The sequence below is a fragment of the Myodes glareolus genome, chromosome 1, assembly GCF_982192425.1.
Source record: "Myodes glareolus chromosome 1, mMyoGla1.1, whole genome shotgun sequence".
Taxonomy (NCBI): Eukaryota; Metazoa; Chordata; class Mammalia; order Rodentia; family Cricetidae; genus Myodes; species Myodes glareolus.
The window spans coordinates 205,687-264,413 of NC_142026.1; the positions used below are offsets into that span (position 1 = coordinate 205,687).

Below are 58,727 nucleotides of genomic sequence, written 5' to 3' on the forward strand. Positions count from 1 at the left end.
TCCCTGAAACTGGAATTACATGCGGCAGTTATGAGCAGCCATGTGTGTGCTGGGAATTGAACCTGGGTCCTCTGAAAGAGGAGCCAGTGTTCTTATCTGCTAAGCTAAGTCTCCAGCCCTTTTGTTATTGTTTGTTTGAGACAGGATCTCACTCTGGCTCAGGCTGACTCCAGAATGATCCTCCTCTCTCAGCCTGCCAAATCCTGGGATTCTAGGCTTGACCCAATATAAAGGATTTTTTTTCAAGTAAAAAAGTTGCTAGCATACAAGTTCAAGACCCAGGAAAGAGAAGGCAGGTTAAGGCACAACCAGCTTAACTTCTTAATCACACAAAAGGGATTCCCAAATCTTCTAAAATAGACAAAGAAGAGAAAAATCAATGTGAATTTCTGTACATGAACACAGGACTGATCAGATAGATGGGTCAGTAAATAAAGGTGCTTGCCACTAAGTCTGATGATCTGAGTTCAATCCTCAGAACCCTCAAGGCAGAAGGAAAAATTGACTCAAGTTGTCTTCTGACCTCCACACACATGCATTCACACACATACATGCCATAGTGGGAAGTGGCCCATGAATTTAATCCCAGTTCACAGGAGGCAAAGGCAGGTGGTACTCTATGAGTTTGAGGCCAGCCTGATCTACAGGGTGAGCTCTAGGACAGCCAGGGCTCCATAGAGAAACCACATCTCAGAAAGACAAAAGAAAAAAAAGAAAAGAAAAATGTGACTTAGTAGTCCACAACACTACGAGGACGAGCCTATCTGACTAGTGAAGGAGGCCAAGGATGCCTCTGAGATGGTCTTCATCTGGAAGGTCAGCTTACCCCAAGTTTCTTTGGTGGGTGCTAGGAGAGAAGATCCCAGAATTCACCAACCTTGGGACAGGACTATGGTTCCTCAAGAGTACAGTGAATTCCAGGTTAAAGGAATGACATTCCTAGAAGTTACAACCAGGGTGTGATGGGGAATACCTCTGAATTGCAGTACTTGGGAGGCAGAGGCAGGTGCATCTCTTTGAGCTTGAGGCCACCCTGCTCTACATAGCAAGTTCCAGGCCCACTAGGGCTACATAATAAGACTCTGAAACAAAGAAAGGAAGTTAGAACCAGATGGACTTTATGATACAGACCTAAAACTCAGCATTTGGTAGGAGATAGCAGAAAGATCAAGAGTTCAAGGCCATCCTCAGCTATATAGTGAGTTTGAGTACACTCTGATTATACAAGATACTACCTCAAAAATAAAAGCAAAACTCCCAATCAAACAATACAAACCAAAAGCATCCCCTTGCCATATAAATGTCTCTAGGTATGGAAAACTAGAGACAAGAGACATGCATACGTACAGACAGAAAATCAATTCTTTTCCATTTTTACAAAGTGATCACAGTTTCAAAGTTACCTCATGTTATCAGGTAGATAGTCCAACAAGGCATGGAATGCTGGTGATATGGCAGGCCCAGTCTCAACAGACTTACTGGTATCATCTCAGTTCAACCTCTAATAATCCTGTAATATGGTTACCATTATAATGCCCATTGTAAAGAATGGAGAACAGAGGCTCAGGGGAAATGAAATAACTCATAGACAATAGTGCTATGAACTATATGAGGGAGGATTCAAATTCAGGTCTTGGCTCTAAGCCCCACATGCTAAGTGTTTGGACTGTCCACCATACAGCCTCCAGCATGCATTACTGCCTTGTTCCTCACTACTCTATGACTTCTCCATATTAGTGAATTAGTCAGGTGTTGACACTTCTAGTCTCAGTCTAGTGGGTTGTTTATTTAACTGATGGATGCTGCTCCCCATTTGAAGTATATACAAACATACCTTTATATTTATAAATATATATTATATAATATCAATATATTAGTGATTGTGTATTATATATATAATTCTACTCTCCCTAAATAAACAAATATTATTATTATTTCAAATACCTATCAGTAGATCTTCACACATTCATTGTATGAAAGTTTATTTTAAAATGTCAGAATAGAGAATTAAGAAATGTTTATAATAATGAAAAAATTATAGACAGCTCAAAACTGTCTGTAACTCCAATTCCAGAGGATCTGACACTCTCACAGAGGCATACATGAAGACAAAACACCAATACATATAAAATAATAAAAAAAATTAAATTTTTATAGGATCCAGTGGGGGCAGGAGCACCACAAGAAATCCCACAGAACTAACTAACCTGGGATCATAGTGGCTCACAGAGACCAAACCACCATCAAGACAGCATGCACAGGACTGACCTAGGCCCTCAAGTTGTGTAACTTGGTGTTCTTGTGGGACTCCTAACAGTGAGTGCAGAGCCTGTCTCTGTTGTTTGCTTTTGGGACCCATTCTTCCTACAGGATTAATGCATCCATCCTTAATAGAAAAGGACATGCCTAGTCTTGCCACTACTTGATAGAATATGTCTGGCAGGTATCCATATGAAATCCACCTTTTTCTGAAGAGAAAAGAGAGAAGGAGGAATGGATGGGGAGTGGGAACAGTGGAGATAGGAGGGAGTTAGTGAGAGGAGAGGAGGGAGGGGAAATTTTGGTTGAGTTGTAAAAATAAAAAAATAATAAAAATAAATTCATGCCAAAAAAGGAGAATATTGATAGTTATTGATGGTTATCATACTTAAACTTGAGGTATTAAAAGAATGGGCCTCTAGGGACACTGGCACTTACTGCAATTATATAATGTGTTTGCAGTTGTATAGAAATAGTTAAATAAAATTAGGTGTAATTTTGATCTGATCTAATACATGATGTGCTTGTCTTCTTCTTGGAATAGTTATATCATGTTTAGGCATTATTATGAACTGGCATTTACCCACCTAAAATAAATAAGTGTAATTCTAAAAAGTGTTTGCACTCTTGCTGCTCTTGCAGAGGGCTGAATTTCAGTTCCCAGCATTCATATGGCAGAACATAATCATTTGTAACTTCGGTTCTGGGGGATTCAATGTTCTCTCTGGCCTCCTGGAGTACCTACATTCATGTGCACACACATCCCTTCCACCCACAAAAAACAAAACAAAACAAATAAAAACAACAAGAACAAAAGACCACAGAATCTTGGGTTTGCTCCTTCTTGGTGTAGTCCATCTCAGTTTTTTGCATCACTGCTTGTCTTAATCAGAGCACCTGGAGAATCCAATCCCCACTTCTTGTCTTCAGGTATTTCATGTACACTCCCACAGGTAACATACTCTCAGACACACACACGAATAAAAATAAATTTTGTGGTTGAGAAGGTGGCATAAAATTTATAACACTTATTAAAAAGCCACCAGGAAAGCAAGGATGAAAGCCGTTGTCATGGGAGTCTCTAGATGTGCATTGTTAAAGTTCCCTGGCATCTTGCAGGTGAATGCTGAAACAGTGAAGTCCTGCATCTGCACAACAGGCTAAACAGGCAGCTATCATCAGTGAACTCCAGAACGCTATAGTCAGTCATGGCATGAGCATTGATATTAGGCATGTGATGCCGCTCTCCAACTTTATGACCTACAAAGTGCAATGGAGGGGAGGTTCCAAGATGCCAGGTCTTGAAGTTCACTGTTCAGCAAACAGATCTGGGAGTGTCTATGGCATATAAACTATACCACTGTGAGGATTGACCTGGAAAGAATGTAAGGTGTCACCATCAAAAGGCCAAATTGTAGTGACAGGGCCAGGTGTTCTAGTAAGTTCCCAGTGTGAGAACTGTAACACAGCCAGTTGAAACATGACTTCTGCCCATATCCTAAATCTTATCCCACAGGAAAACTGACCATCACCAAAAATCAAGATACCCATGGTGACCTAGGGTCTTAGTCCCTTAACCCATTCATTCCCTGTGCTGTTTTCATAGCCATTTCCAGAGAGTATGGCCGAGGGTGTAGGTCAGTGGTAGACTGCCTGCCTAGCATACATGGGGCTTGATCTTTATCAACATGCACATACACTATCTTGCTCTCTACTGGAAGTTTAGGGGAAACCTAAATTTAAAGTGTCTGATTCTTGGCAAATATCACTCCCAGTACCAAAACATTATGCCATGTGTGAGAGTAGGAGCCCCGAGGACCAAGTGTTTTCAAGTGTATTCTAGTCTGATTTTTTAGTGCATGTACCACTTCACTGTACCTGACATACAGGTTTCTGTTTTTGTTATTGCTGTGTACTTGTAGGTGCAGATTCATGTGGATACCCCTCCATGTATGTGGAGGCCAGATGTTAGTCAGTCTTGGGTGTTGTTCCTCATGAACCACTGGCTTTTTTTAATGCCTTTATTAGCATATATTATTATGAATAACATAAATTTCATTCTCATTTTTATGTATGTATGTGACATGCTTTTGTAGTAATGATCTTTCTTTACCTTCACTTATTCACTCATTCCTATTCATCCCCTCTCTCTTCCCAACTAGTCCTTCTGTTTTCATGTCTTTTATTTTTCCAGTAACATTTCAAAATGGTTTTCATAGCATTTCAGTGAACGACATCAGGGCTGCTGTCAAGAACATGGGCGGGGGAAGGGTTGTGTACAGGAACATGAGTACCTTACTAGTGTTTACACCATTGAAGACAATGCCTGTCCATGCCCCCATCAACTACTAACTGACTGTAAATCCTAGGGAAGAATGAGGCTCATAAAGTCCCACCTTACATAATAAGATGTTGACAGGACAGGTCTTCTGAGGGTCTTGAGCATGTTTGGCACAATTGAAAGGTGACACTCTCCATGTCCTTGGTAACTCTATTGCATCACTGACTATGAGGCTGCACTGATAACCATCAGCCTTTGTGGTACCATCAACAGCTGCTTGGTTGGTTTTGTTGATTCTGGTGTTGGGATATCTGCTACTTTGGTTTGGAACTTCTGAGAGTGGCTTGGGACCCACACTTCTGGGCATCTCCCCTGATATGGGATGAAGTCCTGGGTATTATCAGGTTTGGCCTGGCCTAGATACGATTTATGATGATGGTATCCTCTTTTAAAGGCCAAATTGCATCCAACCAGAGAACCAGGATGTGAATCTTGATACAATTACAAAAAAGATATTCCTATTACTACAAGGTTCCTTTATATTATTCTTCAACAGACACACCAATTGGCACCTCATGAAAAAACCTTTTAAATGACAAACATTTTCCAAATTTCCATTATTTGTCCTCTTGCTTGTTGTCTAGGTCTGGGTTTCCATTGCTGTGAACAAACACGAAGACCACGGCAAGTTTTACAAAGGAAAACAGGTAATTGTGATGGCTCACAGAGATTTAGTTCATGATCATCATGGTAGGAACCTAGGCAGCATGCAGGCAGATATGGTGCTAGAGAAGGAGCTGAGCATTCTCATGTCTTGACTCATAGGTAACAGAAAGTGGTCTGAGAAATTGAGTGTGACTTGAACATATATAACGAAGAGCCCAAGAATAAATATATAAAAATATAAATTCCAAAAATAAGAGCATAGAAATAAAGAAATATAAAGTTCTAAGCCTAGGAGAATGAGAGCAGACTGTCAGCAGCTTTCTCAGCAAGTTAAGGATTAATTATTAACAGCGGGTTACTCTGCTTTAAAACCCATAGCTCTGTTTACAAAACTGAAGCATTTCTCTGCAAACTGAGAGACTAACACGCCCAACCCCCACCTGCACCATTGTTGATTAACGATAACAACAGATATGAGCTAAGTTAAGAAGATAGATAGGAATAAACAAGGACCCTGTCCTGATAGTTGGCTGGAAAAGTCAGTTGAGATAAACAAAAGCAGGGGCCACAGCAAGTGTCCCAAAGAGCAGAGCTATGGGGTCTCTGCTCTTGTCATCATGGGTTAATCCTTGACATGGCTTTCTGTGTTTGGCTGGAGTCAGCACCCTCTTCACAGGAAACATAATAGACTCCCCTCATTCCAAGCCTTCATCCTTGTGTCCCCAATTCTGCCCCAGTTATTTTATATTTATTTATGTTTATTGATTTATTTATTTTATTGATTTTTATTAAGCTCTAGAGTTTTCTCTGCTCCCCTCCCTGCCTCACCTCTCCTCCCTTCAACCCTCCCCCAAAGTCCCCATGCCCCCAATTTACTCGGGAGATCTTGTATTTTTCTACTTCCATGAGAATTAGATCTATGTAAGTCTCTCTTAGTGTCCTCATTGTTGTCTAAGTTCTCTGGGATTGTAGTTTGCAGGCTGGCTTTCTTTGCTTTATGTTTAAAAACCACCTATGAGTGAGTACATGTGATAATTGCCTTTCTGGGTTACCTCACTCAAAATAATGTTTTCTACCTCCATCCATTTTCCTGCAAAATTCAAGATGTCGTTATTTTTTTTTTCTGCTGTGTAGTATTCTAGGCTTGGGTATGCCCGGACCCACTGGGCAATAGAGGGACTTTTTGAAGCCATGCACACTCACACCACCCCTCTGCCAGAGATACTAAGTAGAACCTCTGGACTTACCTTGCATTTTGTATGCAAAGAATACCCTCCTCCAGTCTCTATTTTAAGTGGTACTCCCTCCTGGCAGGTGGGGCCCTTAAAAACTTGCCTTTGAGTAGATGCGGGACAGGCCCCTTGAAGGTGCTGGTCTGGAGGTCAGATCTGCATAGAAAGCTGCAGTCCCTGTGGTGGATGGGTGCCAGTGGCACAGGGACACATATAGAATTTCCACTGGAAAACCTGATGAGTCTCCCAGTGTGGATCTTGGGAAACAAACACAGATCTCCTGGAAGAGCAGCAAGTGCTCCTCAGACCCAATTTGTTTTGTTTTGTTTGTGAAACAGGATTTCTGTGCAGCGCTGGGTGCCCTGGAACTCTCTCTGTAGACCAGGCTGGCCTCACACTCAGAAATTCACCTGCCTCTGCCTCCCATGTGCTAGGTTTAAAGGGGTGCGCCGGCAACTGCCCTGCTTCTTGTTTTCCTTAATTACACTTTTTGTGTGTGTGGAGGGGGTAGGACCATGTAGGGGTCAAGGACAGCTTGGAGAGTTGCTTCTTTCCTTGCACCATAAGGGTCATGAGAATTGTACTCAGTAACTCAGTGTTGACAGTGATCGTTTTGTGGTGTTGGGGTTTAGTCCTGAGGCTGGAGCTCAGACCCTCACATATGCTAAGCTATCACCAGCAGATGTTTGTTTTCTGGTGGCAGGGATAGAACTTGGGCCCTCACAATGCCAAGAAAACACTCTGCCACTGACTGGCCCCAGCTTGGCAGTCTTGTTTGTAACCTCTGACAGGTTTGTTTACTGCCTAGTTTTATTAATATAGCCATGTCCTGAGGGTGACAGAGTCTTCGTAGAGACCCCCAGTGTTAGACATAGTCCAAGATGTCTTGGACTTTGTCATACCTGCTGTTGAAGTCCCAGGACTGTCTTTGACTGAACCTATTTTCTAGCCAGCATGGTAGCACACACGTCATCCCAGCAACTGAGGGGCAGGAGCATCTCCTGAACAGTGTGAAGTCAGCCTGCACAACACAGTCAGGTGCTATCTCCATGTCCAGCTGCAGCCACAAGCCAAGCATGCAGACATCCCCAGTCCTGGGAGGAAAGCTTCATGGTACACCAGAAACTCCAGTGGGGCAGCTGTGACTGAAGATGAAGGGCTAGGAAGGCAGCAGCTGCTGCTGGTTTGCAGTGAGGGACAGGGCCCAGGAATGCTCAGAGGCACTGAGGCCTAGGAGAGGAAAGACCCAGCAGCAGGCCAACCTGTCTCAGCCTGTGGTGACCATTTAAGGAGGAAGGAGCCCCGAGTCTTGGGCCCAAAGCTGCTGGTGGCCCCATGGCTTGGGCTGCTGTGGACTGCTGGGTTCAGGAAAAGGGCCATGTTGGGGTCCTGTTGTGATCAGAGGGTGCAGCAGAGCATCTGAAAGGCAGACAAGGAGCAAAGGAGAACAGACAAAGGTTGCAGAGACATTTTAGTGCTTATATGAAGTAGAGCTGGGAAGGGGAGCAGCAGGCTGTGTCTGTACAGCTGGGGCAGTCTACAGTCTCCCAGTCTACTCTGGGAGAGTTCCCAGAGCCCAGGGGCCATCCAGGGGTTAAGCATAATGGGGCCAGAGGGTCTCCAAGAGGTGGTGGTTCTGTTCTTCCCAGGACAGTCTCCATCAGAGACTGAAGTGCTGGGCCTAGAAGGTGAGGGGAGAAAGGGACAAGGGACGGACTGTAGAGTGGTGGGAAAAAAGGGGCCATAGGTGAGGCTGTGACATAGTTGGGTCTTGTTGGTCTATGCTGGGCCAGGCTAGACGGTTACAGAAATGAAAGTTTTTTTCTGCTGATTTAAAAAATAAGAAGGCAGGGAAAGCAAGACCTCAACAGTCAACCAGAGCCAAGCTTTACTAAGGGTATACTGGCAGGTTTTATGTCAATTTGACAGAAACTAGAATCATCACAGAGAAAGAAAGCCAGTATGTAGCACCCACTATGAGCTCTGCATCAGCTCCTGCTTTCCTGATGGCTCTGGTCCCACTGCTGCTCCACTCTCATGATTCTCGCTGTGCAGCTTTGGAACATGTGTCATTTTTTGAGACCAAAACCAATTATTTTCCAGGACAAGTGGCCAACAATGACTATCCTTGGTACCTGGCCTTGCAGTTGTCTCTGCTTGCCTCTGTCCTCCTGGCTTCTCCCTGACAAGCCAGCCTGGGACTACAGTACCTGCAGGGGAGGGACAGTCCTCTCCCTGGTTAACAGCAGTGCTAGCACAGACAAGTGCCCACTGAAGCCTGGACTCCTGAGGCAAAGAGGGCAGGGAAGGCTGGCAAAATCTACTGTTATGTTCCTGAAATCCTGCTATGTGAAAGTGGCAGTATCACTGGAATTGAGAGCATAGGATCTGAAAGGATCTGAGGCGCAGAGGAACCTTAGCCCAGGGTAGACATTAATTTGCTAACAGTCACCACAAAGAGCCTGACAGTAGACAATTTTCAACATGATATGACAATTAAACAGAACATGACAATTAAACAGAATGGACAAGACATTGCTGCACGTTGGGTCATGTGAACCCTTATCAGTCCCAAAGGGTGGTAACCAAATGACACAATGTCCAGAGGAGGAATTGGAACATCCCCCATTTTCCTCAGACTCTGAGATTAGAAGCATGTCTACTAGATCTTCTTGAGCCCCCAGATTGTCCAGACACCAGATACCAGATAAAGCCAGAAACTTACCAATTGGTAAAAACAATAATAATAAAGTTTACAAGAGACTAGAGACTGGGGTGTCCCCCAGAACCAGGTTTGTGCTTCCTGTATGGGTCCCCAAAATGTTAGGTCCAAAGGGGTTTGTACAAAAAACCACCAAAGTCTAGTAAACCAGAAGCAAACTTTATTCCAGGAAAAAATAAAAATAAAAAAATAAGTAAATAAATCTCCTTGAGACCACAGCCAGAGATGGACTTGTAAGACTGTGGCAAAAACTGGTATCTGAACTCCTCCTTATAGTAAGAAGCAACAAGAATTAGGCAACAACAAAGGAATTTTTACAATTTTGAGGTGACTCTTAGATAATTGCCCTTCTTTACAATTTCCATTAACAGGGTTTCTTCAGGTAAACTAGTGCTTGTCCTGCAAATGGAGAATATAATTGCCAAAACAGAATAGCACTTAACATCTACCTCCATTGTTTATACACATTTTCCATGGTCCTAAGCTTGAAAATCACAGCATCCATATTGGACATGATGCTGCCTATGGAGTATTCCAGACCATCAACACGTCTTGCCAGTGCCTGGAGCTCTTTATAGAAAACCCTATTGGAGATACTGTCCCTCCTCTGGGAGCTATGCCCACTGTTGTCATTATCATCCTTCTTAGAGTCATACAGGGTTCTTGGGAAATTTCTGATGCTCGTGGGACATGGCAATGAACTATGTTCCAAGCCCAGAACCTCCCTCACTTTTGCACTGGGTGGTGTTTGAGTGCAATGTGGCACAAGGCTCTGGTTACTGGTTCTCTGGTTCACCAGGGAATTCATACTATTGATATATTCATGTCCTTTCCATTTGCTTTTATTTTCCTCCTTGATCCTATGCTTCAGCCTCTGGATGTAATGCTGGACAGCCATGTAAATGAACCGGTACTGTGCCTCCTTCTGGACCATTCCTGGCCTCTGGGACCGCACCATCTGAATGGTTTTAGAAATATCGATATCATGGTCAACACCTTTCTCTCTAATGATGTCAAGAAGGATATCAATCACAATGAATGTTCCCGTCCTGCCTATTCCAGTATTGCAGTGAACTACAACAGGACCTGCATCCATGATGCTCTCCTGCTTGTGGTGGACCTCCTCCAGGAAGTCCAGCACACCTTCAGGGTCATTGGGCACACCATGGTCAGGCCATGTCTGAAAGTGGTACTGCCAGACAGTTCTCTCTGTGTTTTCTTGTCCAGCCTTGGAGAGCTTGAGTTCTCTTAAGGTGTAGTTACGAGTAGCACTTTCTTTGATGTTCCTAACACGCATGATTCCAAAGTCTTTGAGTGCATACTCATCAGGCCAGTACTTGACACATTTGCTCTTCCCTCTCTCCACCTCCTTTGTGGTCATGCTGATGACTCGAGAGTTCTCCTGGAACACCATCCTCCAGAAATCACTCACCGTGTTCTGCAGACAGCCTTGAGTGGCAATGTAGCTCTTTTTTGGTTTTGAATTGTGACACTTGGTTTCAAATTCAGGCATGATGATGTTCGCATTGATGTAATCAGAAATGGGATCATTGGGATCACCATCGTGCAGGACAACCCTAGTGTGATCGAATGGCAGAATGTTTTTGTATCTATTTTTGTTTTTATTTTCTTCTCTCCGTCCTTCTTTTTGGCTATAGAGAAATTTGCATTCCTGTTTCTGTAGTGTCTCAAATTCTTCCCAAAAGCCCTGTTGGACCATACCTGTGGTCTCAGCTACCTTGCTTAGCTCTCGAACCCTGCTTTCAATTTCAGCAGCATTAATACGAGTTGTGTTGAGAGGCTGCTTGAGCTGCAGGACTGTGCCCAGTGTCACCACCATGGGGTTCTTTTTGTAATGCTCCACCAGGTCTGTCAAAGAGTCAAAATACTCTCCTCCACCAACATCGTATTTCAGTTCCTGACATCGGATCATAACATGGTTCACTTTGGACTTGCCATCATTGCTCTTCCATTTGTCATCATCCATGAGGACAGAGAGAACGAAGTCTCCAGGGTATCTCTGGCTCCCTCGAACAAGAAAGCTGCCACGCTTACCCTTCTCCATTAGCAGTTTCTCTGCTTCTTTTCCAGACAAGTGACCATGAAACCACCTTTCAGAGGTTGGGTCTGCACAATTCAGTGGATACTTGAGCTCAACAACATCTCCATTCTTTTCTTTTAGCTGCTCGTGATGTTCCATGTAATACTGGAGCAGTTCAGCCAAGGTGGCAAACTTCTTCCCACCATAGAGGTCATAGTAGTTCCCAGTGTTCTGAACCTTGATGTGATCGACGGCTCCATTTCTTCTAACAGACAAAGTAAAATCTCCAGGGTTACTCTTACTAGGCCTTGTCAAAAAGCTGCCATGAACTCCTCTGGTTAGCAGGAGATTCTCAGCCTCCACACGAGTGATGTTGGGGTGAAACCCTCTCTGAGATGCCATGTTCCCCTTGGCTCCAGCTGCACATAGACCTGCTGCTTGCTCAGGTTCCTTGGGACACTGTCACATGTGTGTTGGAGGGGCTAAGCAAAGCCCTGCTAATGAGTTAACACATGTGCAGGTACTCCACATGCACAATCCCCCACCGGACCTGGATCCCAGATACTGACTGTGCCCCACTAAGCTCACTCTGCCTTCAGTCCTGGGCTTTGGCTCCTGCTCTGGTCTCACCACCGTGTCCACCTTAGGCAGACTGCCAGCGCAGAGGTGGGAGCCAGAGCTACGGGTGAGGTTTGTTTGTCCTTCAGCACAACTGGTATCCCATGGGGCAGGGCTCATGCCGCGCTCTAACAGTCATCCCCAAAAGCAGGTCAGTCTCTTTGTCCCTGTCCTTCTCTACATAAGCTATGCAACAAACAGTCTTGGAGTTTTAAACAGAGTTTGGAGACCTCACCACAGCAAGTTATGCAACATCTGTGACCTTGAGAAGTTCCTGCCCATACAATAACCATAGAATTTATATATAATTTGGGCACATCAAAAACATTTACACTGTAGCCAACACACAAAGCAATGATAGAAATATTATTTATAAATAGCATATATTTACACTGACATCTCTGGTTATAGGAACAAAACATACAACCCATACATAAAAACCCAACAAGAATATAAAAGTCTTTGCTCTATATTTACAGCTTTACTCTTGAACCACTCACCACACTGTCACTTTATTTCTATCTGAGCACTCACTTTTAATTTGTGGTGTCCATCACTTTACTCCTGTTCTCAAACCCCAGCAACATCCAGCGCCATGGTCCAGCCGACTTGTCCACATGTTCCTGAAAAGTGGAATGTGGATTGAGAAAAGAAACAGACAAAAGACTGAAGACAGTCAGGAAAGAATTCCAATGAATACTGAATCTGCCTCAAGTTTATTTTCATAGCCCTTTTATAACCCAAGCCAAAGGGGTGGGCAAAAGACTATTTATTTGTTTTTTTAATCATTATGTAAGGAACAAACAAGACTGATTACTTTCTTAATGTTCAAAACATCTAACAGCAATGTACTAGGTCAAACATCCTGATATTTAGAGCAAAACATCCATTAGCAACATCTTAGACAAAACATCCTGTTATTTGGGCAAGATATGGAACAACTTCACCTGAGACCAAACATTCTGTTGTTTGACCTTGAAGGAGTAAAAATATGCTCGAACTCTCTGACCTTTTGTCAAGATGGAGCAGAGCCACTTCTATGGGCCTCCATATACCCTGCCTTTGGGGACACAAGACCCTGGGAGGGTGACTTTTGAGTTTCAGACACTGTGGGGGACTCAGTATGCCCACTCCAGCATGCAAGAACCCTGGTCTGATGATTGGAAAGATATTCCCAGGCCCCCAAAGGCTCAGGGTTTAGAGAACTAAGGTTGAAAGCCTGCCCAGATATAGCTTCATTTCTGATTCACCCCTTCAATGAACAGTCACTCACCATGGCCTTCCCTGGTATTCTTCCCATTATCCTAGACACTGGTGGTCTGGATGTCCTCTGCCCCAATACTAGTGGACACAATAGTAGCCAGAACATGCTGCCTTCATTAGACTTCATTTCCGAGCTGCAGCCTGAGCTTCCTGCCCTGTCAATGCCACCCTGGCTTCCAGAGATTTGGCAAAAAGAAGACTATACCTTGAGGAGATAATCCTACAGCAGAGCACCCACATCCACTGATCCACTAAGGTCTTCTTGCTCACCTTGGAGTACATGGGAGGTTCCTGTGTGTGCTTGGGAGGTCTGAGTATCCTATCCAGGTCTTTCTGTCTCTCCAAGATGCCTCACAACACTGGGACAAGAATGGAGAAGATGATCCTGGGCTTCAGCTCTACTCCTACCCCTAGCACCTCCAAGCCCAGGAAACATCTGTGAACCAAGTGAACATCTCCTGCTGGCTAGTCAGAAAAAAACTCTGTTTGGACAAGGGTCCAGTCCTCCACATCACCCTGACATGGGCCTCTTAGCCCTTTCTGAAGCCACCCACTACTTCTCTGTGACTGTAGTTTTTTTGTTCTTGTTGTTATTGTTGTTGTTTTATATAAAACACCTGATGGTCTAATGAAGAGCTGAATGGCCATTACCAAGACAGAAACAAGATTAGGCAGGGCTTTCAGGCAGAAAGTATAAAAGGAAAAGAAGAACAAGCAACAAGAGAACAAGCGCAGGAGGACATCAGGGTCAGCCACCCAGCTACACAACAAGCCATGGGGAAAGAAGCAATGAAATGTATATAGAAATAGAGAAAGATGAAGGCTCAGAGGCAAAAAAATTGTCAGGATAACATAAGATTTAAAAAAAAATGACTAGAAACAAGCCAAGCTAAACCTGGGCATTCATAACTAAGAATAATCCTCCTCCGGGTGTGATTTATTTGGAAGCTGGGTAGAAGCTCCCCCCCCCAAAAAAAAGCCAAAGAAGTAAAATATCCCACAACAAGGGATCCTTGGAGCACTGGTCATTGGCCCTCAAAACTTGAAGTGTGACTTATGAGGGAGGTGGCCAGGAGGCAGAAGGCCTGTGAGCTGCCTTGGAATCCTAGATACTAGGGAGTTTTCACAGACACTGCTCAGTGAAGACCCACTGTTCAGAAGAGGTAGTGCCTGTCACCACAGCACTTGGAGACTGAGGCAGGAGGAGTACAATTCCTAGGACAGCCAGGGCTATGTAGTGAGAAACAATCCACAAAAAAAAATGGTAGGGAGAGCCAGGCAGTGGAGGCACACGCCTTTAATCCCAGTACTGGGGGGGGGGGCAGAGACAGGTAGACCTTTGTGAGTTCGAGGCCAATCTGGTCAAAAAGAGCTAGTTAGAGAACAACCAGGGCTGTTAAACAGAGAAACCTGTCTTGAACTCCCCCCAAAAGAAAAATGGTGGGAAGAGGGTTCCTATGGAGAAGAAACTGCAAGAATACAAACCTGAGTTCAAGTCCACAGCACCTGGGCATAAAAACTGAGCATGACAGGGCACAGCTGTAAACCCCAGCTGGCAAGTGGAGACAGGAGGATCCTTGAGGCTCCCTGCTCAGTGTATATAGCCCATCAATGAGCTCCAAATTCAGAGAGGGATTCTGTCCCAAAAATAAGGTAGAGAGTGCTAGAAGAAGACATAACATAGACCTCTCCTCAACATGCACACACAGAAAGCTTTCTGGAAAGAGGTGTGGAGAAGAAGACCAAAGAAAGAAAGAGAGAAAGAAAGAAAGAAAGAAAGAAAGAAAGAAAGAGAAAGAGAAAGAGAGAAAGAAAGACAGAAACAGAGGCTCAGAAAGGCAGGTATACATACACATCTGATGGGATATAGCTCAGAGCCACATCATATGCTAAACACCCTAGGTTACATAGTCAGCAATGTAAAAAAAAAAGTCTGCCTTCAAGGACCGCTTCATCACTCTGTCCTTGTGTGGCAGGGCTAGCCTCGGAGTGTGTACTGGATTCTGGGAACAGTAGAATCCATAACTGGCAGCCAAAATTTGGAAACATAACTCCAATTTGAGATGGATGAAGAGGCTAACATGGCTATTTCCTGACTTGCAAGCCCTAATAATCTAGCAGGATGTGTATCAGCAGGTCCTCAGGGTTAGTCCCTTCATGGGGAAAAGAAACCAAGGCCTGGAATAAGCAGCCCAAGGTATGTGAGAAAAACAGCCAGGGGACAGCCAGGGCCTGGAAGTTTGGTAATTATGTGTTGAAATTGTAAGCTTCCCTGTCTGGAGTTGAGGCCAGAGCCACATACACAGGAAGATGTCTGGACCTCAATGCTTGTGACTGGGGTGGAAGTTGAGGAGGAGCAAATGGAGAGGAGAGGTGCCCATCAACAGTGTCTCTATGGGAATAGCTTTGTGACATGGAAGGAAAGGTGCAGGGATGCCTATGAGTATCACAATGCCAACTCAGGTACAGGATGGTTCCAGGTTCCAGCCCTAATCAAGGAAGGACATTCAGGCACATCTACCACATAGATGAACACATTAATGCCTTCATGTTGAGTAAGCTAAGCCCATCACAGAGATTGTGGGATTTCTTATGTATGAGATACTGGAGACACCAAGGTGAAGACAAACAGTAGGACAGTTGTAGCAAGTCTTTCTACATACACCAGCTCCCAAACAATGATACTAAGACTTATTATTATGGAAGTTTAGCTTTATCTTAGGCTTATCCCACTAGCTCTTATAACTTAACCCATTTACCTTAATCTACATTCTGTCATGTGCTGCAGCCAGTGCAGCCTGGATGCCAAGACTGGCAGGGGGTGCCGGGATTGAAACACAGAGGCTTTTTTTTCCTGTGGAAGAACAGCAACCTTTATTTTTCCCCAGCTAAAGCCTTTTATACCTCCACTGCTTCTGGGGGAAATCCCCTGGCCAAAAAAACCACAAACATCCTTGTCAATTACAGACCACAAGGAAGTTCTGCTGTCGGTCAGTGGGAGTGAGAGCAGCTAGATCACAACAACTCCCCCCATTTTATTTTATAAAATAAATGGTGCCTGCCTTGATACTTTGGGTGGAATATCTTTCTTGTCATGAGAAATAGCCCTCTAATAGTCCCTGTCTTAGGTGGCATCCTGCCCCCAAAGTATTCCCCGTCTGTGGCTACCCAGACACATAGTCCTAAACCAAGTATCCCCAGGACTGACAGCACCAACAAGCCAGACCAGCGCAGCAATCATCTAGCATGCACTAACTGGGTGATAAAATTAACAGAAGCAGTATTCAAAACCCCTCTCATATGACGTTTGAGTTTGAGTTCCACAACAGCAGAAGAAGCATGCAATACAGTGCCAGGAGTAATGCACACAACATGATTAACTGTTGAAAAGTCCAAAGATAGTCCACTTGCTCCTGAACCAGAGTCACTTGTCATTTTGAATGTCCAAAGCATTGCTGACTCTTTCAGCCAGCTGGTTCAAGTCTAAAGAGCAATTCTGGCAGCAGTATCTGCAGTGGCAGAGATAGCAATATTCCAAGGTTTCTCTTCTGCCAATCTTCTATGGTCCAGCACTTGTTGTCATATTTGCTGATACTCCTGACACCACAGCAGCGTCCCCCAGGCCGGGCACTGACTGAGTCATGGCAACATGCCTTTCACCTCAGCCAACTATCAAAGCTCTGCTCCAGCTGCCTTCTGGCCCCAGATGTGCTCTCTCTGGTCCAAACTGCTGCATGGAACAGAGCAAAACTCAGGGAAGCAGGCTCACTGCACCTGCTCCAGAACCATTGAGGGGGCCCTACTTTAACAATCTTTTAGGGAATTTGGGCATCTCTGGGGATGAAAAAAACACATACTCCTTTTAATCTGACTTTGCTTGTTCCTAGTCTGGAACATTTAAACCCCCTCCCATAATAAACCAGGGGCTAACTTGATCTATTGTTTATACAAAATCTTTGGCTATCTTCCTTGTTACTTCCATGCCTTGCTGCTTTAAGAGTTTCAGTTACTGCTCTGGCGGACATACATCAGAGGAGTGAGTTTGCTCCTGGCCCGCAGCAGAAGCCCGGCAAGGTGGAGTTCAGACTTTCTCCGACCCCCATGACTCCCTGGTCACCCTGCAGTGGTAGCTCCACACTGCTAAGCTCTCCAGCCTCCCATCCCAGCTTTCATGCATGTACACCTTCCTCCATCCCTCCCTTCCCCCTGGGGCCATAAAATTTCCCCAGCTCAGCGGCCTTGCACGCTGGGCCTGGGCAGGAGGCAGTTCCTATGTTTCAATAGCATGCCTGAGTAAAGATAGGCCTTCTCTCAGTGAAGTCCCTGCCCAACAAGGGAACCTGACCTGATATCAGAAGATCCATTAGAGAGCATTTGAAGAAAGAGATGGGCAGACGCCAAGGCAAGAACTCCTCCAACAATCTGAAAAACAACATGAAAACACCAGATCCCAAGGACCCTACAACAGAAGGACTTGAACACCTTAACCCAGAAGAAGTGGAAAAAAAGTGCCATTATGAAAGCAATAGAGTCCCTTAAACAGGATATGAATAACTCCCTTAAAGAACTGGATGAGAAGTATAACAAAAAGTTTGAAGAAATGAGTAAAGAAATGGATGAGAAGTATAATAAAAAGTTTGAAGAAATGAGTAAATCCGTGAATGATACCCTGGGAAACCAAGAGAAAACAATCAAACAGGTAATGGAAACAATTCAAGAATTAAAAACTGAAATGGAGGCAATGAAGAAAACACAAACCAAGGGCCGGCTGAATATGAAAAATCTAGGTAAACGAACAGAGACTACAGAATCAAGCATAACCAATAGAATACAAGAGATGGAAGAATGAATCTCAGATTCTGAAGACACCATAGAAAAAATAAACACTCTGATCAAAGAAAATGGCAAATCCAACAAATTCTCATCAAAAAACATTCAAGAAATCTGGGACACAATACAAAACCAAATCTAAGAATAATAGGGATTGAAGAAGGATAAGAACTGCAGATCAAAGGCCCAGAAAATATATTCAACAAAGGTACAGAAGAAAACTTTCCCAACCTAAAGAACGATATTCCGATGAAGGTTCAAGAAGCATACAGAACACCGAATAGACTTGATCAAAAAAAAATCCCCTTGCCATATAATAATCAAAACACAAAACGTACAGATTAAAGAAAGAATATTAAGAGCTGCAAAGGAAAAAGATCAAGTAACTTATAAAGGTAAACCTATCAGACTTACACCGGACTTCTCTATGGAAACCATGAAAGCCAGAAGGTCCTGGATAGAGGCACTGCAGAAACTAAGAGACCATGGATGCAAACCCAGACTACTATACCCAGCCAAGCTATCATTCACTATTAATGGAGAAAACAAAATATTCCAGGATAAAAACAAATTTAAACAATTTATAGCCACAAATCCAGCCTTACAGAAAGTAATAGAAGGAAAATCACAACCCAGGGAACCTAACATTGCCAACACTACCTACAATAACTCAGACATCTAGCGACCCTTCACAACCACAACTCAAAGAAGGAAAACACACAAACTCTACTACACACAAAAAAAATAAAAATAAAAATAAAATAATTACTGGAGTCAACAACCACTGGTCATTAATATCACTTAATATTAATGGACTCAACTCACCTATAAAAAGGCACAGACTAGGAGATTGGATACGAAAACTGGATCCAACTTTCTGCTGTTTACAAGAAACACACCTCAACCACAAAAACAGACATCTACTCAGAGTAAAGGGTTGGGAAAAGGTTTTCCAAGCAAACGGACCTAAGAAACAAGCGGGTGTGGCCATTCTAATTTCCAACAAAATTGACTTCAAACTAAAATCAATCAGAAGAGATGGAGACGTACATTTTATACTCATAACAGGAACAATTCATCAGGAGAAAGTCTCAATCCTGAATATCTATGCCCCTAATATAAAAGCACCCACTTATGTAAAAGAAAAACTTTTAGAACTCAAGGCAGTCATCAAACTACACACACTAATAGTAGGAGACTTCAACACACCTCTCTCACCAATGGACAGGTCAATCAGACAGAAACCAAACAGAGAAATAAGAGAATTAATAGAGGTAATGAATCAAATGGACTTAACAGATATCTATAGAATATTCCACTCAAATAAAAAAGAATACACCTTCTTCTCTGCAGCTCATGGAACCTTCTCGAAAATTGACCACATACTCGGTAACAAAGCAAACTTCCATAGATACAAAAAAATATTAGTAAACACCTGTGTCTTGTCGGATCACCATGAAATAAAGCTAGAATTCAATAACAATTCTAACACCAGAAAACCTACGAACTTATGGAACCTAAACAGTCAACTACTGAATCACCCCTGGGTCAAGGAAGAAATAAAGAAAGAAATTAAAGTCTTCCTTGAATTTAACAAAAATAAAGACACAGCATACTCAAACCATTGTTTCATGGGACACAATGAAAGCAGTGCTAAGAGGAAAGTTCATAGCACTAAGTGCCCAATTAAAGAAAATGGAGAAAGCACACATAGGAGACTTAACAGCACACCTGAAAGCTCTAGAAAAAAAGAAACAGACTCACCCAGGAGGAGTAGAAGACTGGAAATAATCAAACTGAGGGCCGAAATCAACAAAATAGAAACACAGAAAACAATCCAAAGAATCAATGAAACAAAAAGTTGGTTCTTGGAGAAATCAACAAGGTTGACAAACCCCTAGCCAAACTAATCAAATGGCAGAGAGAGAACACTAAAATCAATAAGTTTAGAAATGAAAAGGGGGACATAAAAACAGACACAGAGGAAATTCAGAGAATCATTAGATCTTACTACGAAAGTTTATATGCCACAAAGTTGGAAAATGTACAAGAAATGGACTGGTTTTTAGATAAGTACCATTTACCAAAGTTAAATCAAGACCAGGTGAACAATCTAAATAGACCGGTTAGTCGCGAAAGAATTAGAAGCTGTTATCAAAAACCTCCTGACCAAAAAAGCCAAGGACCAGATGGTTTTAATGCAGAATTCTACCAGAACTTCCAAGAAGTGCTAATACCTATACTCCTTAATGTGTTTCACAATACAGAAACAGAAGAATCATGGCGAAATTCTTTTTATGAAGCTACAGTTGCCCTGATACCAAAACCGCATAAAAACACAACCAAGAAAGAGAATTACAGGCCAATCTCACTCATGAACATGGACGCAAAAATTCTCAACAGAATCCTGGCAAACCAAATCCAAGAACACATTAGAAAAATTATCCATTATGATCAAGTAGGCTTCATCCCAGAGATGCAGGGCTGGCTCAACATATGCAAATCCATCAATGTAATCCATCATATAAATAAACTGAAAGAAAAAAAAACATATGATCATTTCATTAGATGCTGAAAAAGCATTTGACAAAATTCAACATCCCTTTATGATAAAGGTGTTGAAGAGATTGGGGATACAAGGATCATACCTAAATATAATAAAAGCTATTTACAGCAAGCCGACAGCTAACATCAAACTGAATGGAGAGAAACTCAAAGCCATTCCATTGAAATCAGGAACACGACAAGGCTGTCCACTCTCCCCATACCTCTTCAATATAGTGCTTGAAGTTCTAGTAATAGCAATACGACAACATAAGGGGATCAAGGGGATTCGAATTGGAAAGGAAGAAGTTAAACTCTCGTTATTTGCAGATGATATGATAGTGTACACAAGCGACCCCAAAAACTCTACCAAAGAACTCCTACAGCTGATAAACACCTTTAGTAATGTGGCAGGGTACAAGATCAACTCCAAAAAATCAGTTGCCTTCCTATACACAAAGGATAAAGAAGCAGGGAGGGAAATCAAAGAAACTTCACCTTTCACGATAGCCACAAATAGAATAAAATATCTTGGAATAACTCTAACCAAGGAAGTGAAAAACCTATTTGACAAGAACTTTAAGTCTTTGAAGAAAGAAATTGAAGAGGATACCAGAAAATGGAAAGATCTCCCCTGCTCTTGGATTGGGAGGATCAACATAGTTAAAATGGCAATTCTACCAAAAGCAATCTATAGATTCAATGCAATCCCCATCAAAATCCCATCAAACTTCTTCACAGACCTTGAGAGAACAATAATCAAGTTTATATGGAAAAACAAAAAACCCAGGATAGCCAAAACAATCTTATACAATAAAGGAACTTCTGGAGGTATAACCATCCCTGACTTCAAACTCTATTACAGAGCTGCAGTATTGAAGACAGCTTGGTATTGGCATAAGAACAGAGAAGTAGACCTATGGAATCGAATAGAAGACCCAGATATTAACCCACAAACCTATGAACACTTGATTTTCAACAAGGGAGCTAAAGGTATGCAATGGAAGAAGGAAAGCATCTTTAACAAATGGTGCTGGCTTAACTGGATGTCAACCTGTAGAAGAATGAAAGTAGATCCATATCTATCACCATGCACAAAAATCAAGTCCAAATGGATTAAAGACCTCAACATTAATCTGACCACTTTGAACCTGATAGAAGAGAAAGTGGGTAGTAGTCTACAAGACATAGGCACAGGAAACCACTACCTAGGTAGAACCCCAGTAGCACAGACAATAAGAGAATCAATGAATAAATGGGACCTACTGAAACTGAGAAGCTTCTGTAAAGCAAAGGACACTGTCAGTAAGACCAAAAGGCTACCTTCAAACTGGGAAAAGATCTTCACCAACCCCTCATCAGACAAAAGTCTGATATCCAAAATATATAAACAACTCAAGAAACTAGACACTAAAACTCTAATTAACCCAATTAAAAAATGGGGTACTGATCTGAACAGAGAATTCTCAACAGAAGAAATTCGAATGGCCAAAAGACACTTAAGGTCATGCTCAACCTCCTTAGCGATCAGGGAAATGCAAATCAAAACAACTATGAGATACCATTTTACAGTGGTCAGAATAGCTAAACTCAAAAACACCAATGATAGCCTATGCTGGAGAGGATGTGGAGTGAGGGGAACACTCATCCATTGTTGGTGGGAATGCAAACTTGTGCAGCCACTGTGGAAATCAGTGTGGCAGTTTCTTAGGAAACTGGGAGTCAACCTCCCTCAGGACCCAGCAATTCCACTCTTGGGAATATACCCAAGAGATGCCCTATCATACCACAAAAGCATTTGTTCAACTATGTTCATAGCAGTACTATTTGTAATAGCCAGAACCTGGAAACAACCTAGGTGCCCCTCAATAGAAGAATGGTTAAAGAAGGTGTGGAACATATATACATTAGAGTTTTACTCAGCGGTAAAAAACAATGACATCTTGAATTTTGTATGCAAATGGATGGAAATAGAAAACGCTTTACTGAGTGAGGTAACCCAGACCCAAAAAGAGGAATATGGTATGTACTCACTCATTAGTGGATTCTAGCCATAGTTAAAGGTCTTTGAGCCTATAATTCCTGATCCTAGAGAAGCTAAATAAGAAGGTGAACTTGAAGAAAATCTTACAGTTATCCTCTTGGATATTGGTAGTAGACAAGATTGCCAGGCAAACTTGGGTGCAGCGGGGGAGGGGGTGGACGTAAGGGGAGAGGGTTAGAGAGAAGGGAGAGGGGGAGGATTGGGGATGGCTTGAGGAAATGGGAGGGGGGAGGAAGGATGGATATGGGACTAGGGAAGTATATATCTCAACTAAGGGAGCCATTTTAGGGTTTGTAAGAGTCTTGATTCTGGAGGGATTCCCAAGCCCAAGGAGAGATCCCCAGATTGTTCCCTGGACAGCAGAGGAGAGGGTGCCTGAACTGGCCTTGGCCCATAGCTATACTGATGAATATTTTGCATATCACCATAGAACCTTCATCGGGCAATGGATGGAGATAGAGACAGAGACCCACATTGGAACACTGGACTTAACTCCCTAGGTCCAAATGAGAAGCAGAAGGAGAGAGAACGTGAGCAAGGAAGGCAGGATCAGAGGGATCCTTCACCCGACGATGGAAGGAGATTGAGACAGAGACCCACACTGGAGCACTGGACTGAGCCCCCAAGGTCCAAATGAGGAGCAAAAGGAGGGAGAACATGAACAAGGAAGGCAGGACCGTGAGGAGTGCGTTCAACCACTGATACAAGTGGACTGATCTAATGAGAGTTCACCAAGGCCAGCTGGACTGGGACTGAACGAGCACGTGATCAAACTGGATTCTCTGAATGTGGCTGGCACGGGGACTGTCTGAGAAGCCATTGATAATGGCACTGGGACTTGTTTCCTCTGCATGTACTGGCTTTTTGGGATCCTAGTCGGTTTGGATGCTCACCTTCCTAGACCTGGAGGGAGGGGGGAGGAACTTGAACTTCCCACAGGGCCGGAAACCCTGACTGCCCTTAGGGCTGGAGAGGAAGGAGGAGAGGGAGTGGGGGGAGTGGGAGGGTATTGGGAGGAGGGGCGGAAGTGGAAACTTTTATAAATTAATAAAAAAAATCACTACAACTTGATCCCTTCAAATTCCCAGGACAATACATTCATGGCTTCTAACTACTGTGGCATTGCATTCATTAAGCCTCCTTCCAATGCCTAAGCCTTATTGTTAGCAAAAGAGATGGAAATGGCATGACTGTTGTGTGCTGACTTTTCCTGGGGATACACACTCCCCACATGCATCTACTCACCAGTACTAACTCAGCGTGGGGAACAGATCACAAAAGCTGGGAAACTGGGCATGCACTACACAGTCTGCAGGCAGCACAGCAGGTGGTGAGTGTCTTCTCCACGTGGTTTAGTTGTCCTGAGCCTCTGCTAGGAGCTCTGCTGGTTGTTGTCTCTTCCAGGCTGTTCAGTTAGTTTCTCCTTAGGAGCTTTGCTCAGCTGAGAGTGACTCCGTAGGATTTACTGGTTATGCACTCTTGGAGAGAGAGGTACCTGGTCAGTTTCAGGGACTTCCTGAAGCTATTTTTATTTGATTACTTCCCGTTGAGGTGCTTCTCTGTAGTGTTCTCACCTCACCCTAGAATATCCTGCTGTTTCACCTCCTTGCAAACCTCCTTCTGTTTTACTTTCCTTTTATTGTCCATTTCTCAAGAAGTTTCCCTCCAAAATGGAAGGTTTTAACCATGGAGGAAACTCTTACACAACAATGATCCTTCAAAGATGCTTTGAGGAAATGTAAAAGTGAAACGTAAAAGTGAAACTAATGATGTAGTATTAAATAGTATTAAAGCATTTGGTTATTTTATGTATCACAATTAGCCATACATTATAAATTATCTAGTTAAACAAAAAGAAACTGATAAATCCACAATGTTGCTGTACAAACAAAAAAAAGGCTTTTTTTTTCTTTACTCCACATCACAAATCTGAGCTTCTGTTATAGGGCAAGATGGTGCAGAGGTTCCCCATCATGTATTCTTGCTGAGGCCATTTTAGTTTTAAGTAGAATGGGATCTCCTTGATGTGGAGTATTGTAGAAAATAACCCAACTCTTTTCAGAAACCTGAGGTTAAGATAGTCTTGCTAAATTATCTTGACTTCCACTAAACTGCCTGCTTATATAGACTGCACCCCACACACGCACACCAGCTAACAGCTTATTTTAGCTTTTGTTAAGCTACTTGTTAGGTACAAACCTCCCCCTGTAACTGCTAAGTGAAATACAGATGTGTTTTTTGCCTTTAGAAGCCCATTCCTCTAAAGCTTAGAGCTACACTTTGGTCCTAAATACTGGCTGGAATAAAGACTTTCAACTGGCAAAAAAAAAAAGAGTTTCAGTTACTTTTTGAGGTCTTCAATTCACCCTCCCACCTCTTCTTTATACTTGCTAGTCTTTTAGAGCATGTCCCTCCGAGTATCTCTGGGGATGAAAAAAAGCAACTTACCTTCCCTAATATGCTTCTTGATTTAGCCAGTGGACAGAGCAACCCCGTTCACAAATCCCCACTTTCCAGATCTCTGTGGAACTTCCACTTTGCTGCAGCCAGTGCAGTCTGGATGCTAAGACTGGTGTGGGGGGGTGCCGGGATTGAGACACGGAGGCTTCTTTTCAGGTGGAAGAACAGGTAACCTTTATTTTGCCCCAGCTAAAGTCTTTTATACCTCTACTGCTTCTGTGGAATATCACCGGCCAGAAAGAGCACAAACATCCTTGTCAATTACAGACCACAAGGAAGTCCTGCTGTCAGTCAGGGGAAGTGAGGGCAGCTAGATCACAACAGTCATGTGACTAGTTGCCACATCTTTCTATACTACTCATGCTGTTTTATCCACCTATGGCTGGCAACCTCATCTTTCCTCTTCCCTCTCTGTCCCCAGAAGTCTCACCTAACCTCTTCCAGCCTAGCTATTGGCCATTCAGCTCTATATTAAACCAGCCATGGTGACACATTTTCACACAATATAAATAAATATTCTGCAACAGACAATGGGTAATAGCTGATGAGGAGTTGAGGGTGTGTCTACAAGTTGGAAGAACTCTGAAGAGAGATCATAGTGATGGTTAGACATATATGTCCATACATATATTAGACTGGACTAGAACTCAGCATGCAGTCCAAGATAGTCTTGAACTTTTAAGTTAATGTTACATTGTTTTGTGTGTGGATGACCCCAGGCTTTCATCCAGCCTCCTTGGCTTCAGATGGGTGATACAAGGGTGGTAAGAAAAAAGGCCATGAACACTGTTCTTCTCCATTGTCTAAGCAGCATTGATGGGCCCCTGCCTGAGAGCAACATCGTGCACACCGTAATGGAGTTTCTGACTTTCCTGCACCTTAAAGGTATGGGAGTATTTTCCATTTAAAATGGTATCTTGGACTGCAGGGCATACCCATCTCTGGCAGGAAAAAATAAGAATGGGTTTCATGGAATGCCACAGGTAAAAATCCTATGTTAGGACTGAAGTCCATTGCACTCAAACGTCTTGTGCTGGGTCAACAGGCTGATGTCACTACTGAGAAGGGAGTGGAGCTTTGGGGGCCCCTATTTTTGGCATAGTGCTTTTCAGGGCCAGGTTCTGTGAGTCCTTGGGAAGCCATATTCTGTTAGCACAGGTGCTTGGCAGGTTGGCTCTGGGAGCTGTTTCTGTACTCACCATTCAGCCATGCTACTGCCCTTCCAAGAGAAACTGAAGGACAAGAGAATAAAATCTATAGGGGTACAGTGAAGGGGCAGGGGTGACACTTGGAGACATGGTCCAGTACTTGAGAGCATTTGCTGTTTTCCAAAGGACCCCAGTTTAATCGGTTCCAAGTACCTATGTCAGGTGGTTTACAATCACCTATAACTCCAGTTTCACAAGATCTGCTCACACACACACACACACACACACACACACACACACACACTATGAAGTTTTTTTAAAAAATAAAACCAATCAACCAGGCATGGGAAGTGAGAGAGCTGATAGCCTTAGTCTCAACTCTAGGTCCCCAGGTCTCTAAGGCGCTTCTAGGGCTTTCTGCAGATTTCTGGGTGACTACTCCTGCAGAGGCACCTTGGCTCTGCCAGGAGTTTCCAATTGTGTTTTTTGTTTATTTGTTTGTTTGTTTGTTTGTTTGGTAGGTTGGTTGGTTTTTCAAGACAGGGTTTCTCTATAGTTTCTCAGTCTGTCCTGGAACTAGCTCTTTTGGACCAGGCTGGCCTCGAACTCACAGAGATTTGCCTGCCTCTGCCTCCCAAGGATTGGGATTAAAGGTGTGTGCCACCACCGCCCAGCCTCCAGTTGGCTTTGAACTTGTAACACAGAAAGTATTTTTAGACACTAGCTTCACGACTCTAATGCCTACCCTCATTGAAGAGTAGGCAGTCCTTCAGACAGAAGTTAGACACATGAATGCTGACCCCAGTTCAGGGTCCCTGTGAGAACTTGCCCCTCTCCATGAGTACTAGTATGTTATTCTCAAACTCTACTACAGAGCTACTCTACTGAAAACAGCCTGGTATTGGCATAAAAACTGACAGGAGGACCAGTGGAACTGAATCAAAGACCCAAATATGAATACACACACCTTCGAACAGCTGATATTTGACAAAGAAACAAAAAATACCAAATAGAAAAAAGAAAGCATATTTAACAAATGGTGCTGGCATAACTGGATATCAACATGTAGAAGGATGAAAATAGATTCTTATCTATCACCATGCACAAAACTCAAGTCCAAATGGATCAAAGACCTCAACATAAAGCCAACCACACTGAACTTCATAGAAGAGAAATTAGGAAGTACACTTAAATGCATAGGCACAAGAGACCACTTCCTAAATATAACCCCAAACAATTAATAGATGGGACCTCCTGAAACTGAAAAGCTTCTGTAAAGCAAAGGTCATAGACAAAACAACAGCCTACAGAACAGGAAAAGATCTTCATCCCACACTGGACAGAGGTCTGATCTCCAAAATACACAATGAACTCAAGAAATTGGTCATCAAAAGAGCAAATAATCCATTTTAAAAATAGAGTACAGACATAATCAGAGAACTCTCAACAGAGGAATCTAAAATGGCTGAAAGACACTTAAGGAAATGTTCAACATCCTCAGTCATCAGAGAAGTGCAAATCAAGACAACTCTGAGATTCCATCATACACCTGTAAGAATGGCCAAGATCAAAACACTGATGACAACTTATGCTGGAGAGGTTGGGGGGAAAAGGGAACACTCCTGCATTGCTGGTGGGAATGCAAGCTGGTACAACCCCTTTGGATGCCAGTGTGGCAATTTCTCAGAAAATTAGGAAACAACCTTCCTCAAGACTCAGCAATACCACTTTTGGGTATATGTCCACAGGAGGCTCAACTGTGCCATAAGGACATGTGCTCAACTATGTTCATAGCAGCTTTGTTTGTCATAGCCAGAACCTGGAAACAACCTAAATGTCCCTCAATTAAAGAACAGATTTAAAAAAAAAATGTGGTACATTTACACAATGGAGTACTACACAGCAGAAAAAAATAATGACATCTTAAATTTTGCAGACAAATGGGTGGAACTAGAAAGCATCATTTTGAGTGAGATAACCCAGAAACAGAAAGACAATTATTACATATACACACTCATAGGTGGTTTTTAAACTTAAAGCAAAGAAAACTAACCCACCAATCACAATCCCAGAGATCCTAGACAATAATGAGAACTTGAAGAGAGACATGCATAGATCTAATCTACATGGGATGTAGAAAAAGACAAGATCTCCTGAATAAATTGGAAGCATGGGGACCATGGGAGAGAGTAGAAGGGGAGGGGAGAAGAAGGGAGGAGAGCTGAGAAAAATGTATAGCTAAACAAAATCGATTAAAAAAATGAACAGTATTGACAAAGGTCAATTTAAAATTATAAAATTTCCACTGTAAGGGCTAAAGAGAATGAATGTGTATCACCGATATCATATTTCAGAATGTAATATTCATATTAAGCATGAAATCATTTTCAAAGAGAGTAATTCAAATCCAACTTTAGGCACTTGGAACCCATAGTTAAGTCATCAGAGAGACGAAATTTTGTGCAGTGTCACAGGATGCTGGGAATTGTAACACTGGATAGGTTGGTCAAAGAGAGAATGTGAAGTAATGAGGGCAAAAGATCAACAACAGAATTGGAGAAGCTCCAACTTTTAAGGAGCATGTACAGCAGTAGCCCACAGAGGTCTTTAGGAGAATCAGCAGCACTAATTAATACATGAATGAAACACAGGCTGAGCAAAGGTGGACAACATTTCACAGTAAAACCTATAATCATATTAAAAGAAGTAGATTTTAATTCTGCTTTGATGTTGCTTCAGATGCTATTTGTGACCTTAGTAAAATGTCTACATAGAAGTGCTGTGCGAAATGCTGAGCCAGTGTTCAGAGAATGAGTCTGACAATGCAGGCTGGAGCATTCTGGAAGAAGACAAAATATTGAACTTTCAGTTTTTTGAAAGAAAGGAAGTGCTAATAAGCTGAGGGACAGTGTTGCTTAAAGATGGAGGAAAACACAGTGACTCGGATTTTCACCCTAAGTTTCTTCTCTTCTCTTTAATAGTAGACTCTGTGAAATCCTTGCCTGGTTATTTCTGTTCAGTTTAAGGCTTACTCATTATTTAAAAATTTTATTGCGCTCTGTGTGTGTGTGTATGTATGTGTGTGAGTGAGTGTGTGTGTGTGTGTGTGTGTGTGTCTGTGTGTGTCTGTGTGTGTGTGTGTGTGAATCAATACACATGACAGTGTTCCTTTAAAAGTCAGAGGACAACTTATGAGTTGGTTTCATTCTCCCATCCACCTAGGGGATTCAACAGAGGTCTGTAGAATGTTTTTACTCACTGAGCCATCTCACTGATTAAAGTTTGCCCCTTTCTTAACAATATTGACTGGCAAATTCAACTGATTATTTTTCATTAAATTTAACTGTTCTTTAATATATGTATCAGTTATATAACTCTATTCTAATTAAAACAAATAAAATCAGACACTTCCAGCTTTGTATTCCCCACTATTTTAGAATCCAGAACTGAGAGGGTTTGAAATCAAAGAATAAAATTCTTTTCATGAAAATATCTGCCTTGGCTGTGAACTAAGCTACTTGGCATGCTATTTCTTACTTTTAGACTCAGTTTTTCTGACATTCTTGTTTGGCTTACTTCATTTTGGATTTGAATCAAATTACTTTAGTTTGAAATTTTGGTTGCAATGATATTGTTGCTTACGAAAATCAATTTTAAAATTTCTGTTTACTCTCCAGAATTTTATATAAAATGTAAATGTTTATGTGTATATTTCTTCAATATACAATATGTATAAGAATGTGGAGTGGTCTAGAAGAATGGAGGGACATAATTATTTGGCAAGAAGCAAGAAGTATTTCTAACAAATTTCAACAGAGAACTTGAGAAGCTCAATATCTATACCCACTACTAAATTTAAGCAAAAGCTGTTCTCCACAGAAATATACAGAGAAAAAAACAAAACAATGCTCTTCCATATTTTAAAGAACACTTATGCTATCAAGTGCAAATAGTAAATTATGGAAGCCATACTGTTGAAAATTCACTCTATAATAAAAAAAAAAGGTGGTGATGGTGCATTTCTTTAATCCCAGCATTTTGGAGGGAACTCTAGTGAATATCAAACCCTGAATCATCTCTTGTTAATGTTCCACACCTTTTTATACCCCCACTCTAAAAGGAGAGGGGGAAGGCAACATACTTCACTAACATGATACAAGGACAGGGCATCTCTGAACTTTGGTCCAGATGAGCGGATACACCTCTATTCTCAAAATGGTAATTAAACATTCCCTAGGTCAGAATTTCTTCATGGTATTGCCACCTGAAGTCAACAACTCTGAGAAGAAAACAAGCTCAAACTCTCTGACCAATAGTCAAGGTAGAATGGACTCACATCTTTGGACCCTGACAATAGAAATGATCCTGTGATCAGTAGTGTCAGAGATGAACCCCCTGACTATCATTTACATATGCAATTTTCTTTTCTTGAACATGTGCTGAATCTAAAGAACTACTTTGTGGTGAACAGTATGCTGACTACAAATACCATATTGGGTGTTTGAAGTCACTGATGGCACAGTGATGATGTCATCATCACTGATGATGAGAGTGATGTTCTCTCTTAAGTATATGAAATAAGAGAGATATCTATTAAATTAATTCATTTAACAATGTACATGCCCATTAAATATGCCATACCTATGAAATATGTGGCATTTAATTGTCAATTATTCCCTTCAAAATCTGAGTAAAAAAAATTTGAAAGATTAGGCTATAAACAAACTGGCTTTTTTATTCCTTTACTCTGATTAAAGACAATTACAATTCTGTGAAATGTTTTGGAACATGTGACAGGAAATGGGACAAGTGTTTGGTCAAGAGCCAACAAAAAACTAAGTCCTCAGTCCAATAGACTGAGATACTAAACCCTGCAGACAAGTACATGAATAAAAAACGAAGCCTATCAGTCTTCATTTCTCACCACTGAAGTCAATGTTTTCTGAACTTTCTGAAACTCCAGCAGAATATCCATGTTCCTATTGCCTTTTTTATCCTTTAGAAACTTCCTGCCTTCTTTGGCCAACAACCCCTTCCTCCTTTAAGAGCAAGAGTGTTGAGTCTGATTGAGTCTCTCATACCATGATAATATTGGTACTATCTTTATGTTCCCCTCTGCCATTTTTTTTGTTTTGTTTTTCTGAGACAGGGTTTCTCTGCAGCTTTGGAGCCTGTCCTGGAACTAGTTCTTGTAGACCAGGCTGGTCTCAAACTCACAAAGATCTGCCTGCCTCTGCCTCCTGAGTGCTGGAATTAAAGGTGTGTGCCACCACCACCCAGCCCCCTCTGCCATTTAAAAGCAACCTTTGTTTATCCTAGGTACAACAATTCAGGTTGTCAGGCTTGGCAGCAAGTACCTTTACACAATAAGCTATCTGGCTAATCCCTATTTACTGAGATTTACTTTGTGTGACCTCATTCTGAGCTCACTCAGGGACCAAACTCTGTAGGATGATATTTTTTGGAGAGTCACTGGATGAGAAAAATGAAGCCATTTGAGTTGTCAAGAGGCTGAACAAAAACATAAAGGAAATTTTTAGGAATGAGATGTCTACGAGGTCTTTGAAAACTTCAAACCTATTCCTACAAATTTACTCCAAAAAAGTGTGTACTGGCCAATAAAAGTAGATAGACATTCTGAACAGATACTTCATTGCAGAAGATTGACAGGTGACAAACATGCATATCTGCAGATAATTCAACATTTTTACCCACTTGGGAAATACAACTGAAAACCATAATGAGACCATGCTGCAAACAACAAGCACTGAAGAGGATATGGAGAGCTAAGGGCAGATTAGCCTGAAGTTACATGTAAATTAACCTCAAAACTTAGTAATACTACTCCTAATGAAACTAGAGAAGTGAGAACTACACGTACATAAAGATGCATATGTCTCATAATATTCCCAAAGTATTAAATTCTAGAAACTACTTGGTTTTTTTCAAGGAGTGATTGAATAAACAAACTAACACATTCAACTAATGGAAAACTCAGCAGCAATAAGACTGAATGCTCTGATACATACAGAACCATAGATGAATCTCAAATGTATCCTGCTCAGTGAATAAATCAATGTCAAAAGGATCCTAGCTGTATGGGTCTATCTATACAGTGTATTGGTAAAGATAAGCTACAGGAGCAGGTAACGTAGAACAATTCGCAGAGGTTAGACATTAGAGAGTTTGATGACAAAGGACAACACTAGAGAACTCTGGAGGGGTCCAGAACTGTTGTACACTCCAATTTTAGTGGTGGTTACACTATTTCAAGTGGTAGAAACAGGCAGACTCTGGCACACACCTATAATCCAAGCATTCATGAGATGAGGCAAGAGGACTACCATGGATTTGAGGTCAGTCTCATCTACAAAGTGAATACTAGGTCATCCATAGCTACACACAAAACACAATCTTGAAAGAAATTCTGTAAATGTATGAAAATATATGTGTGCTGGGTGGTCTATGTATTTTGTGATAGTAATTACACAAGTACATCTAAAAAATGGGTGAATTTTAGTCTTTGTAAATTATGCACCAAAGTGTTTATTTAAAGACTACTTTGAGGGGCTGGAGAGATGGCTCAGAGGTTAAAAGCACTGACTGCTCCTCCAGAGGTCCTGAGTTCAATTCTCAGCAGCCCACATGGTGGCTCACAACCATCTGTAATGAGATCTGGTGACCTCTTCTGGCCTGCAGACACACATGGAGGGTGAACACTGTGTACATAATAAATAAACAAATCTTTTAAAAAAGACTACTCTGAATGCCAGCACTGCCTGACTAGGGCAAGCATCCTACAAGTGACTGTCAACTTGAGGTTGGTATGGAGAATGTAGGACTAGAGAATTTAGTTTGGGGGGAAAATGACAGATAGTATGTTTTTGCTGCCCCAAAGAACAGAAGAACCTTCAGTTCAAGGTTTTTTTAAAAAAGTGGTTTTTTTCTTATTACTGATGAGTTTTGATGGTGAATAGTAAAAATATACATGTCACTCATGTCCCATCCAAAATCGTAAACTAAAAATCTTCCTTAGGCTATTTCAGGATATTTTATCATACTTTGAATCTGAGATTGTGAAAAAACATTTCTAGTTATGATATGGCTCACAGCCCCAGCACACACCTTTAATCCAAAAGCTTTCTGCCTGAATACCTTAAACAGAATGTAAATAAAGTCAATCATGGTCAAGAGGCAGAACAAACAACAAGCTGTCAGGAAGTGAATTTAGGATCATTAAGAAAAAATGATAGGGCTAGAGAGATGGCTCAGAGGTTAAGAGCACTGGCTGCTCTTCCAAAGGTCCTGAATACAATTCCCAGCAACCACATCATGGTCCACAACAATCCATTTGAGATGTGGTGACCTCTTCTGGCCTGCAGGCATACATAAAAGCAGTAAAATATATACAAAATAAATAAATACACCTAAAAACAAGAAAAAAAAGAAAAACGATAGAGAGTAAGGGGAGTGAGGAGGATGGAGAGAGATTATCCACACAGAGAAAGAGTAAGAAATCTGTGGAGAAGGTCAGCTGGGTGTTTTCTCTGCTTCTCTGAACTAGCAGGTTTCATCCCAGCATCTGGCTCTAGAGTCTATTAGTAAAATCAAATAATAAAACCAAAAATAAAACAAAACACATTAACACCATTTTGAAAATAACCATGATTTGTAGTGTGGCATTTACTACCGAGAACATGTAAATATATAAAAATAACCATGATGTATAGTGTGTTATTTACTGCCTAGAACATGTAAATCTATAAGTTTTTCTGGTGAATATATGAGATCTTTACATTTGGTACACATTGTTCTTTAACACTCAGGGACTTCAACAGATGCATATGTTCACATATATTTCATTCATAAATGTCACCTGGTTCAACAACACATCTTCCTAAAAGAGGCCCTGGTGGGAAATGGAGAAGGCACAACTTGAGCGGCTTCATGGTGTTTGCAATTTATATTTTAAAGTTGAATTGAATGCTACTCTGTTGTTGTGACAGCCTTCATGTGACATCCTATCATGTTTTCTTTTATCTAAGGTAGGATCTTACTCTCTGTTTGTCTCAAATTTATAATCATTCTGCCTCAACTTCAGAATTTCTGAGTTTAGAAGCATGTACCACCATACCCAATAAAATGTATTTCTCAAAGTGGATTGTCAGGTCTATATAATTTGCATTTATCATGGACATGTAATTTGAGCTTATATAGCTACTACTAGGTTGCCCTCTAGAAGCAACTGTAGAGCTTAAATGAGACCTAACATATCTTCCAGTTTCCTTTCTCTCAAAACCTTGTATTTGTGCCTTTCATAGTGTCATGCTGATAAAGAGTGTAAGTTCACAAGAACTAAGTTCTGAATAAGACACTTTGATGAAGGTGGCACATGTCTCCTCCTTTAAACATTATCTCCAATGATGTGGTATTTCCCTCTGTATCCTGTACCATTAATGAATAAAGAAACTGTTTTGGACCTGTTGATAGGGCAGAACTTAGGTAGGTAGAAAAAACTAAACAGAATGCTGGGAGGAAGAAGGTGGAGTTGGAGAGATGCTGTGGAATTGCCATCAGAGTCAGACACACCAGAACTTTGATGGTAGGCCACAACCTCATGGTGATACATAGATTAATAGAAATGGGTTAAATTATGATTTAACCCATTTCTATAAGAAACTAGAGCTAATGGGCCAAGCAGTGATTTAATTAATACAGTTTCTGTGTGGTTATTTTGGGGCTAAGCTAGCTGGGCAGCCAGGATAAACAAGTAAACCCTCCTCCTACACTCCAGTACCAAATCACTTCCCTGTATTGGTAACTGGTTTGACAACACCTTTGGTCCTAAAAGTGATTCTGATGGAAAAAGGACAAGCCATTACTTGAGAAACCTCACAGTAAATTTTTAAAAATCAGTTTATCAGTATACAACCTTTTTCTCCTTTTTTCCTTCTGCTTGAGAGTTCCTTTTTTAATTATCATAAAATCACTCAAACTTATGCTTTTGTTATTTCTCAGACAAGAGAGACTATGTCATTCTACATTCCTATGTTTATCAAATCACTGGGGCTGGGGAATGATATGGGTGCAGGCTGAGTGATGCAAGCTCCCTGTCCATGCTGAGTCACAGGAACACCAAGTTGATGACCTGGTACAGAATCAACATCAGGTACCACTTCCTTAGTGGGACTAGACACAATAGGCCTTGGCCAGTTCTGCAGAGTTGTAGCAAAGTCTATTCTACCTATGTGAGGACTTGACTTGGGTAGGGTCCCTGTCATATACAAGAAGCAGTGAGATTTTCAGAAACTGACTAGCCGCTTTTAATTTTAATTTTCTCCTCTTTGCAAGAAAGCAGAGCTATATGGTAGCCTCCCAGACATGGCCAAAGAGGTTTTATGGTCCAGGTGTTGTGAGGCTGGGAGAAATGAGATGAGGTGAGAGGAGGTGAAGAGAAGCAGAGCAAGAACTGTGGGATGATAGGTGTGCAGTGCTGGCCGCAAGACCCTCCCTTGTCACTCACAGTCAATGAACACAGACCCTTACCCTTACATGGTGTCATTACAGACTGGAGCTGACTCTGTCTCAAGATCCCAGAAATTTCAGTCTTGGTCATGGACCTGTCTCTTTCCTAGCTGTACTGGGATTGAACATCTGTGGGAACCAAGAAAAAGAGAAGATGTGTGGTCTCAGAACCGCTTTCAAGTATATATTCCTATGGCTGAACTTCCTCCCTTCCATTGAGGACCACATCTTCAATGGGTGAGCTTTTGTGGGGACTCTTAATACTCAACTGGGGCGTGAAAAGATGGTAAAGTTGCCTGCCACTGAAAGACTGGAAAAGATTCCATTTCTGTGCTGGGCCCTTTTGGGAACTTGTACTACAACCCAGCCCCCAGAGTAATCTGAAGGCCATGGGACCCCTCTTTAAAGAAAGTATTAGCTAATGGAGAAACCTAAGTTACACAAAATTTCTGACTGTAGCCAATTCCCACACATGTAATCATACAGAGAATGTTGACTACTCAACTTCCCCTATCAGCTTGGTAATATTTTAAACAGCCCCTGCAGTTAGCAAAGGGTCAGAAAATGTCTGGAAGATGTAATCAGGAGGTGTTGCTATACCCTTAGATAATAACAGCCTATCAAAAACTAAGAGATCTGATTTTTACCTGATCTTTAGCCAATTATGATATAGGATATGTAATTTTGTATTTTGATATTGTAATCTTGTGATTATTTTGTAGTTTTGTCTTTATGAACCCCTTACAATAGTAGACAGGGTCCTTCTCCCTCCATCTGCTTTGTCATACTGTGAGGCAGAGGACCTGTGCTAGCCTGTACATAATTATTATTATTATTATTAATAAATGAAACCTTGCTTTTGCACTCAAAAGTGTGTCTTTGTGGTCTTTTCTTGGGGGATCCTAGGACTCAGTCAAAACACCACCAGTGACCTGAGTTTGATCTCTGAGACACGTCCAAAAGACCAAACCTCAGGAAGTTGACCTCTCACCTCTACACACACAGGCACACATAATAAATAGAAAATAATTATTGCTTCCCAGACTACTCCAAGTCCTCTTAGGCCCACCCTTTTATTATCCCATCTCCTTGCATGGTTTGGACTAAAGTGAGGTCCAGAAATAAGACATCCATGTGAATCTGGGGGTCAGATAGCTAAAGGGACTCTACCCCTTCCATAGATTTGATACTGAATGCCTGCTGTAAGGCATGGTCTGCAGACCCTTGGAGTCACTTGTTACCTGTCCTCGATGCTTCAGGTGTGATTTTAGAGGAAGGTGGCCAGGCATCTGCAGAGGACCCCCACACTACCTTGGTTTCCTTGGTATCTAAGACACTATGGGATTTGTTACAGACAATTTTCCATGGGTATCAACTGTTTGGAAAAGGGAGTAGGCAGGCCTGTCATTCCATGACTTGGAGGCTGAGGCAGGAAGATTGCCATTTCTAGGGTAGCGTGGATTATGTGATGAGAAACAGTTCACAAAATTGGTGGGGAGAGGGTTGCTTTGGAGATATTACTGTGCAAGTATGATGACCTGAGTTCAAATCGCCAGCATCCATGTATAAAACCTGGGCACAGCAGAGCATACTTGTAAACCCCAGCTGACAAGCAAAGAAAAGAGGGTCCTCGGGGTTCACTAGTCAGTGCACATAACCCATCAGTGAACTCCAGGTTCAGAGAGGGATCCTGTCTCCAAAATAAGGTGTAGAGTGCTATAGGAGACATGACATAGACCTCTCCTCCACATGCACATACACAAAGTTTTCTGAAAAGGGTGGGGAGAAGAGGAAGAGGAAAACAGAAGGAGAAACTGAGGTTCAGAAGGGAAGTATACAAGTCTGAGGTTATGTAGTTCAGTGCCATATGCGTGCTGAATACCCCAGGTTCGAGTCCAGAAATGTCAAAAATGAGTCTTGCTGGAAGGACCTTACCACCATCCTGTTCTTGGGGACAGGGTTAGCCTCAGAGTATGTGCTAGAATCTGGGAACAGCAGAATTCAGCAAAAGCTGGTCAAACTCAGGTAAAATGAATGCTATTTGAGGTGGAAGTGGAAAAGACCCACACTATCGTTCATTGCCTAAGGAACCCTAATCTAGCAGGATGTGAGTGAAAAGCTCAGTCTGGCCTTCAACTCGTCATGCAACTAAGGCTAGCCTTTCTTTCTGCCTGGATGTCAAGGCATATTTATATGGTGCTGAAATGGAGTCTACCCTGGGAAAGTCCTCCACCAACTGAGCCCCTATGCTGGTCTGCCTGTCTTTTTTGAACCAGAGTTTCTGTAGTCCAGGTTGTTCTGGAACTCCTGATTATCCTATGTTGTTAACCCCAACACTGGAATGACAGGCTTGTGTCTCATACAACTTTCTTTCCAATCAATTAACACCTCTCCGGTATCGCCAGGGTCTGGTATTGAGCTACTATCATGAGAACATGGCCACGAGGGAGGTGAATGACACTAATCACCTGGAGTGTCATGCAAAGGCATATTCTCAAAGTCACACAGTCATTAGGCACCCTGAACAGGACTGATATGCTCAGCACCATTTTTGGCTGTAAGTACTTGGATGGAATGCTACTGGCATGCATGAAGCAGGACCCTCAGAATTGCTCTAGGTCCCCCAGTATCAGGAAAACCATCCACTATAATAAAAAAAGGACTTGTCTTAAATATCTGAAGACTGGAGTGACCCACAAATCCACATGTCATGATATGTTTTTGAGATGGAGAGGTGGGGAAGCATGGAATATTCCAGAGCCAGACACAAGTGGAAGGATCCAGGAATACAAGGAACAATGTGATAGGACCAATGTGAGGAAAATGTGAGGCACAGGCCAGCTAGGCTAGTTTGGTAACAGAGCATCCAGTGTGGACATAAGAGTAGCCAAAGAAAGAGGGTCAGATCCCAAGACACCATAAAAGTGGGAAGGAGCTAGAGTGCCACTTGCACCAGATAGGGACATTGTGGGGATTAATGGAGCATCTGGGAGGAGCAAGGTCCCATGCAGTGGTATCTGCAGGTGCCAATGTTGTTTACAGTGGCAGAGGTCAGACATATGACAAGCAGGTAGGCTCTGGCTGCAGATGGGAGGTATGGCACAGGCCTTGTGAATACCCAGGTTCCAGAACATTTCCTGTGTCTCATGGGCTGCAAAAGTCAAAGAACACTAGGAAGCAGTCAGGTTCCATGCACAGAACAGATATCTCTGTGGACCTTTCCAGAAGTTGCACAGTCCACAGGTCACTGGGCCCCAGGAGCAGAGCCATCTGGAAGGCATCAATGTCCTGCCTGCTGCTTTTTAAATTGGTGAGACAACTGAGTATTATGGCAGTCTCAGGGCCCCATAGAGGGAAGAAAATAATCCAACATCTCAAGAAAGAAACAAACTCAATCAACCAACCAAAGAAACAAAGCAAACAGTGTCTCCCTATGGTCTTAGGCTTCTACCCCTCCTACCTCAGAGTAACTGAGGCTCCCAATCTGCTTTGAAAGGCAGTTGATTTATAGACTAGGAAAAAAAAATCAGATTAAGGACTTGTGATAGGAGCCATCCAAGGACACAGTGATGGTAGTCATTATAAGTGACATAGTGTCATAATGACATATACCTCATACCTCAGAGTAACTGAGGCTTCCAATCTGCTTTGAAAGGCGGTTGATTTATAGACTAGGAAAAAAAGATCAGATTAAGGACTTGTGATAGGAGCCATCCAAGGACACAGTGATGGTAGTCATTATAAGTGACATATGTCATAATGACATATATGTCATTATAAGTGACATAGTGTCAAGCTCTAAGTTTGTTTCATCTGCCAAACAGTGAAGTCTGAGTCAGCTCTATTGTCTGGAGACATCACACCATGGAACACTCTATCTCACACACATTGCTTTTTAGATCTGGGCCTCAGGATTGGAATGAAGCAGACACTCAAAAAACAATGGCTTCTGGATTTCCAAAGTCAATAATACCCCGTGAAAGATGCCTGGGATCACAAGCATTTTAGATTTTGGATCTTTCTGGAGATTTGAACATTTAAGAATACAAAAAAAGGAGCTGCCATAGTAATGCATACCTGTGATCTCAACACTTAGGAAACTGAAACAAGGAAATGCAAGACTGACTACACTCCACATTGCAGGCCAGCCTGTGTCTCAGAAACTAGGCATGTTGAACTCTGCCATTATTCTCAATGCTTCTGAGGTCAGACTTGAGGGTTCGGAAGCTAAACTGTACTCTATGCAGCTATAAGTAGACCTGAGGAGGCTGTTTCCTGGGTCACCTGAAGCATGTGAAAGGAGGGAGAAGAAATCAGTTGACCAGTTAATAACTTGCCTCCAGAGCTGTAGCAAATGGTAAAGCTGAGAATCACAGAGTCCCCTGTGATTCACAGAGTCCCCTTGATCACAGAGTCAAGTCTCAAGCTTGAACTCTGAGTCAGCTATGCAAATTCTAATCTCTCAATTCATTTCTGAACACATCCAAGTGCTAAAGGTGGGCTGAGATGAACATTGTGGAGGGCAGGTGCTGTCCCCTATCAGCTGGATCTCAGGGCATTTGCCATGGGGCCTCTTCTGGTATGGGACATCAGTAAGATGAGGGACAGGCACATGCAGAAGTGTTTTTTGTGCACATGTTTCTAGGTATATAACTATATCTCCTGGGCTGTGTATCTGCTCATAAGTGTGATGTCTCACAATTAGTTGTTGGAAAGGCTAAACTCTCTGAAGTTTCAAGTATACAGCTGACTCCAGGCCTCTTTCTAATCACTGGTATCTTCAGGCAATTCTTCATATTTTTTTTTATCTAGAACACTGCCCTCATCTCTGGATTCATGTATGCAAGCATACATGAAGAGAATGAGAGAATCTCTATTCTCTTCCCCCTCTTTATCTATATCCCCTCCCTCTTCTGATTTCTTTACACCCCCAAACTGTCCTATAAGTTCTAAAGAGTTTTTTTTAACAGTTTAGGCATATGCCTTGCTCCTAAATTCCAGTATCCTCAACTTGTTGGTCTCTATAAGACTCTATTTAGAAATAAATTTGATAATCTTATTTATTTGATTAGAGTTTCACCATCTAAAATAACACAGATTACTCAACAGAGTCATCAGTCCTAAGTTGCAAGGAACATGCTTGGTGTTTGGTGAAGAAAGTCTGGAGACTGGCTTGGAAAAAAGGGGGGGGAACCCAACCCTGGGCACTCTTTGCAAAGTGAGCTTTCAGCTTCTCACATAAAAGGTTTCTAATGAAACAGAGGGCTAGATGTCTGTCTTTAGAAGAACAATGTGCCTAAAGGCTTCCCCTGTGGTCGCAGAGTGGCTCTTGAAAATGACACCTTAGTTTCAGGTCACTTTTGGGTGAAGCAGTTGTCAGAGGTGTGATATCTGTAGCATATGAGGTCAGCAATCCCCTATCTAACCATTCTACTGTATCCTGGAGAGCCCTTGACATCTTCTATGAGTTAACCAGTGTCATGGCAATGCCATATGCCCTTGAGGCATTCATTGTTTATATAGTTCACCAAGAGACATGTTGGCAAGACTAAGCACACTCATTGGCAGAGAGATCTTTGGTTTTCTAAGATGGTGAGACTCAAATTGGACCTTCTAGAAATGGGGCTTGGTAAATGGGACCATCTGAAGCAATGGGCCTATGCTGCTTCTCTGAATTCCTAAAGAGCAATTCCTAAAATTGGAAGATTTCTGATGGTTAGTTTGGCAGAGAGTGAGGAATGGTCAAGGCTGCAGCTGCTGTACTGAACCCTCCTTAATATAATTCTGAGTGGGAAAGAATGCCACCAGGAGACGGTGTCACTGATGCGTTGTCAAGGTTGGGTTTTCTGCACCTCAGCCTCAGTGGATTTTTGTAGGTTCCATGGGTATCTGATGTGCATATCAGGGAGGGAAACTCCCCAACCCCCGCACTCAGGTCTGAGACATTCAGTTGCTGTTAGTCTTAGACACAAGTTAGCTGGCCTGAGAGGTGTAAAGCAACAGGGACTCCAGAACCTTCCTACTTCTCATCAAACATGAGCTGACATTTTCAAACCAGCATGACTGAGCTAGCTTATATCTGCCAGGGCCAGTGGGGCTATAATAAGGACTGATGTATTGTTGGATACTTTACTCTTTTGACTTTCTTGGAGTCCTGTCACCAAGCTTCCAAATAAATCACACACAAAGGCTTATTCTTTTGTTATGAATGTCTGGTCTTAGCTTAACTTGTTTCTTATCATCTTTTCTTGACTTAAATTATCCCAACTGCCTTTTGCCTCTGGGCTTTTATCTTTCTCTTCTGTAAATCTTATTTTTGAGCTGGGTGGTGGTGGTGTATGCCATTAACCCTGTTAATCCCAGCACTCGGGAGACAGAGGCAGGCTGATTACTGTGACTTCAAGGCCAGCCTGGTCTACAAGCGCTTGTACAGGACAATGAAGGGGTGTGGTCAATCGATAATTAACCAGGCCAACTCAACATAAAAGAGATTTAGCTTTTAAGAAAAGTGGAAAACTTACATGACCAAGGATCCCACGAACACCAGATGAGCAAGGAACCAAAGAGAGGAAGTGGCAAGGCACTTTGATCTTTTATTTGTTTTGTGTAGCCCCAGGGGGACACACCTTAAGCAGAATGTGATTGGCTGAGATTCCCCATAATAGGACAGGCTCCAAAAAAACCTATGGAGAAACACTGTCTCAAAAATATCAAAAAAAAATCTTACGTTCACACTTGTTCCGTGGCTGCTGGGTGAGTTGGTGGCTGGTCCCTTGAATCCTCCCCTCTTGTTTCTGGGCTCCTTTTTCTTCTCTCAGATTTCTCCTTCTATTTACACTCTCTGCCTGCTAGCCCCACCTATCTATCCCTGCTCCTGTCTCGCCATTGGCCCTTTATCTTTTTACTAGAAGCATCAGGTATTTTAGACAGACACAGCATCATAGCTTCACAGAATTAAACAAATGCATCCGAACCAAAAGTCACACACCTGAAAACAATATTCCCCAGCATTGATGCACATATCTAGCCACAATGATTGAAAAAGGAAACATAGTTTATGGGTCCCAACTTGAGGGTAGTTGTTCTGCTGTTTGGGGTCTTTAGTGGGTTGCATGCATTCCCTCTTCCTCAGGCCTCTTCTTGGTACTCAAGATGATCTCTCATGCCCTGTACCATCTAACTGGACAAATTCACTGATGTTTATCTACCTACAGGGAGTACTGGAAAGGCATCAACCTCAACCTCCCTTACTGAGCAGGAGCAGCAGATGAACAAGGACAATAAACTGATGCTTCAAATGATGACCAATGAGAGGAATGAACTTCATGGAATCCTGGCCAGTTATACCAACAATGATTTGAACAGTGAGTAGTCATTATGTCCAGTTCTCTGGTGACTGACTTGACCCTCCTGTGTCAACCCCAGCATTCCTCATGTCACTTGAGGCTGCACATCCAAGGTGCCCTCCTGCACAAACTAATTTTCCTGAGTGCATCTGAGATGCAGAACTGAAGCCTGGATAGGAGTGAGATGGGGACACAGGCTGTTCTGCTTCCTCTAAATGAAATGAACCTGTGGTCTGAGCCACATTCTATGGATGGGGCAGTAGTGTGTGAGCTTACAACATGTATTTCAAAGTGGGCTTGAGAGCTGTTGGCTTGTGAGAGAGGCTGAGTGATGAGTTAACGGTGATTCTCTGTATTTGACCAGGTGATTTCTTGCTGGTTGCTCTAGGAGCAGGGCCTAGTTCTACTTGGTCCAATGCAGTATTTGACTGGAGAGCCTGGGGCTCATCCTGGCACCTCTCTGATCTTGTTCCTTGTACTCTGAAACAGTGTCACCTACCTGGAGTTCTTTGACATTCTAATTGTATATGGCTTTATGTGTGCAAAGAGCTAATAGGCATTGCAAATATGGCAGTGGCAGGTTTTGCCCTTTTCACTTCACTCTCCCTTGATAAATCATTAAATTGCATTCCTAAAATCAGCCCCGAAGGTTCATTCCCTTATTTGGCCACTGACTCATACCTGAAGGCAAACATCAAGGTCCTGCAATCACAATTTATTATTTTGCTATACTGGCTTACCTGTCCAATCATGTCTCACCAACTAATTCATCCCAGCACAGACTCCCCCCATCTCCTTAAAAACACATTACTGAATAAAACACCCGTTGCTTGCTCTCAGTCCTTGCCTGATTCAGAGCCGGGCTCCCAATTCCATGATTGCTCCTCTGGGGCACTAAATCTCCTTTCTGCTGTGGTGTCTGAGTTTGTTCTGTACTCTCTCTGAGGGGCTCCCTTATAGTGTGTGGGTCCATGTGTGTCTGTGTGTATACGCGTGTGTGCTCATGTGTCTGTCCTTCCAGATCCTGTGAGTTAGAGATTAGTAGCAGGACTGAGGATTTCTCTGCTTCAGAGTTTTCAGGTAATATAAGTGCTGAGGCCAGGGGAGTCCCATTTTGAACATCAGTGCCCTCATTCTTTGTGCTCACCTTGGTGACTCATTGAAATTCACTGTTGAGTTTATAAAGCCATTGTGGTGTACTGTCTCCTCCATGGAAATCCTGATTATGAGTTCTGGGCATCATTATGATAACAGGAACACAAAATAAGCAACCCTTTTTCTGAAGACAAGAGAAATGTCATACTAGGTTTCAGAAAATCCCAGACCTGTGGCACAGACTCCTGGGGAGTCTTAAAAAGAGCTAGTTCATTCCTTCAGGCTACTGAGGAAGTTCATGTAACCTTGTCTATCTCCCTCTTGACACTCTGACTCTCTGGCCCTGGGGCATGGTAGCAAGTCTTAACAAACATCAACAGGACATAGTACATAGGATTCAAGATGTGACATCCAGTGGGCTAGGACACAGTCTTAATTCAAGTGTTCATGGGATTCTTTGTTCCTGCGGTCATGCTCTATTAGAGGCTGAATTCTGAGCTTGAGGTGCTAATAATGGATCAACAGAAGATGTCAGATCTGAAGAAATTCCCAAAGGAAATTAGTGAGGCCTTGTACAATTGCAAGGAGCTGACTGAGGACCAGCTCCTACTGCTGAGTGTCTGATTGTATAGTACCCCAGCACTTCAGAAGGACAGCTTCTGACCTTCTTTGTCTTTGAAGCAAAGTGAGGGCTGTGGTTCTATTTTGTTACCCTATACTTGTGCCTCCCAGACTGTTTTCTTAAGTGCAAGGAGTTTGAGAACCCCTCCCAACATTGTCCTGCCGACTTCCAGAGCTTCTAGATAGAAAACATGGTTTGCACCTTGAATGATCTCTGGAACTCTGACAGGGGCTAACAAAGTCTGTTTCTATGGGACACATATGTGTAATGTATTCCTGTTGGGTCCACTGTCTGCCCTCAGACCATGTTTGCTCTATACCTGATGATATTCTCCCAATACCATGAACCAAGTGTAGATGTCGGGTGTGTGTGTGCAGAATTCAGTTCTCAGAGGGACATCACCTAGGTGATACTGGCATGGCTAATGTGGACTCCAGTCTCAGTCGGTTTGAGGACATGGGACCTTGCAGGGATGGCAGTATTATACATAGGTAGAAGTGGCAGATAGAGGTTGACTGGAGCTCATCATTTTCTGTGACGGTTAAGTACCCTTCGCAGCCAGCTTCTGAGTGAATGGAAACAGTTGGAGGGAAAAGTGGGCATGTTAAAAGAGGACAACAGAAAGCTGCAGGAGGAACAGATTTTCCTGCAAGAGCCCTATGAGAAGGCGAAGAGGCTCTGTGAGGAGGCTCATGAGAAAAACCTATGACCTCTGGTCAAAGCAGCAGCAGGTAAGCTGAGGCAGCAGGAGCAAGCTGCCCACCTATCTAACCATACATATACATATATACACAGTCATGTAACCATCCACTCACTTACCCAGCTGACCACCTACATTCCATCCAATAGTTAACTTCTGTGATCCTTCACAAGTCTTTCTGTGAAGTTAACCTCTCGGAAGATACAACATGATTGGCAAGCAAACCATCCCACTCTGGTAGAAGCTGCAGTCCATTGAGGGAGATGGGTAAATCCCATATAGCACACCTACATGTCAGTACAGTAGGAAGGGTGCTATGATGGGAGTCACATAGGGAGTATCACAGAGCTTTGAGAGAGTGAGTGAGGTCAAGGGCATGTAGATCATTTGCTTGGTAGAACAGAAAATTTCTGTTCTGGCTACGCTATCTAGTCAGAGCTCTTTGGATCTCCTGTCAGTTCACAGACAGAGCTTCTTATCTTTTTCTGTTTCATCTTATTGCTAAATGGTTCATTTGGTAAGAAAAAGAAAGGACTTGGTGTTTTTTCTTAATTTTCCCACAGTTTTACTATTTTGGAATTAATGTGTTTTGTAATAAAAAGAATTCAGAGCTATTTTGGAAATAAAAGTAGACCTCTTTTCTTTCACTGAACACAGGTAACCTCTCAGGAAATGTCTGGTTTGTTTCAGTAGCTTCACAACACAGAACCTGGCAGTATATCTGTTTGATGACATTTTAATACTCTATCAAGTACATGGTTATGTCAGTATAGATTAATATAATTATATAGAGTGCTACATTTCAGAAAAGCACTGTGGGTGACCTCTCTAGCCTCCGACTGACTGATCTGGGGCTATTTTCATATTATATGCACTGTATTATGGTCAAAAGTTGTTATGTAATGACCGTGGGTCAATTCCATTCTCTGGTGCTATCAAGGTTTTCTGTGAAGGATCATGGGTAAGTTTTCTTTGGAGATTCTAATGGGTCACCTTAGAGCTACCTGGAGGCTTTATATACAGCCCTCTTCCTTTGGGACTTGGTCTTTTGTCGTCAAGCCCACTTGTGCAGAGGGTTTCACTCACCTGTATGATCAGTGTGTCTTGAGATCAAGAACTTTCCTGGAAGGGGAAAGAAATTCAGGCTAGGGAAGAATAGTCTGACTGAGTCTAAGAGCAGTAAGATACAGCACTGATGACCTGCAACTTCCCCCTGGTTCAAGAAAGGTGTGTGTGTGTGTGTGTGTGTGTGTGTGTGTCTGTGTGTGTGTGTGTGTGTGTCTGTGTGTGTGTGTTTTGTTTTTGTTCATTTAACAAGGCTCCCAGCCACAGCCAGGAAGAGAAAGTTCAGAGTATCAAGCTAGTTAATCATCAGGAATTTTGTTCAGGCAACAATATGCTTGGTTATTAGTCTTCTGGGGATTGTGACCTCTTCTTTTCTTCTGAGATCTCTAGTGTGATCTAAGTATCTCATCCCTTAGGTTATGTCTCCCCACAAATATTCCTATGGTATCCCCAAACCTAGAAGTGGGAGGTCAGTCGTGAAGGACAGGGTGTTCTCTGCCACTGTATTTTCCTTCAGGAACATCACATTTAGAGATGAATTTCTATTCTTCAGGTTATTTGAATACAGCACGCTCCTGCTGACTCCAGGCTCCCTGCAGGGTTCATCAGTTTCCAGTGAGAATATTTTTTTCTGGCCATAAACAGTTTAGGAGTTGACAATTAACTCCATGCAGAATCTGAGCTAGAGGAATAATCACAGCCTTCTCTGTAATGCTATGTAGGGTACACTAGAGGTCAGACATAGAGTTTTACAGGTTGCTCCCATTCACCTAGTATCAGGGCCATGAATGTCTTTCCTGAACTGTGACTCAGATAATGATATTTCTCCAAAATAATGTTTTTGGCCTGTTGGATAAATATGCTTTTTTTTTCCTAGTTCAGCACAGTGTATTTTCCAGTTCAACTTCTAGCAGTTTTTAAAAGTTGAAAAAAGAATCCATTCCAAGGGCTCTCTGACCTTTTCCCCTTGGGAAAGCAAAGAATGAGCTCAGCTGAAAGGTAATGCTGGATTGTCTAGCTGGTGGGGGCTCAAAAGCTGACACGGCAGGGCCCCACCAGGCCTTTTTCCCAGCTGCCTTCCTCCTCTAGGTTTGAGCAGCTCCAGCATGAACTGGAACAGACCACAGCCCAAGAGGAGAGCCTCCTGCTGATGGAGCTGCTGCTGCAGGAGCACTACGTGCCAGGCAAGTGAGCCACCATTGAGCCCCATTCCCACCAACCAGGGTATTCATGGTGTGGGTTTTTTTCCTTGACCTGTCTTTACTAGGGGTAAATAGGCCCTGAATTTTTTTCTTGCCAGTGGCCCAGAAGGACTGTTTCTATGTCTAATTTCCATTTCTTCTTTCACAGCACCTCTTAAGAGAACTGAGAAGGCTAGAGGAAGACAGATATACCTTGAAGACATGACATTCTACACTAGGATCAAGGCCTCCTCAGAAAAAGCCTTGTCCTTGGGGGCTGGAGAGATGGCTTAGTGGTTAAGAGCATTGCCTGCTCTTCCAAAGGTCCTGAGTTCAATTCCCAGCAACCATATGGTGGCTCACAACCATCTGTAGTGAGATCTGGTGCCCTCTCTGACATGCAGGCACACATATTGGCAGATATTGTATGCATAATAAATGAATAAATATTTTAAAAAAAAACATGTCCTTGCAGCTATGAACTCACCAGTGAGACAAATATCAACCTACAATCAGAGGACACAGCCCTAATCTGATCCACATCTGTGGGCTCACTATTTCTGAAGAATGGATTGCATCAGAAATAAGCTTGAGATACAGAGGACACACCACAAATTACTCAGAAGCCTAACATCCATCACCAAATGGCCTCAGTGTGGGGGAAAAACAACATGGAGGAAGATATGTGGGTAAGGAAGAGTTATTCTCTCAACTTACTGTCAATGGCTTTGGCAAGCTGACTCCATATGTAATGTGAAATCTGACAAGGAATACTCTGTCTTCACCATGCTATCCAGCCACACCCAAAAGCCTAAGATTCTCTCTCTAGAGTAGTGCTGAAGATGACCCCATATCATGCACATCATATGTTGCTGAAGATAATTCACTACAGAGACTAATCCAGTTCCTCGTGGCTCACATTATTCAATTTTCCTTAAAGAAAATCCAAAAGAAAACTAGGAATTTGACTTAATTTTGTGAGGTTGGTTGTTTTTGTTTTGATTTGGTTTGGCTTGATTTGGTATATATCTTGAGATATCTGTGCTTTGGTTTTTCTGTTTTCTTCATTTTAGTCTAAGGGTTTGTTATTTTTGTTATTTCTGTTATTTTTTTATTATTTTAATAGTTTCCTAAGACTATACACTGTTTATAATGGCTACTATTTTAAAGCTCCCATCAAATAAAATGAATATTTTATGAATACAAAGCAATTTCCAACTTTTCACTCTTAAGACCCTTCTTTAGTCCAGTGAGGTGTCACACTTCTGTAAACCCAGAACTCATAGTCATAGATCTATATCAGCAAGTTCCAGGCACCTTGAATTGCACAATGTTTTCCCAGCCATGGGCTACACAGGCAGATGGCATCTTGCATATTGACATACAAGGCCTACTCTGTGTATACCCATGAGACAATAGAAAAACAAGACATATTGCATCCTTGAGGTCATATATTTAGCTACCAGTAAAATGTGGTACACTTGTCACACATGTTTATGAATCATCATGCAGATCAAGTTAAAGTGGACAAGTGACTGTAACTCAAAACTTTTATGTGTTCTGCCCGGTCACACGGCTACTTGTAAAATAATTGCTCTGAGGCTTAACATTAATTATAATTGTTTGGCCAAAGACACAGGTTTATTACTAGCTAGTTCTTACATTTAAATTAGCCCGTTTCTATTAATCTGTGTATTGCCACATGCCTGTGATTTATCACTAATGCTCTGACATCTTACTCCTCTGGTGACTACATGGCATCTCCTGGACTCCACCTTCCCTGTATCTCTGTTTGGGCTTCCTGCCTTGCTATATTCTGCCTGACTCTTGCAAAATCAGCCTCTTTATTAACCAATGAGAATAAAACATTCACAGCATACAGAGGGGTTTCCAACATCACATAACTACATTGTTCCAGGCATCTCAGGATATAAAAACATTCAACAAAGGTGGTCTAAAGAAATCAGGAAATGCAAATCAATCTGCCTCTAGTTTCTGGGAAGGTGAGTGATATGAAAAATGATAACCGCACAGCTGAAATAATGTCCTCCAAGACATGTTGGGTCATTTTGCAGTGCTTTTACTTCTACTTGTGGGTGTTTTGCCACCACATACATGCAATTCCCACAGAGGCCAGTTGAGGAAAGTGGAATTAGAGAGGTTTGTTTGCTGTCACGTGGACATTCTGAGACAGCCAAAAATGCTCTTAATGCATGAGCCGTCTCTCCAGTTCCTACACTTGAACTTTGTCCTCCCAGTCATATGTGCTCTATTAGTTGGATTGGATCATCTCCAACAAAAGACAGAAGTTTCTTGAGACCCTAGGGAAGGTACATGAAGTAGGTATGCTAATTGTCTTTGGCTGCCACACATCCATGTAGGGCTCACACAATTTCAGGACCCTGCCCCAGAATCACTGACTGCCGGATTGGAATAGACTTTTTCACCTCTCATCTAGGATGACAATTCAGGTTATGACTGTCTGATGAAATGCAGAATTGTGAAGATCCTTCTGGGGGTAGAGGTGGGGTAAAGAACCACTTTTCGTGATCTAGCTAAGCAATGTTAGTAAGCACCTTAAGTCTAGCTGGAATGAAAGGAGCCTGTATCGGGAGCCACATACTTCCTGTGGAAATTGTTTCTATGCAAGACTTAAAAAGGAGAAGGTTGCTGTGCTCTGTGGTGACATTTTGTTTGGGTTCTAACAAATAATGTTTGCCTGAAGATCAAAGGGTGGAGCTAGCCATGAGTTAATGATAGAGGCCAGGTATTGGTGGCACACATCTTTGATCCCAGCCCTTCGGTTCTCATGTCTTTGAGTCCAGTACTTGGGAGGCACATGTCTTTAAGCCCAGCACTATGGTGGTGGAGACAGTAATATAAGGCAGGTAGAGACAGGATCTTAGTCCTTTCAGTCTGAGCATGTATAGAGACATAAGCTCAGCCCCTTCACTCTGGGGATTGGGTAGAGGTAGGAAGTCTCTCTGGTGGCTGGATATTTTACTTCTCTGATCTTTCAACATTTACCCTGATATCTGACTCCCAGTTTTTATTAAGACCAATTAGAACTCTTGCTACACTGCTCTTTTACCACAGTAGATCTCAGATTATATTGAGAAAGTGTTTCTTCCAGACGACTGCTTTACTTTTGTGAAACCCCTCTGAAATGGATCTGACTTCTGAGACAGAGAGTGAGCCAGAGTTAATATATGAAGGAAGTAATTCTGTGGTTCTCCAGACTGGATCTGTCACAGCAAGGGTAAAAAGAACCTACCATCCTCTGATCTTCATGTAGCTGGGGGTGCCAGATCTTAGGCCACAGAAGCTATGACATCTGGTTTTCCATTCCTTATCAAAGCATCCTTTGAAGATAGGTTAATAGAAAGTGAACACCTGGAATTTGTAACTGAAATGAAGCTAATTAGTGGCCCAAACTACTCTAAAAGCTCTTCTCTGCATGTCTGGTGTATTGGTCAGGGTTCCGTGGACTAAAAGAAGTTATAGAATGAATTATGGGATGAATTTCTCTATATGCAGAAAGGGTATATTTTTAGAATGACTTAGAGGCTGTGGTCCAGCTAATTCAGCATTGACTGGCTATGATGGCAAAGTCCAAGTATCTAGGAGTTGCTCAGTCCATGAACCTGGATGTCTCAGCCCATCTTTAGTATAATCTGGAATCTCAACATCGTTAGCTCCAATACCTGTGAAGGAATGGATTTTCTAGCAAGGTGAGAGCAATCAGCTCAAGAGGAAAATCTCCCTTCTTCCATTTCTTTATACATGCTTCCAGCACAAGGCATGATCGAGATTAGAGGTGGTGTTTTTCAGCTCCAAACATCCAGGTTAAAGTTGTGTCTTTCCCCATAAAGATCCAGGTTAAAATTATATCTCCCTACATCAAAGATCTGGATTGCATGTGGATCTTCACTTCAAATTAAACAGAAATTCCTCACAGGCGTGCCCCTCCATAGTTGGGTTTTAGCTAACTTCAAATGTAATAAAATGACAGCAAATATAGCTATCACAACTGCACCCCATGTCAACTGAAAACACACTTGTATCTTCTTGTGTCACGATTAATTTCTAAATGTAAAACGATAGCCAGGTCATAATAATGCTTAAACATGATATAAGTATTCCAAGAAGAAGGTAAACATATTATGTATTAGATCCGATCAAAATTATGCCTAATTTGATTTAACTCTTTCTATACAACTGAAAACACATTATAGAATTACAATAAGTGCCAATGTCCCTAGAGGGCCATTCTTTTAATATCTCAAGTTTAAATATGATAACCATCGATATTCTCCTTTTTTGGCATGAATTTAATTTTATTATTTTTTTTTATTTTTACATCCCAACCAAAATTTCCCCTCCCTCCTTTCCTCTCAGTAACTCCCTCCTATCTCCACTGTTCCCACTCCCCATCCATTCCTACTCCTCTCTTTTCTCTTCAGAAAAAGGTGGACTTCATATGGATGCGTGCCAGACATATTCTATCAAGTAGTGACGAGACTAGGCGTGTCCTCTTCTATTAAGGCTGGATGTAGCAATCCTGTAAGAAGAATGGGTCCGAAAAGCAAGCAACAGAGACAGGACCTACACCCACTGTTAGGAGTCCCACAAGAACACCAAGTTACATAACTGTAACATATATACAGAGGGCCTAGGTCAGTCCTGTGCATGCTCTCTTGATGGTGTTCAGTCTCTGTGAGCCACTATGATCCCAGGTTAGTAAATTCTGTGGGATTTCTTGTGGTGCTCCTGCCCCCACAGGCTCCTATAAAAATTTAGCTATTTTTTACTATTTCATATGTATTGGTTTTTGCCTTCAAAAATATCTCTATGAGTGTGTCAGATCCTCTGGAATTGGAATTACAGTTTTGAACTGTCTATAATTTTTTTCCATTATCATAAACATTACTTATTTCTCTATTCTGACATTTTAAAATAAACTTTCAAATAGTGAATGTATGAAGAGCTACTGATTGGTATTTGAAATAGTATCTACTTAATTATTTAGAGAGGGCAGAAATATATATATTGCATTTTCACTAATATATTGATATTATATATTTATAAATATAAGGGTATGTTTGTATACACACATATATGTTTCTGAGAGAGAGATGAATGAACATGTAATACATGTCATACCATTCTGTCATTCTCTTCATATGGAGGCAAAGGGACAAATTAAGAGGAGTAAGTTCTGTCCTTCCACCCACCTATTCATCACTGACTCTTTCCTGGTTCTCTTTGTGATTAACTTGTGCCTTTCCCTTAGAGGGTTTTCTTGTGGTTCTGAAATTTAGAGACAATTGCACATTAAAGTATCTTGTGAAATATTTGTGCAGACTTTTGCCTCAAATGACTGATTATCTTAATCAAAGCTCACCCTAGTGGTAAGAATTCTTGATGGAAGGATTGTTGTCTGTCTAGCTTGAAGAAACTGCTTATCCAAAATTATGTATGGGGAAAATGCAAAAGGGAAATTACAATGCTGTGTAGGTAAGTAATGCACAATAGAAATCACCAGTGAATATAAAATGCACCAAGGTGCCTGGAACCAGCCTCAGTCGAGAAGTGGGTCTCGAATGTAGGATGTCTGGAAGGCAAAATGAGTACACAAACTCAGGATTCTGGTGTAAGCTAACAGGCTATTAGCTGCAAGGTAAGTTCTTCTACCCCGAGCTTCAAACCCTAGTCTTTTATTGTAAATTTTACACACACACACACACACACACAAATGATTCTTTATTCTTGTCACAGGTTAAACATTACATGGGCAAAACAGTTCACAATAAGTACAAAGATTCTTTGAATTCAGAACATCGTTCATCATGATATTTTCCCAGCTCCCAAGCCCCATATCAACTACTATATTCTTAATTATTGGCTGATATAATCATAAAACAACTTCTGATGCTTTCACCTCAAAGGCTAACTAATTGCAGATAACAGAAGCATAGTTCAATGAGTTTTACTCCATTGTCATACCTTTCTTAATGTTGTTCCTCGCAATTCAAATTTTGATTTATAAGGCCATAGGCAGTCAGCCCTTAAGCCCTAGATTCTTCAGAAACTTTATTTATCATAGACAAGTTCCTTTCTATTTCAGTGTAAATTTTTGCCAAGTTTTATAATCAGGCAAAGAACAATTTCTGCATTTTCCCCAAGTTTTCCCAAATTTCATCACTCAGGTTTTTTCCCATAACGTGCTTTCCATCTTTAATGCCTGCCCACTCTATCAGATCAGAAGGACTTATATTATCATGCAGCACATCCATATTTTCAGACGCCACTGGTGTGGGAGAAGAAAAAGAACATGAAGAGCAAGTACAATAGTAGAATTACTATAACCACAATATCTCAAACGTTGCCAAATTCTTGTCCCTCAAGTAACATGCTCATTTAGCTGCCACTGGGTTGCCCGGAGGAAATTGCTTCCTGCATCTCAGGAACCACATGTGGAGGGGGCTATGCTTTGCCCTCTCATGCACCAAGGAAGGTTCCAGGCTGAGTTATTGAAATGGCAGGTGCCCTCTTAGCATTGTGCCTCTGAGAGGCTGCCCTCTGTGTCCCATGAGCTTATCTGCCCTAAAGCTATTGATCATTAGTGCTGTGCACATCCCTGGGGACAATCTAGGGTTTTTTTATTTAACCAGCTACAGCCATCTATACATACCTACCCAAATATAACATTCTTACATGTGTCAAAATTTCCAAGGTACTTCAGAAGTTAAATAATCTTCATGATTACTACACTTTTTGGAATACAAAAGTCTCAAAGACTTAATGAAAAACAGTCTAATTAGATAAATTGCCTTGCATATCTCAGTCCCTAGATATTTTTCAAGCAAGAAATACTGAAAAAATGATGCAAAATGACGTGCACAGAACATGGAATACTGAAGTTATGGTTTAAATCCGTAATTGTTCTCAATGTCATATTTCAGGATCAAATATGAACACAGTCATTAATTACACCCATATCTTTGCCTTTATTTCATAATTTATGGAGTTCAAAATATGTTACCTGAAAACCTGGTGACTAGACATATGGAGTATTTTGAGCAGAAAACTGAATATGAAGATGACTCTGTTCTTCCCATGAAGCTGCTCATAAAACCTAGAAAGGGCTTCATGACCATTTCCTGCAGCAGGTCAGGAGCATTACATGTCCCTCCATGGAGGAAAGAGCAGCCTCATATCTGAAGACTGATAAAGGCACACACAGAGGACATGAGCCTAAGCCTTCACTATTTGCCACTCACCTGCTTGGCTCATACTGGTTTTATTTAGTCACATACTCCATAGTGTTCCACTTTCCATCAACTCTAGTGTAAAATCTCAGGTCTCAGCACTTGTTGGGGCTTCCCTTCTTTAGAAAGGCTCTGGTGCTATAAAAGTTTGTACTAGTAAGTCTTCATACTGCTATCTTGTCACTCACAGCTTAGTTTTGAAGTACCCAACAAGGAACCTAAGATGGGTAGAAGGAAAGGGTATTTTCCCTCCTCTATTTACTACTTTTCTTGTAAAACTATTATTTGAGAACTCTCCTTTTTATACAAGTTCTCTGCTCTTCAAAAATATCTTCTATTAGCGCACGATAAAACTGTTTTATTCTACCTTCTAAGAACTTGGAGGTGTGTTAATTTGAATGTAATTGGCCCCCATAAGCTCATAGGGAGTGACATGGCGGTTCACTGAGGCACTCAAGAGTGAGGCATTAAAGCAGTGTAGGAAGCACCATAGCAACATTGAGGGACAGTTGAGGGGGGGACATCAACAAAGTTCAAGACACCCATGAAGCCTGCTTAAGTAGAGGGTTGATGAATACAGCCATGTAGCCTCGGGGAACTGATGCTGATGCAGCTGGGGTGTGCTGAGGCAAGGGTGGGGGTGGGGAGCACCGTGGCAACCAGGAAAAGGAAACAGAGACAGTCTTGAGGACATTTACATGTCTGTGGGGCACAGAGCATTGTAGGGTCAAGCAGAGTCACCTTATCAGGGTAAACAATAGAACAGAACAGTTGTTTTGTAAAAGGAATTGTGACCTCAAGGAAAATCTTGTTAGAAATCGGTGATTATTTTCAGTTGTTTACAGATTGTTTTTCTGAATCGTCTTTACAGTCTTTGCATGCCTGTGAGCACAGATGCTTCTGATGTACCTGAAGGTCTTGGATTATTGGGCACAGCCAATGGTACATGATAAGGACTAAAGTAGAAGGGGCATGACGCTATAGAAAAGCACACATATTAGATCAGGGGCTTTGGTATGACAAACCTGTTTGCCCCAAAAACAACTTTGTGTAACATTTAGTAAATATGCCTTTGTACTGCTGCTTGAGATTCAGTCTATCAGAGGCTGAACATTTCCTGCTTCCAAGGCTACAAGCCGAAAGATTTTATTTTGGAGTGACCTCTTTCTTCATCCAACTCACGCAACACAGAAAGCAGTGGAGCTCCGAGGCAACTGGGGGAAAAGTGTTCTGTGGTAGCCAGGGGCACATGGTAGCAGTAGAGGAGAAGAGTGCACACCAAGACAACCCGGGGCACACTGAAGTAGTTATGGCCACACATTGATCCAGCAGTGGGGATATGAAAAAGCATAAGGGGACACTGAGACAACCTGGGTGATATCCATGCAGTCATGGTTAAACGAAGTGAGCCAGTGAGATACTGAGGCAGTCGGGGTGGGGAGGAACGGAGGCAGCCTGAGGGGCCCCAAACAGTCTGGGAGGGGGGAGACAATGAGGCCACATGGGAGCACACAACAAAGGAGCGTGGGGGCCCCTGACACAGCTGGATGATGCCCAAACATGCTTTGGGTAAAGGTCATGGGGGGTGAGGAGGACAGACACTGAGGCACCTGGGGATACACTGAGGCATTCATGGGACACACAGGTTGTGATCTGGCTGCCCTCACTCCCCATGACTGACAGATAAAATTCCTTGAAATCAACAAGAATGTTTGTGTTACTTCTTATGGCCTTCTGCCCTGATCTTGACCTCTGGTTGCTCAGCATGTCTCTGGCCAGCTTAAAGGTATTAAAAGGCTCTAGCTTGGGGCAAAATAAAGGTTGTTCTTCCTTCAGCATTGCAGTCTTCGAGTCTCAATTCCAGCACCCCCACACACACCAGTCTCGGCATCCAAGCTGTGCAGGTGCGGCACACACATGGGCATTTTGGTCAGCTGACACAGCCAGGCAGACACTCAGTCTTTAGTGAGGGGAGGAGTACACTGAGGCAGCCTGGGGAAACTATGGAACTCTGGGGGAGGGAACACTGAAGCAGACATGGGGAGATATCGAAGCAGACCATGGGAACCTAAGTCAGTCATGGGGAAAAAAAGAAGCATGAGGGGACACTGAGGCAGCATAGAGGGGTGAGGCCACCTGGGCAGCAGTGGGTCACCTAGATAACCACTGGAACTGAGGCATTTGTGGGTTGTGTATTAAGGCAACTGGGGGTACAGCAGAGCAGCATGTGTGGACACTGAATAAGCCTGTCAAACACTGTGAAAGTGCACAGGGGATGACGACATTGATGACACACCCAAGCATGTGGTGGGACAATGAGGCAGGGTGGGATCATCGAAGTAGCTGGGGTGGCATAACAGAGGCAGGTGGTGGAACATGGGGGCAGCCAGAATCACCAAGAGATCTTGGGTGGGTGGGGCTCCAAGAAGAACTTCCTAGGCAGTCCAGAGCCTCTAAGGCAGCCTTGGGCATACTGAGGCAGACTGAGTACTCAGGAAGAATACTGAGAAACTCAGGAAGCATGCTGAGGTCCACTGAGGCAGCCATGGTGACACAGAGGCAGCCTGGTTAGGGACACAGAAAAACACCTTGGTGAAATTGTGGCAATTCCAGTGTGTGGGACACTGAGACAGCTGGACAGGAGGTGATGCAGGGGGTGTGGAGGCAGGTGAGGCACTAAGACCTCAGAGATCAGGCCCCAAGGCAGCTAGGGTGGGAGTAGGGGGGATCCCGAAGTGGGGGACACTGAGGCAGTGGGGAGAGGCACTAGGCAGTGGGGAGTGACACCAAGGAAGCTGAAGAGCCCTGGCCTAGGGTACTTCCAAAGCCCTTGGCTGCATCTTCTTGGGTGTACTGCATAAACTTGGGTGTACTGGCCTAAGTCTGTAATCCCACCACTCAGGGACTGGAAAGAGAAAGATCAGACGATTACCTCTAGCAACATAGCAAGTAGGAGCTATTCAGGACCAAAGAAGACCCTCTTAGAATGATAATATAGTTTTCTGGCCAAAGTGCAAAGTGCATAAAACAAATCACAATGAAAATGTATTCCTTGAAATAAAACACAAACAGGAATTTTAATTATTCCACTGCAGTCTTAACTGTATTTTGTCTGAGAACCTGGAGTGAGGCTATGTATGCGGCCCTGACAGCAACAAATTGCCACCAACACTGCCACAAACACCACCAACACACCAGCACTACAAAACCCCAGGCGGTGAAGTATTTATAAAAAGAGACTTAAAGTCAGTTGATGGTGGCACACACCTTTATCCTGATACTCTGGAGGCACAGGCAGGGGATCTCTATGATTTTGAGACCAGCCTGGTCTATAGAGTGAGTTCCAGGACAGCCAAGTCTACACGGAGAAACTGTGTCATGAGAAACTGAACAAACAAAATTAAAAACCAAACTGTATTGGTTTAAAGGAGAACAGATCCAAAGGGAGTGGCACTGTTATGAGGTGTGGCCTTCTTGGAGTAGGTGAGATATTATTGGAGGAAGTGTGTCACTGCTGGGGGTGGGGGACTTTGAGGTTTCTGATTTTCAAGCTTTCCATGGTGTGATTGTCAGTTGACTTTCGATTGCCTGCAAGATGTAAGACACTTGGGGGCTGGAGAGAGGGCTCAGAGGTTAAGAGCACTGACTGCTTTTCCGGAGGTCCTGAGTTCAATTTCCAGCAACCACATGGTTGGTGGCTCACAACCATCTGTAATGAGATCTGGTGCCCTCTTCTGGCCTGCAGGCATACATGGAAGTTGAACACTGTGTACATAATAAATAAATCTTTTTTAAAAAAAGATGGAGGACACTT

General features: G+C 42.3%; 1 pseudogene across 3 annotated transcripts; it reads right to left on the bottom strand.

Moving 5' to 3' along the window:
• Window positions 1-9,298: 9,298 nt before the first annotated feature.
• LOC148123199 (tyrosine-protein phosphatase non-receptor type 11 pseudogene) lies at window positions 9,299-25,111 on the bottom strand (annotated as a pseudogene). Of its 3 annotated transcripts, XR_015737247.1 has the most exons (5): window positions 24,949-25,111; window positions 23,746-23,978; window positions 13,353-13,441; window positions 12,354-12,442; window positions 9,299-12,093 (listed from the first exon to the last, which is right to left on the bottom strand). The product of XR_015737247.1 is annotated as a tyrosine-protein phosphatase non-receptor type 11 pseudogene, transcript variant X2 (transcript). The 3 variants fall into 3 exon arrangements; XR_015737248.1 differs by lacking the exon at window positions 13,353-13,441 and having other exon boundaries at window positions 9,299-11,466; XR_015737246.1 differs by lacking the exon at window positions 13,353-13,441.
• Window positions 25,112-58,727: the final 33,616 nt, after the last annotated feature.